This window comes from Myripristis murdjan, chromosome 18 (genome assembly GCF_902150065.1).
Source record: "Myripristis murdjan chromosome 18, fMyrMur1.1, whole genome shotgun sequence".
NCBI lineage: Eukaryota > Metazoa > Chordata > Actinopteri > Holocentriformes > Holocentridae > Myripristis > Myripristis murdjan.
The window spans coordinates 864,256-916,737 of NC_043997.1; the positions used below are offsets into that span (position 1 = coordinate 864,256).

Below are 52,482 nucleotides of genomic sequence, written 5' to 3' on the forward strand. Positions count from 1 at the left end.
CAGAGGAACACACACACAACAACAACAGGGGGAAAACACATACCCACACCCAGCAGGCCCTGCTAGGCAGGAGGCCATCACACTATAAAGTGTGTGAGCACACAGCATGAGTGACAGTGGTGCTTGGGAGAAAATCGCCTAAAAGTACTGGTCAAACTAATGCTTTTTTCTCAGTGACAGTAAGTCCGAGCGCAAAATAAAAGGTATCATGAGAAAGGTAAGGCTTTGGGCTTTCAAACTGTGTCAAAATTATTGAGAGGGGTCTAGCTGCAGACCTCCAGCGTGAGGCGTCTTCCGGTGCAGGCTCTCGTCTCAGGCCAACCTCCAGAGTGAGACCAAATAACCGGAAATAACAAACTTTTTTCACACCTGCTGAGGGACTCCGGCATTGTGGCCAACTACCGAGATGAAGGAGATTTTCAACACCGTGCACGACCGACAGTTGTGACAGTAAGTGAAAGTCCAAAAAATGACGATAGACGAGTTATATTTGCAGTTGAACTAGCGGCCATCTGCACTCGAACTACCCAATACATTACATATATTTTATTGCATGTTCACAATTAAATATGTTAACTGTGTTAACTTGGGGTCGGAAGTTGGGCGGTAGCGACAATCTGTTTGAAATAATTTATTTGAGACATAGCCTAACGTTGATCAAAACACGACTTTTATTGACTTGAAGGCTAAATTGCATTTAGCATCTACAAGTCCCGGGTCAGTTCTCCGCTGTTTTGTGGACCCCGCTCCTGGTCGTACATTATATCTAGCCATTGATAAATCAAATAGTGGGTGGATTGTCCTATAAGTGTTATGATGTTTGTATTTGTGTAGTGTTATCTGTCCAAACGAGGTAATGGCCTACGTTTTACGAGGCATGTTTGTGCCGTGGTGTTACTGAGACGACACTTTTCACTCTCCAGAGTTAACGTCACATGCAGTATCTAACATCACAATCAGTCCAAAGCTGTTCAACCCTCTGTCGTGTTCACCTCTTGCCCCTTACTTTAGTGCTCCCGGTCAAATTTGACCGGTCTGTTAAACTGCTCTTAAAATTAACACAAAAACCATTAATCAGCCCCCAAGTTTTTATTTAACACCTTTTTTCTCTGTCTTTCTCATAGGACGAAGTGGGGGACAGGGTACTTCATCACTGCAAAAAGGCCGCAGAGTGGGACGAAACAAACCAACACTTGTTTTTGGCCAGGGTTTCCCTGTGTCCTCACTGCGGGAGAGGAAGAACTGGAAGAGGTTGTGAGGCAGTACAGAAGGCTTTGGGATGAAAAAGAACGTTTCCATCTCGATGACCAGGAGACAGGAGCAATCCTTGACCATTTCAAATTTAAATTAGAAAAAACTGAAGATATGGGTCTTTTGTGAGGAGATTGCTGACAACATGACCTACAATGAATCTGAAATGAAGGAGTAGGCTATTAGGATGGGTTGTGATATTTGATTTTGTCCAAATTGCCCAGCCCTTACAGCTAACTGTTCAATAAAAGGCTCAATAGAACTGAGTGACTTGGTGTCCTTTTATCTGTTTTCCTTATTGCTTTAATTATATTATATTTTCATTTTGTATATAAAAATATATAGTTATTAGATATTAGGAATGAAGGTCACAGGTGACTTAGTGCATTTCAAGAAAATGACTGCAGTTTTATCTTTTCCTCTCCCTATAAATGCTGACAATTTTATATTTAAGCATAATTGAAAATCTGATTGTGCCAGTATTCTTAAGATCTTCAGGTGTACAGTATATCATTGAAGACATTTAATACAATAGAAATAAGGCACTTACCTCAAATAAATGTTATACATGAGCTGTTAAGTCTCTGAACAAATGTGCATAGATTGATGTTTTCATGTAACTTCTCCTCAGAGGGACTCCATGTTGACAGTATGTGGTATCTTATGCCTTTATCCTATTGCATCTGAATACATGTCTTTCTTAGATTAAAGGTTAGGTTTTTCTTAGGTTAAAAGTTTATACGTTTATAAAAGTGCGGCAGGTTTATTTGAAATTTGTGTGCACCTGGAGTTTGCCCCATTGTAGGACTAATATTTGATGTTACTGGTATAATTGTGGTAAATGCCACAAATAAAAGGTAGACAACATCAAAGTGCTTTATATTTAAGAAACTGATGTATTTCACGTCTCAAAGTTTACTAATTTAATATTAAAAAGTGACGAAGTTTTCTCTTACAAAATCGATAACTTGGTTTTATTTTGGAGTTTATTGTGCACACTTCCGGTCCCAATCAGTCTCACGCTGGAGGTTGGCCTGAGACGGGAGCCTGCACCGGAAGACGCCTCACGCTGGAGGTCTGCAGCTAGACCGTCTTGAAATTATTTACCAACTCCCCAAAATGCCCGAGATTCGGCGAGTTAAAAAAGTGTGTGTTTCTGCTTCTCTCCCCAGCTTGTGGGTTCCAGGTATAATAAGGAGCTGGCACTCCTGCCTCGTTAAGTGTCACTGTGTAAAAGTATACATTGCTGTGCTTTTGTATTTACATTTTTCAAAGTAGAACTATTTTTCCTACTACTTTTCCAAGAAATTATGCATGTGGAGTGAAAATTGTGGCCAGGAGAGCAAGTTAAAGACAAAAGTTTTTGACGATTTTTCAGGGCTGCTGCACTCTAGCTGTGATGTCACCACTCTAGCTCACGCAATACACACTCATACAAAAGTGGACCCCAAATGGACCCCAAACTTAAACTGTGTTTTATGCCAAACTAAAAAATACATGAAAAATTAAATAAAGTTGAACTTCTGCTGACCCATTTAAGCTTTGAATGGAGTCTGTGGACCAAAGAATGAGGGAGCTGTGAGGCTTTGAAAATGCATGGGTCTCGGCCGGTTCCCCATTATTTTTCAAAGAGGACAAAATTGCGATTTGAAAATTGAATTATGAGAAATCCCAAAGTCTGATCGGTTTGAAAATCGACACACCGCTTCTCCACAAGACGCACGTTTTTCGTATTTGGTGTGTGGACACAGGTCAAAAGCTCTGCGCTCTGGAGCCTTGGGAAGTTTTGGCCATTCATTGCGGATGGGTCATGTGACCTGGGTCTTTTGGGTTTTTGTCGCCATGGTAACTCCTGAGAGTCACAGAAGGCATAGCACACTATTCCCGACTGAGACGCACATTTTCATAATAATAATATCATGGGTATCTTCGAAACTGTGTGAGGAGTAGCAAACCAAAATTTTACGGAAGAGGAAGTCGAAATAATAAGAATAAGAAATGCACAGGACAACAAGAGTGACCTCGTTCCTTCAGACCAAGGCACTAATAATATGATGAAGAAGAAGAAGAAGAAGAAGAAACATGCAGGATAACAATAGTGACCTCGTTCCTTCGGACCGAGGCACTAACAAGCTGAATAAAGCTTTGGATGAATGGTACACAAACCACAGCCACTCTGTGTTCCTGCCACCCAGTGGGTGTAACCCTAGGAATTGCATGCCTCTACAGCTCTGCTGTGATAGGACAGAGATTCTACCACCGTTTATAACAAAACAAACTTTACATACTTCATCCAGCTGGTTTCTCTCCAGTATGGACATCAGCTGTTCTTCTTACTGGTCTCAGAACAGCAGCAGTCTGTCCAGCAGCTGCATAAAGCATTAGCACTGTTCCTCTCATGTTAGCTAACAACAACAGGAACAAATGACACCAGCAGTCTGTCAGAGTGTGGTCTGATATACAGTGACATGTAGAATATAATACAGTGACATGAAGATTAAAGCTGCAAGCAGCGTTGGTCAGCCCTCGCACCGGTGCCGGTCCGCCACGATGTTACTGCGCTAATACATGAGTACTGGCAGCTGTGTCATGATCAGACCAAAATGCAGGCAGACAGAGAAATCCTCATTCAATCCAATGGAGAAATCGATAAAAACCCACACCCGTTTGAGGTAACGCAGCTCGGACATCGTTTCAGTTACAGACGCAATTCGAAGTTTAAACGAGGCACCAGACTCGGCTCTATAAATCTTGTATTTACACGATTTTGCTATCTTTTACCGTTTTTGAGTTATGGCAGTTTAAGTTTGACTGTTTTCTCTGCTCCCACTGACGGTTTATAATGGGTGTGTATTGCGGAACTGTCCGTTGCCTAGAGTGAGGGTGTTTTCACACATACAGTGTTTAGGTCGACCTAACTGTCTAGGCTGACCTAATTGGTGCGGTGCGAGTAGTGTGAACACAACTAGCTGCACCCGAGGTCGACCTAAACAGCCGTACCGAGAGCGGCTGGAAGGGGTGGTCTCGGAGCGGCGCACCAAGCCCTTTAGTGCGGTGTGAGTAGTGGTGTGAACGCACAGCGAACCCGGGTCGGCCCAAGCCTGGTGTACTCCACAAGTTTGGGCTACAAACGCCCATTAAACGCCCACCCGAATAACCGCCAGGGCGATTATTTGCATTATGTTGAGGTGAACCCAAAATAAGGCGATTCACCTCATTTTTGCAGAAGTAAACAGTTAGCCGCACAATAACTGTGCGGCACCTCCGTTTTCTGTCAAAATAAGAGCTAGCTAACGTTACAAAAAGGGTCTACCGTAATCGTAAATGACCGATCAACTCTTATTTTGACAGAAAACGGAAGTGTCGGAGGGAACGACTCGCAGCGCTAGCGGTTTGCACTGTTTGTATGTACAGATATGTTTACCTTATGCCTTACAGTACTTTCTGCCTATGTTGCCGCCCAGGGCCAAATTACTGGCTTGCGCCCTTTCATGTTACTTCTTCAACCCCCCCGCCCCCGCGGCACCAGCCGGCCGCGGCACTGGGGCAGCATCAGGCGAGCCGGCCGCTCACCTGTCAGATCCAGCAGACCTGACTGGGTGGGCGCGCCTGATGCCGACTGATAGTGCCCCGGTACCGCAGCATGTGCGGGTCAATACGGTAGTCTAGAAAACTGGCGATTTTGTTTTTTCTCGTGCGTCCCCAAGTAGACTGCGCCCTGGGCGGTTGCCCACACTGCCCATAGCAAAAACCGTCCGTGACGTTAGGCATATCAGACGGCGTTGCTGTTGAGTCTCCATCGTTCACGTGTGTTCTGTTTACATCTTGAGGCTTCATTTAAACTTTCTTTTCCGGGTGGGATGGTGCTACACATGTCATTTTCGTCTGGTTGCCATGGATACATGACGCTCCATTCTGTAGAGCGGTGGACTTGGTGCAGCGATAAAAAGCATGTGACCGAGCCGCTCCAGTTGGAAACTGATACACTGTATATTGGGTCGACCCAAATATGTGTGAAAACGCCCTGAGTCACATGACCGGGCAGAGTGCAGAGGAGAGGACGCCAGGGTCCAAAACTCTTGACAGCGGCCACAAACTTGTTCCAATTTAAAAATTAATTTCATATTTTTGTAGGAATTTTCGTCCTCTTTCGTGTGGCATAATTTTCGAAGCCGTGCGACGTTTACTTTAGACGCCAGGGGCCTAATTAGCGCCCAATGTGCGCCTGTTTACGCCAAACTCCATGGGAAAAACGACGCCCAAGGGCTTATAGTTTAAAAACTAAGGCCGGAATGACGAAATCCTTCAGAAGTTTTGTTAAGCACTGTATCCTCTTTCATGTATTAGCTTTTTGAGCCGCCACGATTTACGGTCTTGGAGGAGATAAATTTTGTTCAACGCGCAATTTCGGGGCCCGACTTTTACTTTGAAAGGCAAATTGCGGACTTCCTGTTGATTTTAGGTCGGGGGGGCGAGCACGTGAAATCTCGGCCTTGATGAGACCTACGTTTCGGCGCTGGTTTGGTCTTTCTATCACGTTCCTGTGGGCCGCAGCGGCCGCCTTCGTGTGCCTTTTTGTGCCTAGGTGGCGCTAGCGAGCCCATTTTTGCACTTTGGGGGTCCGAGTTGCCATTTTATCGAATTTTTCGCCAGACCTGGGGTGCGTGCCAAATTTGGTGAGTTTTTGAGCATGTTCAGGGGGTCAAATTACAGGTTATTTAGACGTAATAATAATAAAAAGGAGAACAAAAAACAGTACAAAAACAATAGGCCCTCTCTCCGATGGAGGGCGAGGGCCTAAATATAATATAGCGACATGGAGAATATTGGTGGTTGCCATGGCGGCGCGCATAGACGCAGCGGCTACAGCTCTCCACTCTCGGTGCCGTATTATATGTTTTTGTATGTGTGAACGGTTGTGTTTTTAGCTTAAAACACCACCTTATGTTGGGCAATGTACGCGTACAGTCGTCAGCACCTTTTGAGCTTGGGATTGTGCTGCGAGGTACCATTTTCGCCGGACTTTCATCACTACCAGGACATTCCGGGGGACTCCGAGGCTGCAGGGCCGGCGCGTTGACACGGCTGAAAGGACAGCCCTTTGGGCCGCCGCCTCACAGCTTTTTCCAGCGCCAGGTCCATGGCGAACACGGGATGACGAACTGTGCTTGCACATCCAACAAGTGTTTCTGTGACTGTTGCATTTTTTCTGATATCAGAGACATGGCTGCAGCCATCTATTACTGGACTTGGCTATTCAACTAGCAGGATGCACGATGCTTTCTATTCTCCCCTGCACCGAAAGGACTGAGCCCTAATTTTGTTGCATTATTATATGGATATGATTGTGCAATGACAATAAAAATCTATCTATCTATCTATCTATCTATCTAGCTAGCTATCTAATATAATACAGTGACATGGGGAATATAATATAGTGACATGAAGAATACAATACAGTGACATGGGGAATATAATATAGTGACATGAAGAATATAATATAGTGACATGGAGAATATAAAATAGTGATATGGAGAATATAACATAGTTGCATGGAGATTCCAAATGTAATTGACTGTATGAGTTGGTGTGGCGTTCACTTCCTGCTGGGAAACGGGAGAATGTTTCCCAGCAGGGTGTATTTCCATGCAGCGGTGTTCAGCCTGTGTGTGTTCCTGCTGCTGTGCCGGGCCTGTAGTGACTGATGATACTGCAGAGACAGAGTGAGGCAAAGTCTGTCAGAGTCCCTGCTGCAGCCTTCAGGTCGTGCGGTCTGCCCGGCAACAGGTGATGCTGGTCATGTGATCAGCGTGTGGCTCCTGGGTTGGTTTTTGTAGCAGGACTCAGTTTGAGCTCTGTCAGTGTTTGTTCAGTCAGCAGAGGAACATGGCTTCATCCTTTCTGGGCTTTTCCCTCCTCTTCCTCAGCCTGAACGCAGCAGGTAGGACCACTACTGCTAAAAGTACTGCTAAAAGTACTGCTACCACTACTGCTAAAAGTACTGCTACCACTACTGCTACCACTACTGCTAAAAGTACTGCTAAAAGTACTGCTGCCACTACTGCTAAAAGTACTGCTACTACTACTGCTAAAAGTACTGCTACCACTACTGCTAAAAGGACTGCTACCACTACTGCTACAAGTACTGCTACCACTACTGCTAAAAGGACTGCTACCACTACTGCTAAAAGTACTGCTGCCACTACTGCTAAAAGTACTGCTACTACTACTGCTAAAAGTACTGCTACCACTACTGCTAAAAGTACTGCTACCACTACTGCTAAAAGTACTGCTACCACTACTGCTAAAAGTACTGCTACCACTACTGCTAAAAGGACTGCTACCACTACTGCTACAAGTACTGCTACCACTACTGCTAAAAGGACTGCTACCACTACTGCTACCACTACTGCTAAAAGTACTGCTGCCACTACTGCTAAAAGTACTGCTAAAAGTACTGCTAAAAGTACTGCTACCACTACTGCTAAAAGTACTGCTACCACTACTGCTAAAAGTACTGCTGCCACTACTGATAAAAGTACTGCTAAAAGTACTGCTACCACTACTGCTAAAAGTACTGCTACCACTACTGCTAAAAGTACTGCTACCACTACTGCTAAAAGCACTGCTACCACTACTGCTAAAAGTACTGCTACCACTACTGCTACCACTACTACTAAAAGTACTGCTACCACTACTGCTAAAAGTACTGCTGCAACTACTGCTAAAAGGACTGCTACCACTACTGCTACCACTACTGCTAAAAGTACTGCTACCACTACTGCTACCACTACTGCAAAAGTACTGCTGCAACTACTGCTAAAAGGACTGCTACCACTACTGCTACCACTACTGCTAAAAGTACTGCTACCACTGCTGTTAAAAGGACTGCTACCACTACTGTTAAAAGTACTGCTACCACTACTGCTAAAAGTACTGCTACCACTACTGCTAAAAGTACTGCTACCACTGCTGCTAAAAGGACTGCTACCACTACTGCTAAAAGTACTGCTACCACTGCTGCTAAAAGTACTGCTACCACTACTGCTAAAAGTACTGCTAAAAGTACTGGTACCACTACTGCTAAAAGTACTGCTACCACTACTGCTAAAAGTACTGCAGCCACTACTGCTAAATGTACTGCTACCACTACTGCTAAAAGTACTGCTGCCACTACTGCTGAAAGTACTGCTACCACTACTGCTAAAAGTACTGCTACCACTACTGCTAAAAGTACTGCAACCACTACTGCTACCACTACTGCTAAAAGTACTGCTGCCACTACTGCTACCACTACTGCTAAAAGTACTGGTACCACTACTGCTAAAAGTACTGCTGCAACTACTGCTAAAAGGACTGCTACCACTCCTGCTACCACTACTGCTAAAAGTACTGCTACCACTACTGCTACCACTACTGCTAAATGTACTGCTAAAAGTACTGCTACCACTACTGCACAGTATTGCTAGAATTACTTCATCAGTACTTCAATAACTAGTTAGGACCAGTACTTCATCAATATATCAGTAACTGATCAGTATGTTGAGTGATGTGTTTCTGTTTTTTCCAGATGGATTCATGGAATATTATTTGTGGCGCTGTGAGTTCACCTCCTCTGAGCTGAAGGACATCAAGTTCACTTTATCTTATTATTTCAACAAGAAGGAGTACGCCAGGTTCAGCAGCTCAGTGGGGAAACATGTCGGCTTTGACAAACACGGCATTTACAACGCAGAGAGATGGAACAACAACACTGCATTCCTGGCACAGATGAGAGCAGAGAAGGAGAGATACTGCAAACCCAACATTGACATCGACTACAGCATTGCTCTGACCAAGAAAGGTGAGCTGCTCTCCTATCTGCACCATCATCATCACCATCATCATCACCTCTGTGAATAAAACATCTCTGAGTAAAACCATCACCACACACCTTTCACTGGTCACAGTTATTGATTATTGATTATTAACAGAACAGTATTGATCCAACAGAGTGAAAACAAAGTCAGTAGAATCTCATTTAGTGTTTCTGGTGTTTTAACTTGAGTTTGAATAAAGTTTGTTGAACAGTTCCTACGTGTAGATCTGCTGTCGACATGAAATAACTTTATTTCATTTCTCTAACAGATTATCATGTTTTTTGATTTAATGGAATTTTAATGGGAAATCATGTTGATGGTATTCAGCAGACTGTCTCTAAACTATTTTAATAATTTGTTCATATGCACCTACAGTATTAATATAATTAAAAGGTATATGTATTATTGAGTAAAAATAAATCCTGTGTTTTAAACTACTACTACTACTGCTACCACTAATAGAACCGGTGCTGCCCTCTGCTGGCCACACACTGATACTGCAACTAATACTGATACTAGTACTAATACTACTACTAATAAGTTTGAAAATCCCTGATTTATTCTACCAGTGGAGCCCCACCCATATTATGATGATGATAATAATAATAATAATAATATCTCTGGTCCCAGTGGAGCCCTCTCTTGTCACGTTGCGCTCGGTGACGCCCCCCGGTGGGAAACACACCCACATGCTGATGTGCAGCGTCTACGACTTCTTCCCTAAGAACATCAGTGTGAAGTGGCTGAGAGACGGAAAGGTCACGACCTCTGATGTCACTTCCACTGAGGAGCTGGCGGACGGTGATTGGTACTACCAGATCCACTCCCACCTGGAGTTCACGCCCAGGTGAGTCCAGAGGCCTCAGAGCAGCTCAGCTGAGCTTCAACATCAACACACACCAACACCTGACTGTGTGTGTGTGTGTGTGTGTGTGTGTGTGTGTGTGTGTGTGTGTGTGTGTGTGTGTGTGAGACTGAGTGTGTGTGTTTGTGTGACTGTGTGTGTGTGTGTGTGTGTGTGTGTGTGTGTGTGTGTGTGTGTGTGTGTGAGTGTGTGTGAGACTGTGTGTGTGTGTGTGTGTGTGTGTGTGTGTGAGAGCAGGTCTGGAGAGAAGATCTCCTGCGTGGTGGAGCACATCAGCCTGAGCGATGCTCTGATCAAAGACTGGGGTAACTACAGCGTCGTCAGAAACTTTTCACACCCCCTCACTTTTTCCACATTGTTACGTTACAGATTTTTCTAAAACCGATTTGAGTAAAGTTTTCTTTTAAAAATCTACACCAAATAGCCCATAATGACAAAGTGAAAACATGTTTTCAGACATTTTTGTAAATTAATTAAAAATGTAACTTTACTTAAATCAGTTTTAGAAAAAGTCTGAAATGTAACAACCCTAACCCTAAGTTTTAGACTGTCTTTCTGTCTTAACTGTCTGTCTGACCTGTCTGTCTGTCTTTCTGTCTGTCTGTCTGACCTGTCTGTCTGCCGTCAGATCCGTCTCTTCCTGAGTCTGAGAGAAACAAGATCGCCATCGGAGCTTCAGGTCTGATTCTGGGTCTGATCTTATCTCTGGCTGGATTCATCTACTACAAGAGGAAGATGAAAGGTCAGTCCGCCGGACCAGTTCAGACCAGTTCAGACCAGTTCAGACCAGTTTAATTTGTTTGTTTAGGCCACTGGACCAGTTCACAAATCCTGGTCAGTTTGTACAGGTCTAGACCACCTCAGGCCAGTTTGGACCAGTTATGACCAGTTTAGACCAGGATGGACCGTTCATTTTCAGGCCATTTCAGAGCAGTTTAGATGAGTTCAAACCAGTTTAGACTGGTTATGACCAACTGTGACCTGTTGATATTAATTTAAAACAGTCCACACTGTTTCAGACCAGTGAAGGGCAGGTTGGACCAGATTAGTCTGGACTGGTCAGACAAATTCAGAGCACTTCAGACCAGTTCTGAAGTTCCTCTGGTCTTTAAATCAGGACAGATTCTGGTTCAGACCAGTTTAAACCAGTTTAAACCAGTTTGTCCATTACAGTAACGAGCGTCTCTCTGGTCTTTCCGTCAGGACGGATTCTGGTTCAGACCAGTTTAAACCAATTTAAACCTGTTTGTCCATCACAGTAACGAGCGTCTCTCTGGTCTTTCCGTCAGGACGGATTCTGGTTCAGACCAGTTTAAACCAGTTTAAACCAGTTTGTCCATCACAGTAACGAGCGTCTCTCTGGTCTTTCCGTCAGGACGGATTCTGGTTCAGACCAGTTTAAACCAGTTTAAACCAGTTTGTCCATCACAGTAATGAGCGTCTCTCCTCTGGTCTTTCCATTAGGACGGATTCTGGTTCAGACCAGTTTAAACCAGTTTAAACCAGTTTGTCCATCACAGTAACGAGCGTCTCTCTGGTCTTTCCGTCAGGACGGATTCTGGTTCAGACCAGTTTAAACCAGTTTAAACCAGTTTGTCCATCACAGTAATGAGCGTCTCTCCTCTGGTCTTTCCATTAGGACGGATTCTGGTTCAGACCAGTTTAAACCAGTTTAAACCAGTTTGTCCATCACAGTAACGAGCGTCTCTCTGGTCTTCCCATCAGGACGGATTCTGGTTCAGACCAGTTTAAACCAGTTTGTCCATCACAGTAACGAGCGTCTCTCCTCTGGTCTTTACATTAGGGCAGATTCTGGTTCAGACCAGTTTAAACCAGTTTGTCCATCACAGTAACGAGCGTCTCTCCTCTGGTCTTTCCATCAGGACGGATTCTGGTTCCCACAAACTGAGGCAGGAATCCTGAAGCTTCATCCTGCTGATGGAAAAGGCAGCTGGGAGTTGCTCTGCTGTGTTTTCAGTGCTGCCCCCTGCTGGAGAGGAGGACATCCAGGATGGAGCTCAGCTTCCTGCTCACAGCCTCAGCAGCAGCTGTTTGAAACCTTTAGTGCCTTAACAGATTCTTATATTTCTGCTGGAGTGAGATGTCTTCTTGGTACAATAAACCTTTGGGCAACACTGTCACATTTGAATTTTAGCTGGTAAATTATAATCATAACTTTATAAAGTAATAAAGTGCCTTCATGTATTCTCAGAAACAGGAACCAAATAATAACAAGCCACAGTCAAATACTAATTAATATATATGTTGAACATGAACTATATAATTGCTAATTACAGATCTCATCACATATCCTCCATCTGTGTGATTAGATTAACTCTCTGATCACACACAACGTGACAAACTCTTTCAACCTTTCTGAAAATGTTTTCATGCTTATCAAGCTTCGGTGAAAATTATAACCATCATTAATAAACACTGTTTTAATTGCTACATGATGCTTATTAACTGATTTGAATGCTGAAGAAATCACTGATCAAGTATTTGCTTCAACTGTTAATAAATTAATCATAGACGCCATGTTGTTCATTTCATTCAACCATTCAACAAAAATAAATCATAGCTTCGTTTTAATTATTAATCACCTAATAAATCATCAGTGTGTGACTACAAAATGGTTTGTAAACAATAATAATGCATAATGAGTGTAGCAGCTGGTGATTACAGGGGTTATTAAATGGTTCATTAGTTATAAATAAACATTTAATGGGCCTTTTTGTAAAGCTGCAGCTGATGTTTACCATCCCTCCTAAAAAGTTAATAAATAATTTTAAAAGCTTCAGTGAAAATCATCCGGATGCTGCTGAAGACATTTGCATCGCTCTGTAAAGGTCTGACAAATGTTTTGTCCCATAAATAGGTTTTATACAGTCATACTGATGATATCAAATAGCCAAATATGCAATATCCCATTAAAACAGATAGAAAACTGGACCAGAATGTTTTTTTATTATCAGCAAAGTAATGAACAAATTAATAAACATTCTGGACACCAGCTGCTGCTATTGAAAGGTACCCAGCGTGGTTCTTCTTTCATGGGGCCTTTAAAGTTGTTTTCTTTGGTCTCTGTTGTTTTTCAGTCATGGTTAACTTGTATTACACTGCCATCTGGTGGCTGATCAGGGAAAAACAAGGCTTTGAAGGGTCAAGGTCTTTCACAGACATTTAAACGCTCAGAGCTCGACTTTACCTGAGCTCCTGCTCTGCAGAGCTGCTGCTGTCTGAGCGCTGGACTAAAGGCTGAGCTGCTCCAGGCTCCTGGCTCTAAAGGCTTGTCCTGAGTCTCTTCATGAATCCTGGCTGTGTTTTGGGCGTAACATGCAGTGAACCAATCAGAGGCCGTCTCCCGTCCCCTCTAACAGCCAGGTGTGTCCCACCTTGGTGGGCTGCTGTTCTAATGGAGGATTCTCCAGGTAAGAAGGAAGGAGACGGAGTGAAAGCTCCCGAGCAGATCAGGACTCCATCTGAGCTCCCTGAGGTGAAGCAGCGTCCCTGCCCTGTGTGTGGGACAAGCAGAGCAGACGCTCGCCGGCGCCCCCTATGGAGGCCACCATCACTGTCTGATGATGAGCTTCAGACAGCAGAGAGACCTGCAGCACTGACCTCAGAGCTGCTGTTTGCTGCTCAGTCACTTTGAGCAAGGCAGCAACACTGCAGCTGAGCCATATTGCAAACAGGTCTACAGTGCAGGTCCTGGATTAATGCGGATATGAAAAAACTTTGTGTTAGCATTACTTGACTTAAGCGTAGCCTTTGATACAGACGATCACTCAGTTCTGTTCGGTAGACTTTTAGGTAGACTTCACAGTCTGACTGGCCTCTCTGTTAACTGGGTCAAATCTCGGGGGGGCCTCGGTCATGTACCAGGGCTTCATGTACCAGGGCTTAGTCCTGATCGCAGCAACCGGGGTTCAAGTCTGACCTGAGGTCCTTTGCTGCACGTCATCCCCCCTCTCTCCCCTGCCCTTCCTGTCTATCTCTACTGTGACTGTCAAATAAAGCAGAAATGCCAAAAAAAAAAAAAAAAAAAAACCTGGCTCAAAAATAAGTTAGAATAAATGTGAATTGCATCAGTTTGTGAAGGCTGTTAGCTCTGCTGCCGTCTCTCTGTTCACCCGGAGGAAGGAAGAGGAAGGAAGTGAGGGAAGGAAAGTGTCGCCACGTCATTTTACATCATATTAAGGCCTCAGAACCACAAAGAATATCATATCAGCTGTAATGTCCTAATGTGCTCTAATATCCTTTACTGTCACTTCTTTATTTATTTATTTTTTATTTATTCACAAATAATCATCAGAGAGATTTTTTTTTTGTCCCACATCAGGAGATACAATGTTTAGGAAAATGAATTTCTTCAAATAGCAGTATGACAGAAGGACAGAGGAATTACAGATGTAGTTTTTTTTTTTATTTTAGTTTTAATGGATTTTTTTCAGTTTTTTGTTTTGAGTGTTTGTGAAAGGCGTCTGAACGCAGCGTCGCTGATCTCGCTGAGCTCACCTTTAATACCTCACCTTTATTTTTCAGGTTCATTTTTTACTCTTTTGGTCGCTGGTGTTTGTCCGTATCCATGGCAACAATTATTTCCTGCTTTGTTTTTGTTTTTGTTTTTTTTTTTTTTTACTTCTTCTCCTTCACAGATTAAATCTCATTTTGTTGTTCAGATGAAATGACAGATTACAAGCAGCCATAATTTATCTTACAGTTTAACAGGGATTATTTGGTGGTGGTGGTGGTGGTGTGTGTGTGTGTGTGTGTGTGTGTGTGTTTCTGAAGCTGTTTCTTGTGACTTGATTTATGGGGAAGGGCACTGTCAAATTAGCAAACACACACACACACACATATTTCCATCTTCAGACTGAAATGTTTGTGTGATACAACCTGCGGCCACCAGGGGGCAGCGTGACGCAGGTCGGCAGGGAAGTCAGAACAGAGAAGAACTCAGAATATCTGAGACTGAAGTTGTTAATTTATGAGAAAAAAAACTGGAAAATTTCCACAAATTTACAAGAAAAGAACTAGGAGGTTGAATTGGTAATTTCATGGGGGAAAAAAACACAAATATATGAGAAAAAAACTGAAAAACTCTGAGATTTAAGTTGTAATTTTACAAGAAAAAAAAATCAGAAATATAGTTTTTCTACCATGGAACTGAGGGTTTTTTTTTTTCTTTTAAATTTATGAGTCATGATCTCAGAATTTTCAATGTTTTTTTCTCATAAATTTATGACTTTTGTTTTCAAAACGTTGGCAATAAAAAGTAGCGACTCAATCCTGACCTCTGACCCCTGACCTCTGGCTCACCGGACACCAGAGACGCTCACAGCCTGGAGACGGACGCCTGCGAAAGACTGTTCTTTATCTCTGTTGTATAACCCCTTTTCTGTAACTCTGTTCTCTAACTCTGCTCTGTGTCTACCTGGAGACTGATGATGTCACAGAAAGCTGTGCTGTGATTGGTGGCTGTGTGTGCGAGCCAACATTTGGACAGAGAACTTGCTCCTGTTTGTGTTAGTTTCCAGCAGAGAGTGAAGTCAGCGCTGAGCCCCACACCGAGATGAAGAGCCTCCTCATCCTCTCCTGGCTGCTGTGTGTCCGAGCAGAAGGTCAGCACAGCTTCTCACCTGCTGCACTCTCACCTGACAGCTACACAACAACACAACAACACAACAACACAACAAACACAACAACTAATGCTGCCGCTTGTTTGGCTCTCCTGGCTTCCCTGTCCAGTTCTTCATCAGACCATACAAGTCATTGGCTGTTCAGCCTCTAATGGAGAGTTTATGGTTGGCCTGGACACTGAGGAGGAATGGTACGCCGACTTCAAGAACCACAGAGGAGTTATTGTTCTGCCCAAGTTTGCAGATCCTGTCAGCTATGAAGGACTTTATCAAATGGCTGTGGGTACGCTGAAGACCTGCAAAGCAAACCTGGCAACACTTGATGGTGCCTATAACAACCCACCAGTGAAACTCGGTAAAGACCAACAACATCTGACTATAATGAGATTGTCTCTGTAACGAGAGATCTGACGAGCTGCACTAACACAGATCAAAGGGTTAGTCAGTAACTACTTAGGTTGGGGTCACTCAGTAACTAGTTAGGTCAGGGTTAGTCAGTAACTATGTAAGTCGGGGTTAGTAAGTAACTCTCTTTTCTCTTGAAGAACAGAACAGAAAAGTGTTTCTCCTGCTTCGTTCCAACAGGATCAGATTAAAGCTACATCAGCAACAACTGCTGCTGCAGCTCACACTTACACAGCCCAGTGTTCTTCTTCCCTGATCAAAATGAGATATGATGTTCTGAAGAGAAACAAACATGTGTTCCCTGTGTGTGTGCAGATGTTCCTCACAGCACCATCTACACCAGAAACCGTGTGCAGCTTGACGTGGAGAACCACCTCATCTGCCACGTGAGCGGGTTCTTTCCCGCTCCTGTCTCCGTCTACTGGACCAGGAACGACCAGATCGTGACCGAGGGAACCAGCATCAACACCCCGTACCCCAGCAAAGACGGAACCTTCACCCAGATCTCCACCCTGAAGTTCACCCCCCAGCAGGGAGACATCTACAGCTGCACGGTGCAGCACCCAGCTCTGGAGCAGCCGCTGACCCGAGTCTGGGGTGACGCACCTTTCTCACCTAGCTACCCCTGAGCTGAGCCTGCTGCTAACCTGTTAGCCTGCTGCTAACCTGTTAGCCTGACCCCACACTGCTGCTAACCTGTTAGCCTGACCCCACCCTGCTGCTAACCTGTTAGCCTGACCCTGCTGCTAACCTGTTAGCCTGACCCCACCCTGCTGCTAACCTGTTAGCCACCTGACACTGCTAACCTGTTAGCTAGCAGAGTAAAGCTAACTGGTGTTGGTGTGTTGTTCCTGCAGATGTGCAGCAGGACCAGCCGGGTATCGGACCTGTGGTGTTTTGTGGACTGGGTCTAACCGTGGGTCTGCTGGGCGTGGCCACAGGAACCTTCTTCCTCATCAAAGGAAACGAATGCAGCTGATTGGCTGTCGCTGCCTTTAATCTGCTTCTGTCTGCTGCTGATCAACATGGAGCATGGAGACATGGAGTAGCTTCCACACTGATAAAATTCATTTAAACAAAGATTGTTTACAGAGATTCTGTTTGAAGTTGCTGGTGGTTCCTGTGATACTTTAGCTTCTTACTTTCAAGCAACTTTCAATACATTTCCCACAGTGGCGTAATTTCACTTTTTTCCCCGTGGGTTATTGATCAAAAGGGCTCCCTGTCAGATTCTTAACCCAGACCTCAGAGGTAATAAAAACCCGTTTCGGAAAAATGATGCGCGCAAAGACGCACAGTGGAGAGGTGCGCCTTTTTCAATTATTGCCCTACGAGAAAGAGCACTGCAGTCATTTCAGGTTGTAATAATAATAATAATAATAATAAAAAAAAAGGTTGTGTGCGCATGACACATTTATAGACTAGCAAAACGATTTTCAGCAACTTCATCCTGCATGGTTGGCAGCCTACAAGTGTTATAGGAGCTTCATAATTGTTAAATCTGTCAGTGATCGTCAGTCTGTTCTGATTTGCATTTGTTATTCATTTTACATGCATATAATTACAGAATAAACAACACTTTGCTATAAAATATAATATATATAAATATATATAAATATATAAATATATAAAAACAATTTTATTTGGATCAACATTTACAAAAAATTACAACATAAACAACATTTAGGCCTACAAAGTGCAATGTTTGTAAAACATTTTTCAATAAAAATATATTGGGAAACACAAGCTGCAACACGTCATAAAAACAGTTACTTAACAACTAAATAATACACTTTTTAACAAGGTCATTCGGCTGTAGGCCTACCTCTGTTCTCAGCAGACCTTCTCTCCTATTAGGCCAATATTTGGTTACACTTTCACATTAACTGCATAAATGAACGCATTCATAACACATCCATATGCGGTAGTTTCCATGACTCAAGAATGAATCTTGATATCCCGAAACTGAATAAATACCAAACATCACACAAAACTGCTTTGCTAGCTCAATCATGTTGTAACTAAAATATCCACCGGAAAAAAAAAAAAAAAAAAAATCATGGAATGTTAGTTATACTTCTGCTGACTTCTCAGTCATTTTTAATGTAACAAGTACAGATGTGTTGATTTATTAAATGTTCATTTCAATGTACAGATGCAAACAAATCGACAAATTTATTAAATCAATGGCCATTGGCCCAGGAAACTCAGAAAGACTAAACAAATTAATAACGATTAATAGGCTAATTAATAACTGATAACATTAACACATTAATAACAAGAACAAAGTTACAGCCGCACATCTCTGTGGGAAATCTGACAGGTACTGTCCGTGGTGCTGAACCTGCCTCAGCAGGTACTGTCCGTGGTGCTGAATCCGCCTCAGCAGGTACTGTCCGTGGTGCTGAACCTGCCTCAGCAGGTACTGTCCGTGGTGCTGAACCTGCCTCAGCAGGTACTGTCCGTGGTGCTGAACCTGCCTCAGCAGGCACTGTCCGTGGTGCTGAATCTGCCTCAGCAGGCACTGTCCGTGGTGCTGAATCTGCCTCAGCAGGCACTGTCCGTGGTGCTGAATCTGCCTCAGCAGGCACTGTCCGTGGTGCTGAATCTGCCTCAGCAGGTACTGTCCGTGGTGCTGAACCTGCCTCAGCAGGCACTGTCCGTGGTGCTGAATCTGCCTCAGCAGGTACTGTCCGTGGTGCTGAATCCTCTGAGGCATTTCATTCTCTTTATTATAGCAATTAAAGCTCCATAAAATTCACAGAGGATCTTGTTTAGCTCTTCTTTCCTTACAGGTGAGAAATCAGCTGTTTGCTCGGTGTTTGTCAGGTAGTCTTGTAGACATTTGACAGCCCAAGACATTGACCGGGCCGTACCGGCTTCATTTCCTGACCTCTTTTACTTTTATTTTACTATTTAAGTGAACTGACGAAAGCTTAGTAATGTAAGAAGGCAAAATAAGCTAAGGCCTCAGCCTATACATTTTCAGTCAGTGTCTATTGTGTCTATTTGTACATATGTATATATATGTATTTGTTCTGGTTTTCCACTGAAAGGAAATGAAATATTATTTACTGTTTAAAAAATATGTGCATAAGATATTGTCTATTCATGTGTATTTGATTTTTGCAACTTGAAAATGACCGAAATAAAACATTCACTATCACTATCACTATCTCCAGCTGATCCAGCTCTTCACTCATCACTCTCGCGTATCTCTCCTTTTTCTCTTTTGTCTTGTCGACGAGCTGCGCTGACAGGAAGTTGAAATCACACCATAAATTGCATCGCCGGCTGGACGGATGAGCTTCAGGTTCTCAGCGGCACCAGCGGTTTGTCTCCAGTTAGGTCATTAAATCCACAGGTGATCCACAGGTATCGCTCATCAGTGTTCTGGGTGCAGATTAGCCAGTGAGCTTCATGATGCTAGACGTCAGTAATTTACCAGGTGAGCTCCAGAACAGAACGGCCAGCCATACTGATTTAGTCGAACTGTGAGCAAAAACATTTTGTCTCCTCTTCAGTTTACCCGGAGCTTTTCATCCTCTGGTTTTCAGCGTGTTTCCTCTGACAAAACAACATCTACTCTAATCTACAAAATAAAAATATTGATTTTCTTTTCATGTTATCTCCTCATTAAGTGAAATACACAAAAAAACAGACATGCATTCATTCAGAAACTAATAGTGAAAAAAAAGTCCACAACAATCAAAAGGCCTTTTCCTGACAACAGAAACCTCCTGAAGTTCATGGACGACGCTGGTTTGAGTCCACTGGAGAGGCTCATGACGGGACAGTGGTGGATTACTGGAGGAGCACGGTGGTAATCACTTCCAAAGGGATGGGCGTCAACTTTCAAAAAACCTCTCATTGGACCGTCCCAAACATTATTAAGGGCACATCTGTTGGGAGGGGGGATTATTCAAAGTACCTGGGAACAGCTGTGGAGAAGAACTTAAACTTTAACCTGAACACAACTGCAGTCTGCAAGCTGACCTGCAGACGCTGCTCTTTCTGTGAAGACTGAACACTTTTAATGTCGACTCTGATGGGTCTGTTCTACAGATCTGTGATTGAGTCCATTTGGACCTTTTGTCCCATCTCTTGGTATGGTAGCCTCTGAATGCACAATAAAAACTGTCTGTCTGGTATCATGAGAACAGCCAGTAAGATAACTGGCAGCTTTCCTTGTTTCCAGCAGCACTGCAGCACTTTATCTATCTTTTCTGTTGTCATGGTTCAGTCCTTCCTCAGAGGTTTACAGCTAAAAAACACAGGAAGCCACAAGAAACCTTTCAAAAGGAATGAAGACTGAAAACTAGGAGGTAAGAAACATACAAAACCGAGGGAGGACAGGAAACAGGACAGACAGGCTGTGGCTCCATGTATATCTCCCATGATGCTCTCTGTGTGTGGCACCAGCCGTCAATTCGTGCGGTCTGCCCGGCAACAGGTGATGCTGGTCATGTGATCAGCGTGTGGCTCCTGGGTTGGTTTTTGTAGCAGGACTCAGTTTGAGCTCTGTCAGTGTTTGTTCAGTCAGCAGAGGAACATGGCTTCATCCTTTCTGGGCTTTTCCCTCCTCTTCCTCAGCCTGAACGCAGCAGGTAGGACCACTACTGCTAAAAGTACTGCTAAAAGTACTGCTACCACTACTGCTAAAAGTACTGCTACCACTACTGCTAAAAGTCCTGCTAGCACTACTGCTAAAAGTACTGCTACCACTACTGCTACCACTACTGCTAAAAGTACTGCTGCCACTACTGCTAAAAGTACTGCTACCACTACTGCTAAAAGTACTGCTACCACTACTGCTAAATGTACCGCTACCACTACTGCTAAAAGGACTGCTACCACTACTGCTAAAAGTACTGCTACCACTACTGCTAAAAGTACTGCTACCACTACTTCTAAAAGTACTGCTAAAAGGACTGCTACCACTGCTACCACTACTGCTAAAAGTACTGCTACCACTACTGCTAAAAGGACTGCTACCACTACTGCTAAAAGTACTGCTGCCACTACTGCTAAAAGTACTGCTGCCACTACTGCTAAAAGGACTGCTACCACTACTGCTAAAAGGACTGCTACCACTACTGCTACCACTGCTAAATGTACTGCTACCACTACTGCTACCACTACTGCTAAAAGTACTGCTAAAAGGACTGCTACCACTGCTACCACTACTGCTAAAAGTACTGCTACCACTACTGCTAAAAGGACTGCTACCACTACTGCTAAAAGGACTGCTACCACTACTGCTAAAAGTACTGCTAAATGTACTGCTACCACTACTGCTACCACTACTGCTAAAAGTACTGCTACCACTACTGCTAAAAGTACCACTCCTGCTAAAAGTACCACTACTGCTAAAAGTACTGCTACCACTACTGCTAAAAGTACTGCTACCACTACTGCTAAAAGGACTGCTACCACTACTGCTAAAAGTACTGCTACCACTGCTGCTAAAAGTACTGCTACCACTACTGCTAAAAGTACTGCTGCCACTACTGCTAAAAGTACTGCTACCACTACTGCTACCCCTACTGCTAAAAGTACTGCTACCACTACTGCTAAAAGTACTGCTACTACTACTGCTACCACTGCTGCTAAAAGTACTGCTACCACTACTGCTAAAAGTACTGCTACTACTACTGCTACCACTGCTGCTAAAAGTACTGCTACTACTACTGCTACCACTGGTGCTAAAAGTACTGCTACCACTACTGCTAAATGTACTACTACTACTACTGCTAAAAGTACTGCCAGTACTGCTTAAAGTACTACTATAACTACTGCTAAAAGTACTGCTACCACTACTGGTTAGGACTAATACCTCATCAGTACTTCAGTAACTACTTCATCAGTACTTCATCAGTACATGAGTAACTAGGTCATCAGTTTGATGATATTTCTATATTCAGTGGTAAATCAGAAAATGTTTAATCAGATTAATGTTGTGTGTTTTGTCTCCAGATGGATTTAAAAATTATGCAGCAAGCTACTGTGAGTTCAACTCCTCTGAGATGAAGGACATCGAGTACATTCTCTCTTTTTATTACAACAAGGATGAGTATCTCAGGTACAGCAGCTCAGTGGGGGAATTTGTGGGCTACACTGAGCTCGGTGTGAAGAACGCAGAGAGGCTGAACAGGGACACTGCACAGCTGGCAGCCCTGAGAGCTCAGAAGGAGAGAGTCTGCAAAAACAACATTGAGAAGTGGGACTCTGGCATACTGGCTAAGAAAGGTGAGCTGCTCTCCTCTCTGCACCACCACCACCATCACCATCATCATCATCACCATCATCATCATCATCACCTCCTATACTCCATTTTCACAAATGACCTCCCATTAGTACTAGAGAAAGCTTGCATCTCAGTGTATGCTGATGACTCAACAGTTTATCTGGCTGCAGCAACAATTGAAGAATTAAGTGCTAATCTAACCAAAGAGATGACTATGGTGGTAGACTGGATAAAAAATAATAAGCTCATTTTGAATGTGACTAAAACTAATTGTATAGTTCTTGGTACAGATCACTCATTGCGGTCTAAGCCAAAGCTTAATCTCATTTTAAATAATACGGTGATTAATCAAGTAGAGGAAGTTAAATTGCTGGGAGTCATCATTGACAACAAGTTATCATGGAACAAACATATACAAAAGGTGGTGACCAAAATGGGAAATGCCTTAGCACTGGTTAAAAGATGCTCAAAATATCTAACCCACCAACTTGTTAAACAAGTGATCGAAGTCTTGGTCCTGTCTAATTTGGACTATTGCCCTATAATATGGTCCAATACATCAAAGAGTAATATTATGAAATTGCAGCTGGTCCAGAATAAAGCAGCACAAGTTGCTCTATCCTGTGGATGGAGAACCAATGTATCCAAAATGCATGAATCGTTACGTTGGTTAGATGTGAAAAATAGATTATTGTACTTATTAATAATTTTTATCAAGAATGTCATTACTTCAAAATTTCCTGTCCCTATTCATGAAAAATTGTCTCTTAGGTCTGAGGCGCACAGTTATTCAACTAGACATGCTGTTGAAGGTCGTTTTACCCTACCAAAATCTACCACCTTGACTCAACGTACAGTGACATATAGAGCAATGCAACAGTGGAATTTGCTTCCCTTTTCTCTGACTCAATTAAATCTTAGCAGCTTGAAAAAACAACTAAAAATCTATTTTCAAAATATGAATTTTGGTCACTGATGCTCCTTATGATATCGGAGTTAGATGAACAGTGGATGTTTTGTTTGTGCACTGCCTGGCTGCTCATGCTTGGTGGCCTGAACTTGATTCACGGGAGGGCCCAGGTATTAAGGCTGCTGCTGCCAGGGCCCCTGCTGTTGGGGTGGGCGCGGGTCAGCATGGGTGAGCAGCTGGACATTGTTAATGTGTGAGTCCTCATTTATTGTTTATTTGTGTAAAATTTGTGTTAAAATATATTCTGTGTTTTTTCAGTTGGTTATCATTGCAGTGTCTGTCTTATGTTTTGTTTGTATTTGTCTTGTGATCTTGTTTTACATTATATATGATTATTATGTAATGTTATATAATGTAGCGTATGTTGTGTCAGGTATGTTGTGTCATATACGCACATGTGTGCACATCTCTCATGTCTATCTGTGTACTGATGTATTGTCATTATGAATGATTATAGACCCCAGGAAGAATAGCTGCTGCTTGCAAAAGCTAATTGGGGATCTAAATAAAACAAACAAACAAACAAACCTCTGTAAATAAAACATCACTGAGTAAAACCATCACCACACACCTCTCACTGGTCACAGTTATTGATTATTGATTATTACAGAACTGTGTTTAAGTGAAAACATTAGTGTGTTTCTACTGTTTTAACTTCAGTTTGAATGAAGTTTAGTTTATTTCGATGAGCAGGGTCAGGGGTCACTTTCTGTTTTCTTCTGTTACGTTTCTACACTCAGCAGCTCATCCTGTTGTTTAACGGATTCTGAATCATGTTCACATTATTACTGTGACTAAACTGTTTTAATAATTTATCACTATGATCTCAAGATAATACTGCAATAATTAGAAAAAAAAATAAGCTGCCATATCCTTTGTTGAAGAAAAATAATTGTATCTGTGTTTTAAAAAAGTGAAAATATTTTTCATGAAGGTTTCCTGTCTGTAAACCTGAAGCAGAATGAAGTGCAGTGGCGCCCTCTGCTGGAAACACACTGTTACCAGTGGCGGTTCTGCCCATGTTGCCGCCCTGGGCGAAATTACTGCCTTGCGCTCTTCTGTTCTAGCCGCACGCGCGCAGCAGCGAGAACTTCCAAGCGATAACGGCCGCTACCGGTGCCCCTCTGGCGGCTACACGCGCCCCTCCCAGAGCAGGGGCGCCAACACCTGCACAAATACCTTTTTTGGAAAAATACTTTTTATATGGACAAAATCTTGTTTGTATAAAAAAAAAAAAAAAGCCACCGGTCAGCATCAGGCGGGCCGGCCGTGGCACCGGCTTGATGCTTACCGGTGCAGCGCCCACCCGGTCAGGTCTGCCGGATCTGACAGGTGAGCGGCGCACACATACTGCCATCCTCTCATTATAAATCAACTTTTGTTCATACGCGGCTGCAGCAGCACAACAGACAATGACACAGACAACATGGTTGATTATTGACTGCGCAATGCGGCCATTCGCCGGTAATTGCGGCATCAGGAGAGCCCACCTACTGGTTTATATGCAAGCACAATATTTGCTTAGACCCCAATATTAGACGAGGGCGTTTTTTCAGGGCATTTTCAATGGAAAAAAAAATATTGTCTTATATTCAGATGAATACGGTAATAGAAAACTGCTTTGCAGCGAGGATGATTTTTTTTTTTTTTTGCGCTCATGCCGCCCCCCACGTGACATGAAAATATGCCGCCCCGGGCGGCTGCCCGCTTCGCCCGTGCCTAAAACCGCTACTGACTGTTACAATTACAAATTACCTTCTGAAAATACATTCATTGATTTACTCCAAATATCACAATATTAGAGCGATGTAATGTGATTACTCTCTGAGTTTTGGATTACCTCAGTGACAAATATGAAGAAAAAATTAAAGAGAAGACATCAATAACATAACTTTTACTGGAGTTTATTTTGTAAGACTGGAAGCTGAGCACAGCTCCCACTGTGCGGTTCCCTGACAGCAGACCGTTGTCTGTGGGACCATAAATAGAAATAGAAATAGAAATAGAAATAGAAATACAGACAGCAGGCCTATCTGCAGCGCTGGTTGAAGTGAATCATCGACAGCCTGCAGGATTTTCATCTTGTTTTTCCTTTTTAACTTTAATGTTTAAACAAACTCATAGTAAATTAAATGTTTTTTACTGGAAGTGACTGATGACTGAAATGCGGGATGCTGTTTTTGTGGTGCAGGAGGCGGGACAAGCGTCCCGGGTTGGGGCCCGCCCCCCCCGCAGCGGGCCGGTGGGCACCCCACACCTGACTGTCAGGTTCTCCTCCTTTCCTGGTTAAACTCAGAGTCTCAGGGCTGCTGCCTCCACGCTGCAGTGGCACTGGCAGTGGACGAGGCTCTGTGGTTACAATATCAGTACAATATCATGTAAAAACATCTGGCTGAAATTACTTTAAAAACGTAGTCCCGAAAAATAATCCCTGTTTTCTCAAACTGAACTGATAATCTGATTATGTGTTGTTGTTGTTTTCCTCTCTAACTGAACTGATAATCTGATTATGTGTTGTTGTTGTTGTTTTCCTCTCTAACTGAACTGATAATCTGATTATGTGTTGTTGTTTTCCTCTAACTGAACTGATAATCTGATTATGTGTTGTTGTTGTTGTTTTCCGCTCTAACTGAATTGGAGTACAGAGACTGACACTACTGCAGTAACTAGAGCCACTACTAGTACTACTACTACAACTAACAGAACCAGTGCTGCCCTCTGCTGCCACTCCCTGATACTGAAACTAATACTGCTACTAACACTAATACCACTGCAGGAGCCAGTAATAATGCAAGTTTGAAAATCCCTGGTTTATTCTACCAGTGGCGCCCTCTGGTGGGAGTCACACCCACATGATAATAATAATGATGATGATGATGATGATGATGTTTCTGGTCCCAGTGCCCCCCTCTGATGTCACGCTGAGCTCGGTGACGCCCCCTGGTGGGAAACACACCCACATGCTGATGTGCAGCGTCTACGGCTTCTACCCCAAACACATCAGTGTGAAGTGGCTGAGAGACGGAAAGGTCACGACCTCTGATGTCACTTCCACTGAGGAGCTGGCGGACGGTGATTGGTACTACCAGATCCACTCCCACCTGGAGTTCACGCCCAGGTGAGTCCAGAGGCCTCAGAGCAGCTCAGCTGAGCTTCAGCATCAACACACACCAACACCTGACTGTGTGTGTGTGTGTGTGTGTGTGTGTGTGTGTGTGTGTGTGTGTGTGTGTGTGAGACTGTGTGTGTGAGACTGTGTGTGTGTGTGTGAGACTGTGTGTGTGTGTGTGTGTGTGTGTGTGTGTGTGAGCAGGTCTGGAGAGAAGGTCTCCTGCATGGTGGAGCACATCAGCCTGAGTGAACCTGTGATCAGAGACTGGGGTAACTACCTGTCTGTCTGTCTGACCTGTCTGTCTCTCTGGCCTGTCTTTCTGTCTTTCTATCTTTTTTATATATTTATTTTTGACAGACAGTACAACATATGCCATCATCACAAAATAGAAGACATACACATCATCCACTGTCCTGTGTTAAAACAAAAACATAAAACAAACACTAACAAAAACAAACAAACCAAAAAAACAACAACTTGTGCCTCACATTAAAGTTTTACATTTGTCCTCTCATTCTGCCACTCAATCTCTGTACTGGATCAGATCAGATCAGGAGCCTTACATCTAGACAGACAACCCCTCTATTGAAGTCAAGAAGGAGTCCCAGACCTGATCTCTGCCCATTGCTCTGAATGGGACTCGCTCCAAAGCAGCCGTTCTTGTCATTGGTTCAGTCCATTCCTTAAAACAGCAGGGAGCAGATGACCTCCAGTGTCTCAGAGTTATTCTACGTCCTGTAGCAGCAGCCAAATGTGTCCATAGTCTCTGTGCTCCAGTCAGAGTGTTGTTGTCTGGCAGCAGACCCAAAACACACAGAGCTGGAGTCTGGGTGAGCTGTAATCTGAACAGATTATTTAAGAGGGGAACAGCCCTTTCCCTCAGATGCACTTTTTTCACAAGAATATAACAAGAATATAACAAGTACACACCTCCAGCATGTCACTGTCCCTAAGTTTTAGACTTTCTGTCTGACCTGTCTTTCTTTCTGTCTGACCTGTCTCTCTCTCTCTCTCTCTCTCTCTCTCTCTCTCTGTCTGTCTGTCTGACCTGTCTCTCTGTCTGACCTGTCTGTCTCTCTCTTTCTGTCAGACCTGTCTTTCTGTCTGTCTGACCTGTTTATCTTACCTGTCTTTCTGTCTGTCTGTCTTTCTGTCTGTCTGTCTGACCTGTCTGTCTGTCTGTCTGCCGTCAGATCCGTCTCTTCCTGAGTCTGAGAGAAACAAGATCGCCATCGGAGCTTCAGGTCTGATTCTGGGTCTGATCTTATCTCTGGCTGGATTCATCTACTACAAGAGGAAGATGAAAGGTCAGTCCGCCGGACCAGTTCAGACCAGTTCAGACCAGTTTAATTTGTTTTGTTTCGGCCACTGAACCAGCTTATACCTTTGTTCACCAGTCCTGGTCAGTTTGTACAGGTCTAGACCACCTCAGGCCAGTTTGGACCAGTTATGACCAGTTTAAACCAGGATGGACCGTTCACTTTCAGGTCATTTTAGAGCAGTTTAGACAAATTCAAACCAGTTTAGACTGGTTATGACCAACTCTGACCAATTCATATTAATTTTAAACAGTCCAGACTGGTTCAGACCAGTGAAGGGCAGATTGGACCAGATTAGTCTGGACTGGTCAGACAAATTCAGACCAGTTCAGACCAGTTCAGAAGTTCCTCTTGTCTTTAAATCAGGACGGATTCTGGTTCAGACCAGTTTAAACCAGTTTAAACCAGTTTGTCCATCACAGTAACAAGCGTCTCTCCTCTGGTCTTTCCATCAGGACGGATTCTGGTTCAGACCAGTTTAAACCAGTTTAAACCAGTTTGTCCATCACAGTAACAAGCGTCTCTCCTCTGGTCTTTACATTCGGACGGATTCTGGTTCAGACCAGTTTAAACCAGTTTGTCCATCACAGTAACGAGCGTCTCTCCTCTGGTCTTTACGTCAGGACGGATTCTGGTTCAGACCAGTTTAAACCAGTTTAAACCAGTTTGTCCATCACAGTAACGAGCTTCTCTCCTCTGGTCTTTACGTCAGGACGCATTCTGGTTCAGACCAGTTTAAACCAGTTTAAACCAGTTTGTCCATCACAGTAACGAGCGTCTCTCCTCTGGTCTTTACGTCAGGACGGATTCTGGTTCAGACCAGTTTAAACCAGTTTAAACCAGTTTGTCCATCACAGTAACGAGCGTCTCTCCTATGGTCTTTACGTCAGGGCGGATTCTGGTTCAGACCAGTTTAAACCAGTTTAAACCAGTTTGTCCACCACAGTAACAAGCGTCTCTCTGGTCTTTCCATCAGGACGGATTCTGGTTCCCACAAACTGAGGCAGGAATCCTGGGGCCGGATTCTCCAAAGGTTCTTAAGATTAAATTTCTTCTTAAGTTCCACTTTTTTTCTTAAGTTTGGGTTTAAGAAGATTCTTAAGATATTTTCGAATTCACAAACAAAATATCTTAAGAATCCAAACAAAAGATCTTAAGAATGTTCTCAACTTTATTCTTAAGATTTTTCTTAAGAATAAATGGGATTCTTGAAAGAAATTATCTTACTATTTTTCTTAAATAGTATCGTAACTTTAAGACAGGTAAAGGTCGTCTTAAGTAACCACATGCCGTGTGAAGGTAAGCTATTTTTCAAACATCTTTGATTAATTTAGAGCCAAATTTGATTATATAACATAGATTAATGTAGTAGGCTAATACCTTAATAATTTTACATTGTATATGTTAACATAGTGATAATCATTATCTAAACTGTAATTCAGCCTAATATCTAAGCCAGTATTTAGACACATATAGGCACATATATTGTTTCTGAGTCTATATGAGGACATTTTGTTTAACTACCAGTCACCATTCATGTGTCAATTATATTTAGATTCCATTAACTAATAGGTTAGTAATATCATCGCTGTCCAATACAAAGTATGTATCTCAGTTTTTGAGAAAACACTTTTATAACATCAAATCAAAGTTGAGACTATAATGGATATTGTTTTGTTGGATTTTAGATGGAACTGCTGTGGGTTGCAGCTCGAGGCTGTTTGTTTACATAAAGGTAGATAGTTGAGAAGTTCGTAAGTGGAAAAAATTAAGAAGTTCTTAAGATGATGTGCAGTTCTTAAGAAAATAATGGGGAATAGCACTTGAGAACATTCTTATGAACTTCTCATTTTTTCCTGTTACGAAACATCTTAAGATTATTAGTAAGAACTTTTTGGAGAATCTGGCCCCTGAAGCTTCATCCTGCTGAGGGAAAAGGCAGCTGGGAGTTGCTCTGCTGTGTTTTCAGTGCTGCCCCCTGCTGGAGAGGAGGACGTCCAGGATGGAGCTCAGCTTCCTGCTCACAGCCTCAGCAGCAGCTGTTTGAAACCTTTAGTGCCTTAACAGATTCTTATATTTCTGCTGGAGTGAGATGTCTTCTTGGTACAATAAACCTTTGGGCAACACTGTCACATTTGAATTTTAGCTGATTAATTATAGTAATAACTTTATTAAATAATAAAGTGCCTTCATGTATTCTCAGGAACAGGAACCATATAATAACAAGCCACAGTCAAATATTAATTAATATATATGTTTTACATGAACTATATAATTGTTAATTACAGATCTCATCACATATCCTCCATCTGTGTGTTTAGATTAACTCTCTGATCACACACAACGTGATAAACTCTTCAGCCTTTCTGAAAATGTCTTCATGCTTATCAAGCTTGGGTGAAAATCATAACCATCATTAATAAATACTGTGTTTATTGCTACGTGATGCTTATTCACTGATTTGAATGCTGAAGAAATCACTGATCAAGTATTTGCTTCAACTGTTAATAAATGAATCGTAGACGCCATGTTGTTCATTTCATTCAGCGATTCATCAAAAATAAATCATTGCTTCGTTTTAATTATTAATCACCTAATAAATCATCAGTGTGTGACTACAAAATGGTTTGTAAACAATAATAATGCATAATGAGTGTAGCAGCTGGTGATGACGGGTTAGTAAATGCTTAATTAGTTATAAATAAACATTTAATAGGTCTTTTTGTAAAGCTACAGCTGATGTTTACCATCCCTCCTAAAAAGTGAATAAATAATTTTAAAAGCTTCAGTGAAAATCATCCAGATCCTGATGAAGACATTTGCATCGCTCGGTAAAGGTCTGACAAATGTTTTGTTCCATAAATAGGTTTTATCTGACCGTCATACTGATGAGTTCAAATAGCCAAATATGCAATATCCCATTAAAACAGATAGGAAACTGGACCAGAATGTAATGAACAAATTAATAAACATTCTGGACACCAGCTGCTGATATTGAAAGATACGCAGTGTGATTCTCCTCTCATGGGGACTTGAAAGTTATTTTCTTTGATCTCTGTTGTTTTTCAGTCATGGTTGACTTGTTTTACACTGCCATCTAGTGGCTGATCAGGGAAAAAGAAGGCTCTGAAGGGTCAAGGTCTTTCACAGACATTTAAACGCTCAGAGCTCGACTTTATCTGAGCTCCTGCTCTGCAGAGCTGCTGCTGTTTGAGCGCTGGACTAAAGGCTGGTTCCTCCAGGCTCCTGGCTCTAAAGGCTTGTCCTGAGTCTCTTCATGAATCCTGGCTGTGTTTTGGGCGTAACATGCAGTGAACCAATCAGAGGCCGTCTCCCGTCCCTTTTAACAGCCAGGTGTGTCCCACCTTGGTGGGCTGCTGTTCTAATGGAGGATTCTCCAGGTAAGAAGGAAGGAGACGGAGTGAAAGCTCCCGAGCAGATCAGGACTCCATCTGAGCTCCCTGAGGTGAAGCAGCGTCCCTGCCCTGTGTGTGGGACAAGCAGAGCGGACGCTCGCCGGCGCCCCCTATGGAGGCCACCATCACTGTCTGATGATGAGCTTCAGACAGCAGAGAGACCTGCAGCACTGACCTCAGAGCTGCTGTTTGCTGCTCAGTCACTTTGAGCAAGGCAGCAACACTGCAGCTTAGCCATATTGCAGACAGGTCTACAGGGCAGGTCCTGGATTAATGCAGATATGAAAAAAACTTTGTGTTAGCATTACTTGACTGAAGTGAAGCCTTTTAAACAGACGTGTCTGCTGATGACACAGGGCCTTTAGACACCTTTTTAACCTGTATTTTAGATATCAACTTATGGATGACAGATAATTTTCTACAGCTCAATTAGGACAAAAAAGAAGTTTTGATTATTAGTACTGAAGGTGAGACTCAATGCAAAACTGCAAGTACTGTAATCAAACCCCTGCCAGCAAGTCAACAACCTAGGAGTTATCTTTGACTCATTTGTTAGTTTTGAACCTCACATTAAAAACTTAAGACTTCTTTTTACCATCTGAGTAACATTGCCAGAGTGCGACCATTTCTCTGTCAAACCAGCACAGAGACACTAATGCACACCTTCACTACCTGCAGGACTGACTGTTTTAATGCTCTTCTTTCTGATCTCCATGAAAAAACTACAGCTCAACTACAGTTACTCAGCACCAGCTGCCTGTTTGTCTCCAAACTGATATAAAGATTCTTTATTGGTTCACAAAGTTCATAATGGTTTTGCTCCCATGAATTTATCAGATTTGCTTTTTTAACCCTCTAGAACCCCCAGGTGTTCTGGTAGTGGCCATTTAGTTCCTCCTAAAATCAGAACCAACACTCACCAACCCTCTGGCGCTGCCTTCCCAAAGACCCGAAAGCAACAGAGACGGTCAAGATTTTTTAAAAGCAAACTCAACACCTGCCCTTTTAGCCTGGCTTTTAGTTGGAATTTAGTTATTTATTTATATATTATTTATGTATTTCAGCCTGTTCTCCATTTCAGTCTATCCTTTAATTTTCTCAATCGTTTCTTTTTTGTTTTTCTTTTTTTAGGGGTATTACTTCATTGTTTTAATGTTTTACCATTTGAAGCACTTTATGTTACATGTATTTGTATGGAAAGTGCTGCATAAATAAAGCCTGATTGATTGATTAGACATTGGACCAGCGGCTGACACTCTGGGGATGATGGATGGTTTTTGGTCTGTAATGGCGGGACAGAGACTGTGACGGGATTAGCCTCCTCCCCCGTGGCAGCATCCTCTCAGCTACAGAGAGTTGAGGTTCTGTCGCCATCTGCTGGTGTAAAACACAACCTGCAGGCGGCTGCAGTCTCTGGTGCTCAACCTCTTTGGGTCATGACCCCTTTAGAGAGAGCGATGCCTGCTCCTGACCCCTGTAGCAGGCTGCCCATGCAGAGCGGTGAACAGCCACCACCTGCTCAGGTTATATCCTGTTTTATAGCCAGTATACAGTTTATATATATTGTATACAGTGTTTTACATTGTGTCTATAGTGTTTTGCAGTGTCTGTAGTGTTTTTATTTAGCCTTTATTTAGCCAGGAAATGTCCCATTGAGATTAAAAATCTCTTTTTCAAGAGAGACCTGGCCAAGACCGGCAGCCGTGCAATCCAGAACACAAAGTTACTGAAACACAGAACCAACAACTGACAAAGAAACAACTCAATGCACACTGCAAAAATACATTCAAACAATAGAAAGTCATTTTACACACAAGCCACTTGATAATCATGTTAAAAGGAAGTACACTGAATTAAAAACATGAGCAGACTGTTGAATCAACTTCTAAATCCTTCAACATGGATTTAAAAACATCAAGAGTGTAGAGTGTATATTGTGTGTGTAGTGTTTTGCATTGTGTGTATAATTTTTAGATTGTGTGTAGTGTTTTATATTGTTTGTATTGTTTTATATTGTGTATATAGTTTTTATAATGTGTATAGTATTCTATATTGTGTCCATAGTTATAATATATAATATATCTTTATTGATCCCCGGGGGGGAAATTTAAAAGGTCACCAGCGCATAAAACATATACAATAACATACACATTTTGTAGCAACGGAATACATTCATGAGTTACATCAGGGGCAGTTAAAGGATCGCTGCAGTCCCAATACTGATTAAGAATGAAATAAGTTTATATTGCACCTAACAAAAACACAAAAAAGCACGGGAAATAAATGTTCTAGGGCCCAGCAAGTAGTGCTCTACTAATTGCCACCCTAGTGCGTGCTATTAAGCAACCTGATAACTGTGGGCACAAAGGACTTCCTATAACGCACTTCGGCATTAACAGCTGGTCACTGAGCGAGCTCCACAGGCCCCTGAACACACTCTGCAGGGGATGATCCTCGTGTTCAAGTATGGCCTTCAGCTTCCTCCTAGTTCTGGCCTCCATGACACTCTCGAGAGGATCAAGTGGGCAACCAACTATCGATCCAGCCTTTTTGATTCATTTATTTACTTTGTTCTTATCGTCAGCCGTGATGCTGTTGCCCCAACAAACAGCAGTATAAAACAAAACACTGGCCACAATACTTTGATAAAACACATTTAGAAGACTCCTGCCCACATCAAAGCATCTCAATTTTCGGAGAAAGAACAGCCTGGATTGGGCTTTTTTAATCACAGCACTGCTGTTCTCTTTCCAATTCAGGCCCTTATCAGTATGTACACCAAGGTATTATAGGATGACACTATTGCAGGCAGCTATTGATGATTAGAGGAACAGGCCTGACTTTTTTCCTCCTGAAGTCTACAACTAACTCTTTAGTTTTATTAACATTCAGGATTAAGTGGTTGACTTCACACCATTTGACAAATTTGTCCACTTCCTCTCGATACCTCTGCTCCTCACTATTTATTATAAGGCCGACCATAGCTGAATCATCAGCATATTTTTGGAGGAAGCACTCGTCATCATTACACCTGTAGTCAGCAGGATATAAGGAAAATAAAAAAGGCGCCAAGACTGTACCTTGTGGGGCCCCTGTTTTAGTCAGGATGGTGTCAAAGGTCTGGCCGTCATGTCTGACAGATTGTGGCCTGTCGATAAGATAGTCCATCAGCAGCTCAATAGTTGCATTATGTACATTGCAATTAATCAGTTTGGAGGAAAGCAGGTGCGGCTGGATCGTATTAAATGCACTTGAGAGGTCAAAAAAAGTGATGCGTATATAACTAGCTACTTTCTCAAGATGACTGTATATATGATGTAGCATATGCAAAAGTGCATCATCAACCCCTAGTCCCTTCCTATAAGCAAACTGGAGCGGGTCCTGAAATGACTGGACCTGTGAGGAAAGAGGCTCTAATATTGTCCTCTCGAAACATTTCATAATTTGGGAGGTCAGGGCTATCGGTCTCAAATCATTTAACTCATGATCCGGTCCTTTCTTCTTGGGAACTGGTATAATACAAGAGGTTTTCCACAACATAGGCAGGCTGGGTGTTACAGATGTTCTTGGCACAGAAACTAAAAGAGAAAAAACACAAAGCACAGCTGGTCTGCACAGGTTCTTAAAACACGTGGGTGAGCACCATCAGGACCAGCTCCCTTGTTGGTTTTAATTCTTTTCAGCTGATGGTGAACTTGCTCTACTGTGATGGTTATAGGGGGAAGTGTGCTATCACTATCTCTCTGCAACAAAGATAGAGAGACCTGGGCCTGTTCACTGGAAAAGTCATGCCTATCAAATCTGGCAAAGAAAGAGTTTACCTCATTAGGAGTGACCCCCTCTTTCATGAGGCCCCCTCTGGTCACACCACAGCCAGTTACCAGCTTCATACTATCCCACACAGCCTTACTATTTCGATCCTGTACCTTATTCTCTATCTTCTGTTTGTGCATCCTTTTTGCCTGCTGTATGACACATTTCAAGCTTTTCTGAGCAGTTTTAATACTCTCCCTCTCTCCACTGGCAAAAGCGGTTGTCTGTGCACAATCGGGGTGTACTTATTGTTATTGTAATGTGTATAGTGTTTCATATTGTCTATTGTGTATAATGTATATATTGTGTATATAGTGATTATAATGTGTATATTGCTTTATATTGTGTATATAGTGATTATAATGTAGTGTTTTATATTGTGTATATTGTGTATAATGTGTACATTGTGCACAGTTATTATGTGTATAGTGTTTTATAGTGTGTACAGTTATTACAATGTGTATATAATGTGTATAGTGTATTACATTGTGTATATAGTTGTTATAATTTATATATTATATTATATTGGGTGTATAATTATTATAATGTGCATAGTAAAATATATTGTATATACTTTGATGATGTTGTGTTGGTCATCGACATGGTGCTGTACTTCACTCCTGACTGCAATCACATTTGACTGGTGACATCTGTGGGGATGGTAAAAGTTTCCGTGGTAACAGTGAGCTCCACCAATCGGAGATGTCACTGCACACTCTAGGATTGTGGGTAGTGTAGTGCTTCTGTGACATCATGAATACGTCGTGGTTTTCTGAAAATAAAGTTTGATCCCACACGGACTCACTCCCTCTTCAGGAAGGATGGTGAACACCAGCTCTACCTTCATTTATTTATTTATTTACTGTAAACATTAGCTGCTACTCACATTGTGCATCATCATCATCATTATTATTGCTTGTAAACATTTCTTATATGATTAATAAATGTATTAGGTGATGACTGATTATGACTAAGAAGCTATTAAGGCAATAAATCAGAGAACTGAGGATTTAACAATTAAGATTCTGCAGTTATTTATTATTCCTGCAAATATATATATTTTTTTATTTCTGATGACTTGTTTACAAAATGAACAATGCAGCATGCTATTAACTTGTTAACAGTGCAGGTAAATATTTGATCATCGGGTTTTACTTCAGCATTAGAATCACAGTTCATAATAATCAAGTGGCAATTTGTGTTTATTATTGTCAGTAAGTGATTATTCATGATGGCGATGATTTCAACTGATTTGCGTCCAACAAAGAAATTTTCAGGAGGGTTTAAAGAATCTGTCATGTGTCTAATCAGAGAAAATGTAATCAATATCTGTTTAATATGTAACTATGACATGTATTACATGACCGTTTGGAAATACATGAACACACATCAACTTTTTGTTGTTCTGTGATTATTATTGTTGGTTTCAAGGCTGCACTGCTGTTGTTTTACTGTCAGTATTTTCCAGGTTCTTTATATTCAGAAGACATCTCAGCAGAAATATGAGAATCTGCTGTGGCTGTGAGCAGGAAGCTGAGCTCCATCCTGGATGTCCTCCTCTCCAGCAGGGGGCAGCACTGAAAACTCCCAGCTGCCTTTTCCCTCAGCAGGATGAAGCTTCAGGATTCCTGCCTCAGTTTGTGAGAGCCACATCCCGACCTGATGTAAAGACCAGAGGAGAGACGCTCGTTACTGTCATCGACAAACTGGTTTAAACTGGTCTGAACCAGAATCCATCCTGATTTAGAGACAACACAAGAGGAAAGACACTTGTCATAGAGCAGATCCACGTGGTGCTGCTGTGTTCCAGCTGCTCGGCGTAGAACCACAGAGAACCTGACAAACTGCTGTGGTTCCACCGCCTCCTGACTGAGGAACACCTGAAGAGACGATGGAGAGACGACGGAGAGACATCGGTCACCAGCCGGTCGTTTCTCAGCTGCTGATCAGTCAGAAGGTAGTGGAATGATCAAGTTATTGTCAGATTCCCTCTGTTTACTAGGCCGTGTTCACACTGCCAGCCCAAATCCATTTTGCCACATCCAGACTGTATCCAGATGTAGTTTAGAAAGTCTGGACGGAAAACAAAAACTCACAGAATGTGTTTTTTGCAGATCAGATCCAAACCACATCTGGACGAGGTTTGAAATGCGACTCTGATCAGATTTCTACAGATGTGTCTCAGTCCGGACGCTCGGGACGCTCAAACTGGATTTCAAAGTGTATGTTACGATGCTCAAAATGCGACACACAATGACAGCATCAGCTCTAAGCAACAGAAGTGCATTAGGGCGGCTGCTGTTACCATGGATACGTTAATGACTCTCAGCCTCCTCTGTCGATGCAACGGAGACGATTTGTGCGGCCGCTGTTTGGAGACGATGGATTTTCATGGCTGTGTCCGAAATCGCTCCCTAATCACTATGTAGTGGTTATGCCATTTTGTAGGGGTGTCCAAATGTTTAGTGATTATTAATGTTCACTATATAGTGCACTGGATGTATCTCACAATTGGTGATGTCCGGACACACCGATCTGATCTGATCTGATCCGATCTAATCTGATCTCATCTGATCTGATCTGCTCTGATCACCTGCAGATAAACAGTGTGGACAGTCTGAGGAACAGATCTGCAGGCCGAGCGAGGCCTCAGACTTGCAGCCTGGAAGACAACAGTCAGGTTTCTCACCCTGAGTGTGATGCCGTATGAATATGCTGTGGACAGGTACATCCATTTACTGGTTTAAACTGGTCTGAACCAGTTGAAACCGGTCGACTGGACTGACCTTTGACCTTCTTCTTGCAGTAGATGAATTCAGCCAGAGATAAGATCAGAGCCAGATCTGGTCCCGAGGCTTCGATGGCGAGCTTGTTTTTCTCTGAGTCAGGAAGAGACGGATCTGATGGCAGACAGACAGACAGACTGAACTGGATTAAACTAGTTTTAACTGATCTCAACCAGTCTGAAATTAATTTGTCTAAAATGCATAAACTGGTGACAAACTGATCAGATTTGTATAAACAACTCTGATATTAATCTGATCTTGTTTGATCTAAACCAGTCTGAAGCGGTCTGAACAGGTTCAAGCTGGTTTGAACCGGTCTATAATGGTGTAACCTGTCAAAAACACCTGGTCTGAACATCCCTAACCCGGTCAATGCTACTCTGAATTACCAGTCTACACTGGTCTGAGCTTGTCTAAACCAGTCTGCACTGGTTTCAACCAGTCTGAACTGGGGATGTGTGCAGGTTAGCTGGTTAACAAGATGTTTTACATTAAGCAAAAATTCAAAACAGAAAAATAACAAAAAAAAATATATATTTTGTACTCAATTTAAAGGGTGAATGTGTAAAATATTGAAGTGAACACATGATATTTAAGGGAATGAACGAGACCTAATGACATCATGTGGGCTATGTTAGCATGTAAAACAGTTGTAATGATAATGATACATGTGGTTAAATAAAGATTTAAACATTACAGGACTAATCTGGCAATTACAACAGTACAAAAGAAAAAATGGAACAAAATTTCTAACAATAAAGATAAAAGATAAAATACAACAATATACTAATAAAACAGGTAGGAGCTACTGGAAATAAAAGTGTGTTTTGAGTTCAGAAAAGGCTTCCAGAGGTGATTTAACAGGCAGTTCTGGCCACCTGACAGGAAGCAGCTGAGGCAACGTGAGGACAAGAGGCTCAGTTTGGGATCATTTTTCCGGAAAAAAGTGGCGACACTCAGAACCTGTAACATGTTGCACCGGTCTGAACCGGTCTGACCTGGCCTATACCGATCTAATCCGGTCTGAACCGGCCCCATGGACTGACCTTTGACTGTCCACCTGTAGCAGATAAATCCGGCCAGAGCATAGATCAGACCCAGGATCAGCCCTGAGGCTCCGACGGCGATCTCCCTGGTCCCTGGTCTCGCAGGAAGAGGCGTAACTGATATGAGGAAGACAAAGAACCACAATCATGATAAACTCTATCTCTGAAGCACTTTTGTGTTGGCTCATGCAGTCGACCAATCACAGCACAGAAGAACTACGATGTTCCCCGGTTCCTGCAGTGTTCCACTGGACTGAAGGTGCCTGACAGGGGCCCCAAAATAGAACCCTGAGGAACACCACAGGGGAGAGACTCTACTGAAAGAGGCAGACAGAGAGACAGACAGGCAGGCAGGCAGGCAGGCAGGCAGGCAGGCAGGCAGGCAGGCAGGCAGGCAGGCAGACAGACAGAAAGGCAGACAGACAGGTAGTTACCCCAGTCTTTGATCAGTGGGTCGCTCAGGCTGATGTGCTCCACCATGCAGGAGATCTTCTCTCCAGACCTGCTTACACACACACACACACACACACACACACACACACACACAGTCACATGTTAGTGTGTGCTGATGTGGATGAAATGAAGCTGAAAGGTTCTGGACGAGAGTCATCATAGCATATTTCATTCGTTTTTATTTTTATTTCATTATAAAAAAAAATTTCAGGTGGGACGTGCTCTACCAGGTGAGCCACCGGGGCGTGGCAGGTTGAGCTGTTGTTGTGTGAAAATGTTGAGTTGGAGTTGAGTTGTTCTTGCAGTCAGTGTCAGTGGGACTTAATTGTTTTATTCTAATCTGGCCACTGTTTGTGTTTCAGATTAGCTCTTAACTTTGTGAAATGGTAAATAAATAAATGCTAAATGGAGTGCACTTTTCCAGTCTACTGAGCACTCAAAGCGCTTTACAATGTTTACCTCACATTCACACACTGATGGCACAGACTACCATGCAAGGTGTCCAGTAACCTCGCCATCCATCAGGAGCAGTGAGGGGATCAATGTCTTGCTCAAGGGCACTTTGACACACTCTGGAGGAGCCAGGGATCGAAATGGGAACCCTCTGGTTAGCGGACGACCGTTCTACCTCCTGAGCCACGCCTTGTGAAGGCAGTGACTCCCAGTCATGTCCACGTCCCAGTCTCAATAACCATCACACACACATCTGAGCAAACTGATCACCAGCACACACACTCTGACTGCACTGCGGTTTAGTTTAGAAAGAACACAGTCATCTCAGTCAGGTTTCTTTCTAAAGTCAAGTTTTTAACTCAGTGAGCTAAAATGATTCATCACACTGAGTTTGAGTTTAGATTCAGTGAACTCTAATAACCTCGGTCTGGACTCACCTGGGCGTGAACTCCAGCTGGGAGTGGATCTGGTAGTACCAATCACCGTTCGCCAGCTCATCGGTGGTAGTGACATCAGAGGTCGTGACCTTTCCGTCCCTCAGCCACTTCACACTGATGAGTTTGGGGTAGAAGCTGTAGACACTGCACATCAGCATGCGGGTGTTTTTCCCACCAGGGGGCGTCACCAAGCGCAGCGTGACAAGAGAGGGCTTCACTGGGACCAGAGACATCATCATCATCATTATTATCAATCATATTAACAATAATAATGATATTAATCAATAATATTAGGGGTCCAAGTACCAGCTGTGGGTCAAAGATAAAAATTGCATTAATTTGCATTAACTTTTTAACAATGTTAAAGTCCTCAAATTAAATTAATCACATGCGTTCACTGATGAACTTTGACAGCTCTAACTTTTATATACATACATATGTATTGTTAGCAAATCTATAAATAATGAACGATACAGGAAAAAAGAAAACTAACAATGATCATGAGAAAGTGGGGTAAATAATCAGTTAAAATACATAAGTCAGCGAGTCGGCTGAATGAAAACTTTTTCAACGGGGAAATCACACATCAGACCTGCTAAACCTGTGGTTCTCAAACAGGAGTGCACATTCCCCTAGGGGTACGTTGGGTTAGGGCTAGGGTTGGGGTTAGTTGGGGTACTGCAGGGGGTACGTGAGATTTTTAAAAAATGTTAAAACATCAGTTATGCATTATTCCTGAAATAATATGCCTATGGTATAAGTTGAATGAAAGCTGTAAATGTGAGTTTGATCAATCACATGTTATCATCAGTTCAGTTCTCTGTGTTTGTGGTTTTTCAATCTGCTGCCGTGGTCGTCGAGCAAACTGGATTAGAGGTTGACGTTTGAGAAGTACTGGACTTAAAGGTTTGAACATTTCTTTACAGTGAGTGTGTGACGCATGCAGGTGAGCAGGAGAGGGCGACGGCAGCTCACCTTTCTTTGACAGAACAGCGTGGGTGAAGAGCTCGGCGTTGTATTTGCAGTATCTCTCCTTCTCAGCTCTCATGGCTGCAAGGTATGCAGTGTCGTTGTTCCATCTCTCTGCGTTCACCACTCCGAACTCAGTGTAGCCAACAAATTTACCCACTGAGCTGCTGAACCTGATCAGCTCCATCTTGTTGAAATAATACGATTTAATGAACTCCATGTCCTGCAGCTCAGTGGAGTTGAACTCGCAGCGATCCACCATACTGTGCATGAATCCATCTGCAGAGCAAAACATGAACAAAATCACTACTGGAGCTTCATTAGAAAGACAGTGGAGAGACACAGGAAAGACGGGGCGGGCGTGCAACAAGAGGGCCGGGTTCAAACCCAGGCTGCTGCGGCTACGTTAGTACGAGGAATGCGTGGTGAGCTTCCACACGATAAAAAAGACAAAAGCTCATATTTATTGTCCAGACAATATTGCATGAGCATAAACAATCAATATCCATGTACTTTTAGTTATCCTAAGTTTGTCACAGCCCTTATTTTTGTATGGCAGTGGTCCCCCTCTGAAATATTTTCCCAGTCCAGTTCCTCCTGACCAGTTGAGCCTCCTGTGGTCAGAGGGTCGGTCCAGTTGGTCCAGACCAGTTGAGCCTCCTGTGGTCAGAGGGTCGGTCCAGTTCCTCCTGACCAGTTGAGCATCCTGTGGTCAGAGGGTCGGTCCAGTTGGTCCTTTACCAGTTGAGCCTCCTGTGGTCAGAGGGTCGGTCCAGTTGGTCCTAACCAGTTGAGCCTCCTGTGGTTTCCCCCCCGTAAAGTTAATGTGTGAATGTACGTGACTGATCTGAGGACTTTAACGTTGTTAAAAAGTTAATGTAATTTAGTGATTTTTTTAAATCTTAGATCCACAGCTGGTGCTTGGATCCCCAATTGAGAACCACTGCCTTCCAATATTGGGATCACATACGTGTCTTTGTTAACCATCTGAAGGGCCCGGCGTGGCCTCCTCCAGGCGGCAGGTGGGTCTACCTGTGAAAAGCAACAGAACGTCGCTGACTGCCTACAAGGACAGGTGTGTTCCTGTTAAACCCCCCTGCTCTCCTGCTGCTGACTTCCTCTCTGCTCTCTGTTGTTGTGGCTGAGGGGAAGTGAGCGATGGGAAATGAAACGCAGCTCCGACTTCAGCGATGGGAAATGAAACACAGCTCCGACTTCAGCGATGGGAAATGAAACGCAGCTCCGACTTCAGCGATGGGAAATGAAACACAGCTCCGACTTCAGCGATGGGAAATGAAATGGATTGATTGATTGACGACACGCCGGAAGATTTCGCACTGAACCACCAGAAAACCACCAGACCTGATCCACCTGAACTTCATTCCATATTCTGAGGAAACACCCCATAGTGACAAAGATTACTCCGCAACACGACCTGGGGGGGTTAAACCATCAGATACATCCTCAGATTACATATTGTGAGTATTATCTGAGTAACTACATAGTTCAATAAAAATATCTTCCACAGCACGCAGTATCTGTCACAATGTAGTATGTATATAGCTGGTGTGTACTACATGTGCACTGCATGGAACTGCCTTGCTCTCCTGTGAGAAAATAACAAAAATATATTTGATCATGAAAAAAAAGATTTGATGTCAATACCAAACTGTAAAAGTGTCAAAGTGAAACTTCAAATATGAGAAAACCTGACGGGTTCTTTAACGTATTGATCCTACAGAGTTATGAATTACTTACTGATTTACTATATTGATGAAGTATTGGAGCAGTACTTTTAGCAGTAGTGGTAGCAGTACTTTTAGCAGTAGTGGTAGCAGTACTTTTAGCAGTACTGGTAGCAGTACTTTTAGCAGTAGTGGTAGCAGTACTTTTAGCAGTACTGGTAGCAGTACTTTTAGCAGTAGTGGTAGCAGTCCTTTTAGCAGTAGTGGTAGCAGTCCTTTTAGCAGTAGTGGTAGCAGTACTTTTAGCAGTAGTGGTAGCAGTCCTTTTAGCAGTAGTGGTAGCAGTAGTGGCAGTAGTCCTTTTAGCAGTAGTGGTAGCAGTACTTTTAGCAGTAGTGGTAGCAGTCCTTTTAGCAGTACTTTTAGCAGTAGTGGCAGCAGTACTTTTAGCAGTAGTGGTAGCAGTCCTTTTAGCAGTACTTTTAGCAGTAGTGGCAGCAGTACTTTTAGCAGTAGTGGTAGCAGTCCTTTTAGCAGTAGTGGTAGCAGTACTTTTAGCAGTACTTTTAGCAGTAGTGGCAGCAGTACTTTTAGCAGTAGTGGTAGCAGTCCTTTTAGCAGTAGTGGTAGCAGTCCTTTTAGCAGTAGTGGCAGCAGTACTTTTAGCAGTAGTGGCAGCAGTACTTTTAGCAGTCCTTTTAGCAGTAGTGGTAGCAGTACTTTTAGCAGTACTTTTAGCAGTAGTGGCAGCAGTACTTTTAGCAGTAGTGGTAGCAGTCCTTTTAGCAGTAGTGGCAGCAGTACTTTTAGTAGTAGTGGTAGCAGTACTTTTAGCAGTAGTACTTTTAGCAGTAGTGGTAGCAGTACTTTTAGCAGTAGTGGTAGTAGTCCTTTTAGCAGTAGTGGTAGCAGTACTTTTAGCAGTAGTGGTAGCAGTACTTTTAGCAGTACTTTTAGCAGTAGTGGTCCTACCTGCTGCGTTCAGGCTGAGGAAGAGGAGGGAAAAGCCCAGAAAGGATGAAGCCATGTTCCTCTGCTGACTGAACAAACACTGACAGAGCTCAAACTGAGTCCTGCTACAAAAACCAACCCAGGAGCCACACACTGATCACATGACCAGCATCACCTGTTGCCGGGCAGACTGCACGACCTGAAGGCTGCAGCCCCACACAGAGAGCATCATGGGAGATTTTCATCTGTTCCTGCTTATCTACCAGTTATAGATCTGTTGTCGTGTTGTGAACACTGTGAACACTCTGTCCTTGTGTTTCTGTTTGTTATTGTTTATTTATAACAGGGTTAATAAAGTTTTGCCAGTATGTCGCTCTTTGTGTCAGTCAGGAAAATAGTTAAAGACATTCTTACTTTAACTGCAGGATTTGAATTGTAAAGTTGGTAACACTTTATAATAACCATCATTAATAAATGTTCAACTGATAGTAAATTAAACTTTGGTGAATAGTTATTTTACAGTTAACAAACAATGAAATGAAATGTACTGATTACATAGTAATCTGTTTATTAACAGTTTCATGATTTGTAAAACTTTGTTAAATCATTTGTTAAACATCTTGAAACATTACACAGATAGATGGAGCAGATATTTTACATCACTTTGTTGATGGGTAATAACTTGTTTATAAACCATCTATAAACATAATTTCAGCAGCTATTATTAAGTTGCTACAGATCTTAATAATACTTTGAAAAAAGTTAATAAATACTGTGTAGCACAACTTTAAACATTATTTGGGTGGCTTTTATAAAGTTTCAACTGATGATTATAATGCTTTTTTAAATGATTAATAAATACTTTGTACACCATCTATAAACATTATTTGGCTGGTTATTACAAAGTTACAGCTCCTGTTTATAATAATTAGTTTATAAATAAAGCTGTAGACGGTGATTCTGGGGTTTAAGTCGACACCAGCACTTAAAATTTGAAAGCTTCAGCAGTGCAAGTAAAAATATTCAACTTTCTAAAGGCCATCCAAATAATGTTTAAAGTTGCACTACATAGTTTTATTAACTTTTTGTAGTATTAATTTCTGTAGCAACTTAATAATAACAATCCACATAATGTTTATAGACAGTTTACAGTACAGACGGGTTATTACCCATTAATAAAGTGTTATACATTATTTAGAGGTTGTTATAAAGTTGTCAAATTAATACATTAATAATGCTTAGTAATTATTACTGCTGCTTGCGACAGTTGTTGTAAGCAGTAGTTGTAAGTTTGTAATAGCCACCCAAATTATGTTTATAGATGGTTTACAAAGTATTTATTAACAGTTTAACAAGGTATTATAATCATCAGCTGCAACTTCATAAAGCTCATCCAAATAATGTTTAAAATTGCACAACACAGCATTTATTATTATATTTACCAAGCATTAGTAACTTCATAATAACCATCCAGATAATTATAGGCACTTGACAAGCCAATAATGAACCATTAGCACAGTGATATAATGTGTAATGTTAGTAGATGTTTAACAAATGAGTTAATAAAGGTTTACAAATTAATGGGTAATCGTTAACAAGTGCCTAACATAGCATGGGCCTATAAAATGCGAGCAATTAACTGTTAATAATCTTTTATTTGTATACTTAGGTTTTTTATATATATATATAATTCTTACAGTTGTCTACTGTTTTTTAAATTTTAACATGATTTTTTTTCCTTCCTTCTTTTTCTTTCGTTCTGTCTTTGCATTCGTTCTTCCTCTTTAGCTAATTTGCTGTGTTCAGATTGTGTCCATCTGGAATTCAAGAATTCAAAACTATGACTGATCAAATCACTTTATTTTTACAGTTTCCATATAGAATTCAGATTTTGTCATTATCCATGGCAGGTTATATCAGCTGATGGTTATGCCGGCTGGTGTTCCTGGAGCTCTTCAGACAGAAATAATTTCTGCTGGCTGCAGCGAGGAGACGTGTCTCTGCTGAAGTGTTGAAGGTCATCAGCACATCAGAAACCAGAAACCCTCCTCCTCCTCCCTGATTGGAGGCTGCAGGAGCTCCGCCAACATCAGCACTGGCCAATCAGCTGCATTTGGTTGCTGCGATGCAGAAGAAGGTTCCTGTGACCACGCCCAGCAGACCCACGGTCAGACCCAGTCCACAAAACACCACAGGTCCGATACCCGGCCGGTCCTGCTCCTCTTCTGCAGGAGCGACACCTGAACATCACAGAGTTACAGTTCATGTTAGCTAGCTGTCTGTTGTTATTACTGTTAGCTAAGTGTCTGAAATGAGTGTCCGCTAACTGACTAATTAGAGTTGATGCTACATAACTGGCAGTAATGAAGGTTCGTTAGCTTATTGGTTTTAAGATTGGCTACAGCTAGAGGTACTTTTTATTAGCTTTAAAGTCAGCAGCAATGTTTGTCAGGTGGCTAACAGGTTAGCAGCAGGGTGGGGTCAGGCTAACAGGTTAGCAGCAGGCTAACAGGTTAGCAGCAGGCTAACAGGTTAGCAGCAGGGTGGGGTCAGGCTAACAGGTTAGCAGCAGGCTAACAGGTTAGCAGCAGGGTGGGGTCAGGCTAACAGGTTAGCAGCAGGCTAACAGGTTAGCAGCAGGCTAACTGGTTAGCAGCAGGGTGGGGTCAGGCTAACAGGTTAGCAGCAGGCTAACAGGTTAGCAGCAGGCTAACAGGTTAGCAGCAGGGGTCAGGCTAACAGGTTAGCAGCAGGCTAACAGGTTAGCAGCAGGGTGGGGTCAGGCTAACAGGTTAGCAGCAGGCTAACAGGTTAGCAGCAGGCTAACAGGTTAGCAGCAGGCTCAGCTCAGGGGTAGCTAGGTGAGAAAGGTGCGTCACCCCAGACTCGGGTCAGCGGCTGCTCCAGAGCTGGGTGCTGCACCGTGCAGCTGTAGATGTCTCCCTGCTGGGGGGTGAACTTCAGGGTGGAGATCTGGGTGAAGGTTCCGTCTTTGCTGGGGTACGGGGTGTTGATGCTGGTTCCCTCGGTCACGTTCTGCTCGTTCCTGGTCCAGTAGACGGAGACAGGAGCGGGAAAGAACCCGCTCACATGGCAGATGAGGTGGTTCTCCACGTGGAGCTGCACGTCGTCTCGGGGGTAGATGGTGCTGCGAGGAGCGTCTGCACACACACAGGGAACAGGTTTGTTTGTCCGAGTCGCTGATTTTCAGGCCAGGAGGAGCTCATGGACCAAACCTGGTGGATGGATCACATTCACATGGAGCAGCAGAAACCACCAACTCTCACTTCAACTGAAGTATGAAAAAGTATTTTACATTTATTACAGCAACAGATTCAAATGTAAATGTGAAGTTTGCGTCGTTAAACAGCTGTAAATTAAACGTTGCAGGTTAGCGTCAGTGTTTACCGAGCTGCACCGGCGGGTTGTCAAAGGCTTTGATAAGAGTGGCCAGGTTTTGTTGGCAGATCGCCTGACCGGCCACAGCTTGTTCATAACATCCCGGGCAGGTCACTGGATCTGCGAACTTGGGCATCGCATCCACCCATCTCTTGTTGACGAAGTCTGCATACCATCGCTGCTCGGCGTCCAGCCCGTCCATGGCCTCGCCCCCCGAGCCCGAGCAGCCGGTGATCGAGATGTCCTCATGCAGACCTGAGGACGAGGCAGAAAAACAGACCTGTTCTCTCGTTTTTGTTTGCTCTCATGTCTTGTTTCATGTGTTATTGGCTGATTTATCTGCCAAGTTGTTTTTACGATAACTTCTTCAGGACTTTTGAAGCAGAAGACAATAAAAATGTTGTTGTTATAGTTTATGTTACACATTAAAGCCCAAACTGATCCAGTCATGTGGGACTGCTGAGTCTGAGTCTGCTACTGCACCTACTACTGCTACTACTACTGCTACTGCTACTACAACTGCTACTACTACTACTATACTTCTGCTACTGCTGCTACTACTACTGCTACTACTACTACTACTGCTACTACTACTACTACTACTACTACGATACTACTGCTACTGCTGCCACTACTACTACTACTGCTGCTGCTACTACTACTGCTACTACTTCTACTACTTCTACTACTACTATACTACTGCTGCTGCTGCTACTGCTACTACTACTACTACTACTGCTACTAGTACTGCTACTACTACTACTATACTACTGCTACTGCTGCTACTATACTACTGCTACTGCTGCTACTACTACTACTGCTACTACTACTGCTACTACTACTGCTACTGCCACTACTACTGCTACTACTACTACTACTGCTACTACTATACTACTGCTACTACTACTACTGCTACTACTACTACTACTACTACTACTACTGCTACTACTACTACTGCCACTACTGCTACTGCTATTACAACTACTACTGCTACTACTACAACTACTACTGCTACTACTACTGCTACTACTACTATACTACTGCTACTGCTGCTTCTACTACTGCTGCTACTACTACTATAATACTGCTACTGCTGCTACTACTACTACTGCTACTACTACTACTACTGCTACTACTACTACTATACTACTGCTACTGCTGCTACTACTACTACTGCAACTACTACTACTACTACTACTGCTACTGCTACTACTACTGCTACTGCCACTACTGCTACTGCTACTACTACTACTGCTGCTACTGCTACTGCTACTACAACTACTACTACTGCTGCTACTGCTACTGCTACTACTACGACTACAACTACTACTACTTCTACTGCTACTACTACTACTGCTACTACTTCTAGTACTACTGCTCCTACTACTACTACTAATACTACTGCTACTACTGCTGCTACTACGACAACTACTACTGCTACTACTACTACTACTGCTACTGCTACTACTGCTACTGCTACTACAACTACTACTGCTACTGCTGCTACTACTACTACTACTGCTGCTACTACTTCTACTACTACTACTGCTACTACTACTGCTACTACTACAACTACTACTGCTACTACTGCTACTGCTGCTACTACAACTACTACTACTACTACTACAACTACTACTGCTACTGCTGCTGCTACTACTACTGCTACTACTGCTACTGCTACTACTACTGCTCCTACTACTACTACAGTTACTACTACTACTTATAATAATAATAATATTTTTAAAAGCTGCAGCCACATTTTTCTGAGTCTGAAAGCAGAAACCGTCTAAAGTTAATTTTCCCTCTGACTCTCTGCTGGACAGGAGAAGCTGTGCTGACCTTCTGCTCGGACACACAGCAGCCAGGAGAGGATGAGGAGGCTCTTCATCTCAGTGTGGGGCTCAGCGCTGACTTCACTCTCTGCTGGAAACTAACACAAACAGGAGCAAGTTCTCTGTCCAAATGTTGGCTCGCACACACAGCCACCAATCACAGCACAGCTTTCTGTGACATCATCAGTCTCCAGGTAGACACAGAGAGCAGAGCTGCTGAGGAAACAGCCACAACACAGCTGGAACCAGGAGGAGGAACCGAGTCTGAAACACAGAAGCTGGACAAAGAGGAAGAAAAGCCAAAACAGAGAACCAAACTCACGTTGAGGAAGCAGGACGAGCTGCGTCGGCTCGGCAGCAGCTCAGCGCTGTGTCGGCCTGCTGTGTGTTTGCTGGTCAGTGGTCGGGTTTCTCCAGCAGAAATGCAGCTACACATGAGAGGATGTGCAGTGTCACTTGACGACACCAAAAGGGGAAAGTTACTCGCTGTGGGAAGGCGATCAAGCGGGTTGGGCAGTTTCTGGTTCCTCATTCCTGCCATTTCAGGACCTGAGATGAGATCTGTGCATCAGGACTTCTCCATTAAGCCTTTGACATCTGGATCAGCATCAGGTTTCTTGTGTTTAAAAGCTTTCACGAGCATTTAAACACAAGAAACAAGCAACTTAGCAAAAAATGACCCCCAAATAACTGCAACAAATTCATAAAAGCTCACCAGGAAGTGACCTGGTAATTAGCTAAAGTAATAATAACAACCATAACAGTTACTGTCATGGATTTTTCTCTTGGTTAGTCAAATAAAGGATCTGCAATCAATAAGTTGTCTTTGGGAATTTTATTATTCAGCGCTGAAGGGAAGAACCAAACAGAGTGCAAGGCAGTCTGCAGGGAAGTTCTGCAGAGTGTTTACATCCATCCATCCATCCATCTTCTGCCACTTATCCGGGGCCGGGTCACGGGGGCAGCAGTCTAAGCAGAGATGCCCAGACTTCCCTCTCCCCAGACACTTCCTCCAGCTCCTCAGGAGGAACCCTAAGGCGTTCCCAGGCCAGCTGAGAGACATAGTCTCTCCAGCGTGTCCTCGGTCTTCCCCGGGGCCTCCTCCCGGTGGGGCATGCCCGGAACACCTCCCCAGGGAGGCGTCCAGGGGGCATCCGAAACAGATGCCCGAGCCACCTCAACTGGTTCCTCTCGATGCGGAGGAGCAGCGGCTCTACTCCGAGTTCCTCCCGAGTGACCGAGCTCCTCACCCTATCTCTAAGGGAGTGCCCGGCCACCCTGCGGAGGAAACTCATTTCGGCTGCTTTTATCCGCGATCTTGTCCTTTCGGTCATTACCCAAAGCTCATGACCATAGGTGAGGGTAGGAACATAGATCGACTGGTAAATCGAGAGCTTCGCCTTTCGGCTCAGCTCCTTCTTCACCACAACGGACCGGTACACCGACCGCATCACTGTGGAGGCCGCACCGATCCGCCTGTCAATCTCACGCTCCATCCTTCCCTCACTCATGAACAAGACCCCGAGATACTTGAACTCCTCCACTTGAGGCAGGACTTCTCCACCAACCCGGAGAGGGCATGCCACCCTTTTCCGGTCGAGAACCATGGCCTCGGACTTGGAGGTGCTGATTCTCATCCCTGCCGCTCCACAATCGGCTGCAAGAGTGTTTACAATCAGAGATATTTATGCAGAAAAAATTCAGACAATGAGTAAAAAACGTTTACATCCTGTCTGGTCATGAGCGACATATGCCATTTGCTAATTAGGTAATACAGACAAGTAAAAAGTTTAAGCTCTTTTGGTGCAAAAGTTAAAGATCCTTAAAATGCGTTGAGTTCAGCTAAGGTCTTACGCTAGCGAAAGTTTTAGTTCCTTAATAACGAGTTCAAAAGGTCTAACGAAAGTTCATCTGATAAGGAAGTGCGAGCTCAACCGTGTAAGTGTAGACATTAGACACAGAGAACAGGAACCTTAAGCAAGAACATAGACACTGTCTGGATGTAATCAAGGCAATCTGAACATGAGCCACTGTATTTGTAGGCATCAGCAGTGAATTTCCATTACAGTTATAATAATAATAATAATAATAATAATAATGATAATAATAATGATAATAATAATGAACTGAAAAAAGTGGGATAATTATTTTAAAAAAGCACTTTGGATAAAATATTCATTAAACTATATTGCTAATGCATTAATCTGCTGCAGCAGGAGAGGCAAGAGGGTGTGTTTTTTAAGTAAAGGAAAAAGTTATGTGATACCTTTGTCTGCGTTCATGTACCAGCCTCATGTTACTGTATTTTGCTGCATTTACAGTAAATCTTTACTTTTAGCTGATTGTTTGAGTTCATTGTTTGAATAATTTTTGGTAAAACAAATTATGTGAGAACTGAAGATCAGCTGGCCTGAAGCAAGAAATCTACGACAATATCTGGCAAGTCAGTCGGCCAGGGGGCAGAGGGTCAGAAGACCAGGGACATCACTGTGGACCCCCATCAATATGCCTACAGAAAAAACCGCTCCACCGATGACGCCATTTCATCGGTGGTCCACACAACCCTCACCCATCTGGAGAGCAGGAACTCTTACGTCCGTCTGCTCTTCCTGGATTTCTCCTCTGCCTTCAACACCATCATCCCTCAGACCCTGGTGCAGAAGCTCTCCTCCCTCGGACTGAGTTCCACACTGGGGAACTGGGTCCTGGACTTCCTGACCAACAGACCTCAGACTGTCAGGATCCACAACACCGTCTCCTCCTCCATCACCCTCAGCACTGGCTCGCCACAGGGCTGTGTGCTGAGCCCCCTCCTGTTCACTCTGCTGACGTATGACTGCTCGGCGAGACACCCCAGCTGTCATATAGTGAAGTTTGCGGACGACACAGCAGTAGTGGGACGCATCACTAACAGCGATGAGTCCGAATACAGAGAGGAGGTGGAACACCTGGTGCAGTGGTGCAGTGAAAACAACCTCTGCATCAACGTGAAAAAGACAAAGGAGATGGTGGTGGATTTCAGGAAGGACAAGCGCCCTCTCCCTCCCCTGCACATCGGAGGAGCAGCTGTGGAAGTGGTTTCCAGCTTCAGGTACCTGGGTGTGGACATATCCAGTGACCTCACCTGGAGCGCCAACACTTCCCGTCTGGTCAGGAAGGCCCACCAGCGTCTCTACTTCCTCAGGAAGCTGCGGAAGGCTGGACTGGGGAGCTCCGTCCTGAGGAGCTTCTACCACTGTGTGGTGGAGAGCGTCCTCTGCACCTGCATCACCGTGTGGCACGGCAGCTGCACTGCTGCTGAGAGGAAGGCTCTGCAGAGGGTGGTGAAGGCTGCACAGAGGACTGTGGGGAGCAGCCTTCCCACCACCTCGGACCTCTACACCTCACGATGCAGGGGGAGGGCCCTCCGCATCTTGAAGGACTCCACCCATCCCGCTCACAGTCTGTTTCAGCCCCTCCCCTCAGGCAGGCGGCTGAGGAGCATACAGAGCAAGACCACCAGGCTCAGAAACAGCTTCTTCCCTGCAGCTGTCAGACTGTTGAACTCGAGCCATGCTCTGTAGTCTCCCATC

At 43.2% G+C, this 52,482-nt stretch overlaps 4 protein-coding genes and 1 pseudogene across 8 annotated transcripts; 3 read left to right on the forward strand and 2 right to left on the reverse strand.

Moving 5' to 3' along the window:
* Window positions 1-7,093: 7,093 nt before the first annotated feature.
* LOC115376693 (H-2 class II histocompatibility antigen, E-S beta chain-like) lies at window positions 7,094-12,116 on the forward strand. The gene is made up of 7 exons (XM_030076450.1): window positions 7,094-7,192; window positions 8,822-9,094; window positions 9,741-9,957; window positions 10,213-10,280; window positions 10,604-10,717; window positions 11,859-11,885; window positions 11,954-12,116. The coding sequence occupies exons 1-6, from the start codon at window positions 7,138-7,140 to the stop codon at window positions 11,882-11,884; spliced, it is 753 nt and encodes a 250-aa protein (XP_029932310.1). The 5' UTR covers window positions 7,094-7,137; the 3' UTR covers window position 11,885; window positions 11,954-12,116.
* Window positions 12,117-15,432: 3,316 nt separating this feature from the next.
* Window positions 15,433-17,211, forward strand: LOC115376689 (H-2 class II histocompatibility antigen, A-U alpha chain-like; annotated as a pseudogene).
* Window positions 17,212-20,534: 3,323 nt separating this feature from the next.
* Window positions 20,535-30,198, forward strand: LOC115376694 (H-2 class II histocompatibility antigen, E-S beta chain-like). Of its 2 annotated transcripts, XM_030076452.1 has the most exons (8): window positions 20,535-20,629; window positions 21,999-22,271; window positions 24,212-24,221; window positions 26,154-26,357; window positions 26,553-26,620; window positions 27,545-27,658; window positions 28,647-28,673; window positions 29,640-30,198. In XM_030076452.1, the coding sequence occupies exons 1-7, from the start codon at window positions 20,575-20,577 to the stop codon at window positions 28,670-28,672; spliced, it is 750 nt and encodes a 249-aa protein (XP_029932312.1). In that variant the 5' UTR covers window positions 20,535-20,574; the 3' UTR covers window position 28,673; window positions 29,640-30,198. The 2 variants fall into 2 exon arrangements, with proteins under 2 accessions (XP_029932312.1, XP_029932311.1); XM_030076451.1 differs by lacking the exon at window positions 24,212-24,221 and having other exon boundaries at window positions 26,141-26,357.
* A 5,835-nt stretch (window positions 30,199-36,033) lies between these two features.
* LOC115376679 (H-2 class II histocompatibility antigen, E-S beta chain-like) lies at window positions 36,034-43,807 on the reverse strand. Of its 2 annotated transcripts, XM_030076422.1 has the most exons (7): window positions 43,701-43,807; window positions 41,050-41,322; window positions 40,075-40,291; window positions 39,166-39,233; window positions 38,732-38,848; window positions 37,686-37,799; window positions 36,034-36,558 (listed from the first exon to the last, which is right to left on the reverse strand). In XM_030076422.1, the coding sequence occupies exons 1-7, from the start codon at window positions 43,753-43,755 to the stop codon at window positions 36,533-36,535; spliced, it is 870 nt and encodes a 289-aa protein (XP_029932282.1). In that variant the 5' UTR covers window positions 43,756-43,807; the 3' UTR covers window positions 36,034-36,532. The 2 variants fall into 2 exon arrangements, with proteins under 2 accessions (XP_029932282.1, XP_029932283.1); XM_030076423.1 differs by lacking the exon at window positions 38,732-38,848 and having other exon boundaries at window positions 43,701-43,805.
* Window positions 43,808-45,467: 1,660 nt separating this feature from the next.
* LOC115376680 (H-2 class II histocompatibility antigen, A-U alpha chain-like) lies at window positions 45,468-49,364 on the reverse strand. 3 transcript variants are annotated; one of them, XM_030076426.1, is made up of 5 exons: window positions 49,233-49,364; window positions 48,918-49,008; window positions 47,088-47,333; window positions 46,559-46,840; window positions 45,468-45,904 (listed from the first exon to the last, which is right to left on the reverse strand). In XM_030076426.1, the coding sequence occupies exons 1-5, from the start codon at window positions 49,344-49,346 to the stop codon at window positions 45,783-45,785; spliced, it is 855 nt and encodes a 284-aa protein (XP_029932286.1). In that variant the 5' UTR covers window positions 49,347-49,364; the 3' UTR covers window positions 45,468-45,782. The 3 variants fall into 3 exon arrangements, with proteins under 3 accessions (XP_029932286.1, XP_029932284.1, XP_029932287.1); XM_030076424.1 differs by having other exon boundaries at window positions 45,468-45,919; XM_030076427.1 differs by lacking the exon at window positions 49,233-49,364 and having other exon boundaries at window positions 45,475-45,919; window positions 48,918-49,085.
* Between the last annotated feature and the right edge of the window lie 3,118 nt (window positions 49,365-52,482).

Excerpts from the sequence above, each read along its gene's own strand:
- LOC115376693 (XM_030076450.1), top strand. The coding sequence starts at position 7,138 with ATGGCTTCATCCTTTCTGGGCTTTTCCCTCCTCTTCCTCAGCCTGAAC. Across the intron at positions 7,193-8,821 it reads CCTCAGCCTGAACGCAGCAG|ATGGATTCATGGAATATTAT; the intron begins GTAGGACCACTA and ends TGTTTTTTCCAG. Across the intron at positions 9,095-9,740 it reads CATTGCTCTGACCAAGAAAG|TGGAGCCCTCTCTTGTCACG; the intron begins GTGAGCTGCTCT and ends CTCTGGTCCCAG.
- LOC115376680 (XM_030076424.1), bottom strand. The coding sequence starts at position 49,346 with ATGTGTAGCTGCATTTCTGCTGGAGAAACCCGACCACTGACCAGCAAA. Across the intron at positions 47,334-48,917 it reads GCTGTGTGTCCGAGCAGAAG|GTCTGCATGAGGACATCTCG; the intron begins GTCAGCACAGCT and ends CCTCGTCCTCAG. Across the intron at positions 46,841-47,087 it reads CAACCCGCCGGTGCAGCTCG|ACGCTCCTCGCAGCACCATC; the intron begins GTAAACACTGAC and ends GTGTGTGTGCAG.
- LOC115376679 (XM_030076422.1), bottom strand. The coding sequence starts at position 43,755 with ATGGCTTCATCCTTTCTGGGCTTTTCCCTCCTCTTCCTCAGCCTGAAC. Across the intron at positions 39,234-40,074 it reads CAGCTGGAGTTCACGCCCAG|GTCTGGAGAGAAGATCTCCT; the intron begins GTGAGTCCAGAC and ends GTGTGTAAGCAG. Across the intron at positions 37,800-38,731 it reads CTACAGGTGGACAGTCAAAG|ATCCGTCTCTTCCTGACTCA; the intron begins GTCAGTCCATGG and ends GTCTGCCATCAG.
- LOC115376694 (XM_030076451.1), top strand. The coding sequence starts at position 20,575 with ATGGCTTCATCCTTTCTGGGCTTTTCCCTCCTCTTCCTCAGCCTGAAC. Across the intron at positions 22,272-26,140 it reads TGGCATACTGGCTAAGAAAG|TGCCCCCCTCTGATGTCACG; the intron begins GTGAGCTGCTCT and ends TTCTGGTCCCAG. Across the intron at positions 26,358-26,552 it reads CACCTGGAGTTCACGCCCAG|GTCTGGAGAGAAGGTCTCCT; the intron begins GTGAGTCCAGAG and ends GTGTGTGAGCAG.